Below are 72,089 nucleotides of genomic sequence, written 5' to 3' on the forward strand. Positions count from 1 at the left end.
TTGTTGAATTTATATGCAGGGAAGACTCAGCTTATCAATCATTTTCTGATCAACAAGAGTTGGTATATTGTTAATTTTCCTGAATATGGGTGAGTCTCTGTAATTTTGGTTTTAATTTGGGCAATTTCTGTAATTCTTGAGTCTATTTCATGCTGGGAATATTGTATACTTGTATTGTGAATCAATTGTTATTCGTGTTTATTCCTGATCATATGCTTGAATCATATTGAAGTACCAAAAAAAAGGATTGCTTTTACGCCTTGAGGCATTGCTTCAAAATTATTGATCATCCTGTAAAACATGTTGCGGACTGATATGTATTTAGGCTACATCCGTTGTAGTTAATTTGGTCTCCAATCGTGTTGTTTATTTTCAAGTTTAGGAAGTAAATGTCTCCTTACATGTCATGTGAAATTTTTTTTTACATATTTGATTATCGATTGTGACTCACCAGTCGGAAATTCCTGGGTCCGCCACTGTTTGTGTATGCGTAGTATCATGCTAGGATTTGTAAAGTATGATTTAAGTGATGAATTAGTAGCATGTTTGGTTGATTATATGCTTGGAATTGATGTTGCTTGAGCATGATTTGTTATGCAAGCATGTGAATATATTATTGAGGCATGATACAAGTTGAGTATGTATGAATCATGGAAGTATGTTTTATTTTCAAGTATCAAGAAAGCATGTATTTAATAAGCAAGACTTATATATGAGTTAAAGAGCTAAAGTTAGAATTATTGAGCATGATTCACGAATTTATTTCTCACCCATTTATTATTGGTGTTGAGTCAAGAGGTTAGTTTATTTATTTATTCACTCAAGTAAGTTGAGTTTAAGTCAAGGAAGTTTAACAGTGCATCTTATGCACCAAGGTAGTAATCGTGCAATTTTGTGCACAAAACTAGGCAACGAACCTTAATTAAAATAAATAGTATGTGCTCACTAATTAATTTAAGAATGAATTGGAAGTATGTATTGATTGTTATTATGTTTGTTCTTGATTGATTGGTTTGAGTCATCACATGTTAAATTGGTAAATCACGTAAAGTGTAAGAGGATACACACCAAAACTCTTGGAACGTATACACCTTGAGTATGAGCATATAGGGGGAGTTATGGGGTTTTATATTTAACCAGAACTTCTACAGGGATACTGATACATGATGATGTACTTTCTTTTATTATTAATGTGCTGGAATTCCGTCAGAAAGTGACATAATAGGTGCCAATTGGGGTAGCTCCCTGATTGGAAGCTCAATATTTAAATGGGATGTTTTCAAGGAAGGAAACCCGTTCGATGCGTAATCCAAAATTATTATTATTATAATTAATATTGCTAGTTATGAGTCAAAGGTAAGTTGACTTGTGGTTGTGTGGCGAGCATGTTTTAAATATTATTTTTATTTTGATGTTAGGATATTCATGTTAGTGTGGTGCATATGTACTCAGCTTTGATGATTCATACTTTTGTGTTTGTGTTTGGCTTTCCTTTGGATTGGCCCTACTACGACCCATTTTTATGGTGAGTAGAGAGTTGAAATAAAGAGGAAGTAACAGGTACTAGAAGCATGAAGAACATGATGGGATAGAGTGCAGAGAGTTACTTGTTATGTTTCTTAGTTTTAATATTTTTGAATTATTGGTTATTGTTTATGGACTAACAGAATATATTATGTTTGTTTTTAATTGTTTTAAGAAGGGCCATGTTTGAATTGGTTCCAACTTGTGAATGTTTTATTTTACTTTTGTGGTTGTGAGCTCAAGTTTTATTTTTAAAAGTTGGTTTTTATGTTTTAGACTTCCGTTGTGAGACTTTGAAAACTAGCCTTAGTCGTTATCACGGTGACGGTAATATTTTGGTTATTTCCTAAAAAGGGTTTTATTTAGAGTAAAAGGAGTATTTTTAAGGAAGGAAATTTCTAGTGTAATACATTGCCCCACCACCACCAGCCCTTCTACCTCCTACCCCACTCCGACGCCGACCACAGTCTCTCCCTCCGGCACCAGGCCTTCCCAACGCCGGCGAACATCACCCTAGCGACCCCACTCTTCACTAGCGACCCCGCTCTCCTCCCCCAAACTTTCTCCTCTTGTACGAAGGCCACGAACCCAGCCACCCCCTCGTTCCGGCGCCGGCACAACCCCTACCTAGCTCATTCCTGTAACACCCCAATAATTCTCTCTAAAAGAAAACCTGTGATAACCTGTAAAGCCTGTATAACCTGTAAAAGAATTATTGGAGTGCTACCGCCACGTGTTCAAACGTTAAGGCTAGTTTCAGAAATCAACAGCGGAAAACTAACTTAGTTTTAAAAAGAATATAAGTTTCAAAACTAGAAGTCAAAACTCAAAGTCTTACAAGTTGGAACCATAACGACCCTTATTCAAAATCCAGTAAAATAGGAAGTAATGGAACCAACACCAAAATAAAATTCAATCTGTGTTATGAAATAAGCTAACTGGTTAACCAACTTTCCACTCAAATCCCATCACCCTGATGCAAGACAGTTTATGCAAAAACCTGTGATGAATCTGCTCCCCAATATTACAAGTGTAATAATTGGATCATTACAGGGTCATTGAAGGCGAAGGCCATGACCAAAGAAAGACACACAAGAGCACGCAGTAAGCAACGCTGAGCACATACAAGTTACGAAATATAATAAAGAGTTCTAGCATGATACTAACAAGCATTCCATACACTCACAATATTATCATTGACTCGAACACGACTCCATAGTTACTCATTACTAAATTTTTGTTTAAATAACATTGAACATCTCATTAATTGATTGGATTAAGCAATAGACCGGGTTGTCCCCCTGTGCTCCATTCCGGAACATTAAATAAGAAAACCCTATGCCTCCTTTCGGAAGACATTAATAAACATCCAATGGCAGACGGGCGCGACTCCGTGGCCATAGCTAGCATGAGATCTCATCTAACTCATTATAATTTTAAAAGAATTTAGAACAAGAGACTCGTAGATCAGACGACCTCTGAAAAGTGCACGGCTAATACCCCGTGAACCCCAACCCATGTTTGTCATTACTCTAGATGTGCACAAATCCAGAGTTTTATTGCTCATCCTTCTTGCACTTTACGTGATTTACCAGTTTAGATTAGGTGATGACTCGCATGCAATCAACACAACCAATCATACATCAATCATACAAATCATTCAAGTTTCCAATTCAATTCTTAATTTATTAGTGACAAACAACATGCATTATTGCATCCTTTAACTACCTCGGTGTATAAACACCTTAAGGTCACTTTAAGGTTAGAAGTTACCCTCTACGAAGTCCTCTCCTAGACAGAACAACAACAGCTCAATTAATACCCAAGCAACATATATTACAGCAATACTAAACTATTTTAAAATCGCTTAAATCATTGAAATAATGTCTTTAAGTTGCTCACAATAGCCAAAGCTAGTAATTCAAAGTTCAATTACAAGCTTGTATATTAAAATCATGAAAATATGGCTTGTAGCATGAAATTTCAGCAACTCTAAAGTGGAATTATAATCTAAAGAATTAGTTTAAAGTTATAAAACAACCGCATAAACATTTTCATTCGAAATCATCATTATATAGTACGTTAGTATGTTGAGAACTTGAAAACCCATCATAAAACCATGACTTAAAGCTATTTAAAGTTAAGATTAAAATCTGAAATTTTAGTTTAATAGTAGAATATAGGACTACAACAATCTAAACTTGAAATATATAATTATAATTTAATTAGTTTCATGAAAACTCAATTAAACCTTCGATAAAAATCAAAAACTGCACGAAAACCATACTTAGAAGCTGAATTTGGCCACGAGAGGGTAGTACTCACTACCATAGGTAGTGAATTTTGATTAGAACATCATTTACACACGAAAAACACTATTTTTTTGCGAAAATCAGACGAGTTACAGTCAAAATGCGATTAAAACGTGATTAAGAAAATTTTCGAACGGAAATTCAGAAATTAGTTACGAAAAATTAAGAACTTGCTGCTGAATTAAACATCATCATGGTCATAGAAAAATCACAACAAAATCATGCTCAATTTAAATAACTTTAGCAACACGTTATTAAACCCTAAAATCATGAAAATCAACATTTAAACCTTCAATTTTCGCATAAACCAAATCTGAAATTTTATTTCATAAATCAAGTGAAGTATCTACAACTCTTTAAATATGAGTATACCACCGGTACCGTTCTTATGAACAGTAGAGCAGTGTGCTTCCTCATATACCCTCGGTTTGGAATGTTAATTACGGACTTGCCATTTTGTTCTGATATTCCCCCTTTTCTTCTTCCCTGGTTTTCACTTTTTCTAACTCGCCCATTAGTTTTCTTCTCTCTCATCATTTTCTTTGTCCTCCTCTTCCTCCTCCTTCTCCATTAAAGCAACTCCAGAGGTGTTTCGGGGTTTTCTGATGTCCTGCGGGAGAGTTACAATTCCGAGACTGGAACCGGACGCCTGTACCTGCAAAACAAACGGATGCTCCGGATGATTGAAGATCCGCCTCCGACGGTCAAGTTAGTACTTGATTAAGGAGTAATTAATGCGGAAATTAAAGTGATTGGGTCTCTCTAGGTGAGAGTGTTTAATGTGTGTAATCTGCGTTTTTAGCGTCATCTCCCTTAATGAGGATTAAGGGAGGTATTTATAACCTCGGGAAACGTGTCAATCTAGGTTTAGGTTAACCTTGGGCTGATTGGGCTTCCCTCAGAAGTTGGGCCTAGGTGAGCGGTTATCCCAGGTGTCATGGGAAGGACACGTGTCGTGTCGTAATTGGTCCATAGTGGACGGATCATTGCTTGACACGTGACAGGCTCCTATTGGCCCATGTGACGGACACATGGCGGAACCTGATGGGTCCACTTGTCAGATGGTGATTGGTGGGGAAAAATCCCCTAATCAAGAGGTACGATAGTTTTACTTTTACGCACCTTTCACTTTCTCTCTCCTCCCTCCATTGAAGCCTACTTCGAGTTTTCCATTGAAGCGGATTCTAAGCTTTCTATCCTCCATTGAAGCTGCTTCTGAGGTAAGGTTATTATTTTTCAATTCATCTAATCTAATCTAATCTAATATTAATCGCTCAATCTAGGGTTTAATTTCACACTACCGTTAGTTTAATTTATCGCTCAATCTAGGGTTTAATTCACATTACCGTTAATTTAATTTTTATTTTCAGTATAGTTAATTTAGGGTTCTTATTAGGTTGATTATTGAACTATTGATTGTAATTACTGAAGTTATGGAAGCTTAAAACGAGCGATTTCTTTGTAAGAATTTTGTTATATGCAGTTTATGTTGATTTTGTTTAGCGAGATGAATTTTGTGTGATGTTTTTGAGTCTAATCAAGCAGATCTGAAACGTGTTGGGACTATTTAAGCATGAGTCGAGCTTGAGTTGGAATAGTAGTAGTATGATTAATAAACTAATTAAGTGATCTTTGTTACATGCAGTTGAACGCTTTGCCTTTGGTGAATGTGTTAGTGAGCTGGGTGTATCTGCTGTGAATGTACTAATTCTGAATTCACAATTGATGAACTCTATCAAATTTGATTTTAATTAATAGGATTTTATATAAGTGGAGCTTTTAAGATATAAATTTGTAAATTGTGTTGGTTGTTCTATGAGTTACTAGATTTTTGTTGTTGTTTAGAGATAAATTATTTTAAAATTGGTTCTGATAATTTTGTTCTTTGTTACATGCAGTTGAACGCTTTGCCTTTGGTGAAGGTGTTAGTGAGCTCGGTGTATCTGGTGTGAAGGTACTAATTCTGAATTCACAATTGATAAACTCTATCAAATTTAGGTTATCTTACATTTGGTTGAGCTAATTTAGATTAAAAAGTGTAATATAAAAGCAACGATTAAATTGTGAGATTATATACTTTAATCGAAAAATATAAGAGTATGTAATTGATGGTGACGGTTTAACAATGGAGGATTTGAGGTTCAACAATGGTGAAAATTAGATCTTTTGGCGCTGTTTGCATTTTTGCGTGCTTGAGAGTTGAGACGAAATGAGGGAAAATAAGATAGTTGCAAATGAGGTTTCTGACTAATAATTTTTTTGGGGAGTAATTAATAACCACCAGATACATTATTTTCGAAATTATCATTAATTTGCAGAATATGGATAATTAAGATTATTAGTTTCAAGAGCATGGATAATGCACTACTTAAGTTCACGTACTATAATTTCCAGAATTTTGCATATTAATTTAAATTATGTGTGAAAAATTAATCTCTGTCTTAATATCTGATAATTCAGTTTTAATACCTACTATAATTTCTAGAATTTTTCATGTGGGAGAAGTTAGGAGCTGATTCTATCGAATCTTAGGAAAAAGGGAGAGGTAAATAATCAGTACTTTATTCATTGATGTTATGCTTTAAACTGATTTAAGGGGAAGTAGAGGAGGGGCTCTTTTGGCAGTATCTTTATATGTTAGTTATGAGTAGCTTGGGATTTGGAAATTAATTAGATATAATTAGGGAAGAAATTTTATGTATAGAGAAGATTATGGAGAGGGAAGGATGTCAATCTTCATCATAATTTTCTTTGCTTTTCAGCTTTTTTGTCCGTCTTCTCTATTTCTTTTTCCCTAAAATCAGATGCTATTATACAGTTTATCCTTCTTCTTTTCTCTCTCTTCGTACTTGCTTCTTCTTTAACATGCAATTGGGTTATGTATATTAGTCTATTAGTTTTCGGAGGAGTTGTAGTTGATTTGACTAATATTACATATATAAGAGCGTGCAATAGATGTTGAAGGTAATTTGGTTTTCTTTTCTTTGTTCACCATTGAAGCTTATATTAGGTGATTTAGCGTTTCTTTTCTTTTTTGTTCGTCTATTTTGAATTTTAGTTTTGGGATTTTTTTTCGTACTTGCTTGCTTTTTTTTTTTTTTTTTTTTTTTTTTTTTTTTTTTTTTTGTTTTGGTATTCTTCTTTTTGTTTGCTAATAAAGCTTCTATGAGGTGACTTTGTATATATTTGTTTAATTATTTGGGTTTACTATTTGAGTTTTGAATTTTACTGATTCCAATTCTGTTTTTATGAATTTTATTGATTATGATTGTTTCTTGGGTGGTAATTTAAAATAAAATATTTTTTGGGTGGTTATATCAAAATTGGTCTATTTTGTGGGTGGTAATTTACAAATTATTCTTTTTATATTTACTATTTAAAAATTTGGGCTTGAATTAGTGTATAATTTGCAGTGAAATGAAATCATTTATCAAGTTACAGGGTACCCTACAGATTCCGATTCTTAAAATTGAGAACCTGAACCGGAAACTGTTGCAATAGGTTCTCAATTTTACTATCTCAGAACAGAAACTTCTTATCCAGGTTCCGATTCTGGAACCTGCAGTTCCCAGTTCCTAACAGGTTTCGATTCCGATTTAGGGTATCCTACTTTTTTTTCTTACCCCTAATAATGACCGAGGTCTAAGCAAAAACTAATTTTGGAGAAAATACATGTCAATAAGTTTGAGAAACAACTCAGGCATATCAGGGGGTAATTTTCGTAAATTTCAAGTTATGAAAGGGTAGTATAGTAATTATGGATGACATAAGAAGACGGACGAAAACAGGGGATCGTTAGGCTGAGTTAACGACGTCTGCACTCAAAGTTACTTTGTTACTGTTAATTCTTTCTCCCTCTACTTTCCTCTTTCTATAAAAACCTAAGACCTTTACTTTCCTCTTCATGTTAAAACCCTAATCACAAAATTGAATTTCTCTGAAATCATAATCTTCCGGAGTGAGGAATTGAATTTCTTCGAAATCAAAATCTTCTGGAGTGAGGAATTGCGATCGAGTATAAACTAGGTTTGTAACAAAAACAATGGCTTCAAGTATGAACTTCTTACACGACCATCTTTGTCACTCCTATGGTCCTCTTTTGCTACTCACTCGAAAAAAAAAGGAGAAACAAGTATTTGCCCTTTTTCTTTTTTTGGGAATAACGTCGTTAGTACCAGCCGTCACCTTATTGTTGTTACGTTAAAAAAAAAAAACATAAGTGCATTTACGGACGAGAGAGCCCTAATTTATCTTTATGATAAACAAAAAAAAAAGTTTATCTAGTGGCAATTCCGTAAATAAAACAACATATAACCCCAGTCAACATGATATTTTTGTAACTAAATCAATATTTGTGAGTCCACATTTAATAATTTTTTTTTTATTTATTTACGGAAATGCTATCCAATAAATGTTTTTTTTTTGTTTATCATAATATAAACTTGTTATTTCTCTTCACGGACAGAAAAAATAAAAGGAGTAATATTGGGATAATTTAATTTAGAAAAAATGAAAACCGAGCATGAATAATTGGGTGAAATGGTGATGGAGGAGGTATCCAGGCTAGGCGCACGTTCACCCACTCCCTGTTGTCCAATGTCCACTCTCTTGTATCGTAGCTCCACATTCACCACCTTTTCCTTTTCCTTCTGGTTTTCGTTGTCTCGTTGAAATTGTAGTTTTGGGATCGAAATAGGGTAAAATTAGGACATGGATTTAGAGAGTGAATTAACGGTTGTTGTTGGGGCAGATGCGAATCAAAGAAATGGAAACCACTTGCTGGATTCCGATCAACCTACCGGCAGCGCTGATCCTGTGGAGGCGGACACCAATCATCATTCTACGGGAATCGAGATTCAGGAATCTCGTTCCTTGACTAATAAGGGATATGGGTTGAAGAAGTGGCGAAGGATTAGAAGAAAAGATGTTGTTATCACCAAGGAAACGGAATTGGAAAAGGAAAAGGAAAAGGAAAAGGAAAAGGATTATGATTCCGATTCTACTACTGGTAGAATGCTCAAGAGAGGGTCTGCTAACATTTTGAATGAGAATGATGTTTCTTCAATGTCACCCAATCACAACAATTTAGCTGCTGTTGTTGTTGACACTTTCAATGTCGGTGCGGATTCCGGTAACAGCGAGGACAGCCATAGCCATAGCCATCGGAGTAGCAGCAAGTCATCAACGGCTGCTAGTCATCCCAAGCTCTCTCTTCGAGCTTCCTCAGGCTCAACTCAAGCTCATCATCCACATCTGAATCAGCGCAGGCCCAACAAACCCAACTTGAATCAGCCTCAGCCTCAGCCTCAGCCTCAGACTCAGACTCATCCCGACCCTATCAAGAAACAAAAACCCAGAGAAACCTCCCCCCTTTCTAGCATGGAGTCTGATTCAAGAAGTTCTTTTCGCGATCATCTTCCAACTCCAAATCCCTCAAGCTTTGATGCAGATGATGCTGCCAATCCCCATCCCCTGCCGCCACCATCCTCTCAACAACAACTTCCTTCTACTCTTACTGGAACTACTAATTTTGCTCTTTCATCCGACTCTTCAGATCAATTGTCCTCCACTGCTTACCATGGGAACACTAAGCTCCCCACTGACCGCGATCCTCTTCTCGACTCTATCTTGCTGCTCCAATCTGCCCAACTTGCTCTTCAAACAGGTTTGCTTTCTACTATAACTTTTTTTTTTTGGGTTAAAGCTTTCTACTTTAACTGGACCCCCACATTTTTACTAATATCCTTCTTCTATTGTTCAAGAGTATGGTAGGATCTATATTAATGACATGCTTCAATGTTAGGCTGGATATGACTAGTAATTGATATTAGAAAGTCTTGTTCATGTGTTTCCCTTCAATGTGAAATGACAAATTACCTTAGGAGGAGATTGTTTGCTTCACATTAGGAGTATTGGGTTTGCCTTATTGGTAGTGGATTGGCGACATATTCAATTTCTTGGATTTGGTAAGGAAAAGGTGTAGAAATTGTTGTGGCACAAGTTCTATATGGCAATTTTGTGGCATGTTTGGCCGGAGGCCTTACTCTTGTGTCTTTCTTGAGCTTCCTTATCTTCTAAGTCGGTCTAAGACAAAGTTACCTATCTAATATCTAGCGTCTTCTTGGGCTAAAATGGGCCTTTCAAAAGTCACTTTGTATTTAATTTAAGAGGTTCAAAGAAATGGGTATAATCTGTAATTTAGAACCCTGATTTAATATGTACTCATTTTTTTACCAGGTTTATGCCAAATTGCCAATGAAGTTTATGTATTATGTGATATATGCTTGCCCTGTCAATGAGTCTTGTTAGCGTGTTTTCCTCCACTATGAACTGGTTAGCTATTTTAGAGAAGACTCTTTCCGGTGATAACGAGGAGGCTTGTGTGTGCTGTTCGAACATTCAGGAGTTGTTACAAATTCGATTTGTGGTTTTGGTAGGTCAAAGAAGAAGTTGCTTTGGCAAAATGCAGCGATGGCGATATTACTATTCCGCATGCATTGTTGTGGGATTAAGTAACTTTAGGGTTTGAATCCCTCTCTTTTTGTATTGTACTTTTCCTAAATGAACTCTCCAACATTTCTAATTGTAACAACTCAAACAACAAAAACTACTTTAGAACATAGGAGTTTGTTCCGTGAGACTCTCCAACATTTCTAATTGTAATTGATCACTGAAAAGGGAGTTTTCTAGGGGGCAGAGCATGTCGGTGATAGTTATTTTACTGTGAGACTAATTTCTTCAAATGTGAGGGGACATAGATGCTCTAAGAGAGAGGGAAGTTTAAAAAGTTTAGCTTGCTTATTTGATATTGCTATTTTTCGAAAGTGAAAACAAAGAAAAAGAAAAAGTAGGTCTGTTAGCCATTTGTAGGTTTAGCATGGTGGTTAACTTTCTTTGGGATTTCAACTCTTTAGAGCTCTTGGATTCTAGTGTAGGGGAGTTATCATGTATCACATGTAAAAATTTATCAAGAAAATACCGTAAATGACGAAAGAAACATAACTTTGTATATTTTTGTTTAGCCATCCTCTTCAAGGTGTTTGTTTCCGGTTGCAAATCCCAAGCCTGGTTAAAGGAGGAGGGTCACGGTAGACTAGTGACAGCCAATGTAAAACTTTGTCACATCACTTGACATGAGCCACAATGATTGAGAGTATTAGTAGGATAGGTGACCTCCTAGGAAGTCCTCATGTTGATTCATGTAGTTGTCCTCACTTATAGAATTAAGGCATTCAAGAGAAGATGTCATGGTCAATTCTAGTATAAGATACCAAAACCCTAGGAACTAGGTACCAAAGAAGTAGAGAAAGGGCTGCCATTTAGCATACAAAAATATGCTATATGGTTTATGGAACAAAAAGTGGCTATCAAATTAGAAATTAAGTGACCTTGAAGCTCATCAGTATATATTACTCTTTTTCCTAAAATAGGTCTTTAACTAGCTCCGATCCCCAGAAAGTCTTTAATGGATGAACAGTGTGTTTGTTTCAATATGTAGCTTCCGTTTCTGTGTGAATTATGACCTCTGTACTTTATCAACCGAGTTATATTAATGGACTAGATCAAAATGGTTTGTGAAACTTTGTGCTGCTTATTTGTTGTCAAATACTATCTGCGTTCCTTTTTGATAGTTATGCTTTCCGTTTACATCCTTTCTTTTTTGTTAGTTAGACTTCCACTTCACTCCTATTTTGGCAATGTTTTTTTTTTTTTTTTTTTTTTTCACCTAATCCCACATGTTAAACCCTTTTTTCATACTTTATCTTACACAACCTAATTTCCAATACTCTTTTCCATACTTTTCTTTGCGTAAACCCACTTACAATCATTTCTTTCCTACTTCCTTACACATGCCCTGCTGCTGAGTCTCTCTCTCCTAGTCTCTGAAATGTGTGTCAGCAGTAACCGTAACTATGAAAAAGGAACGGAGGTGATAGCCCATGTTCATTGCATTTTAGGCCAAGGGTCTAGGAAAATAACCTTCATGATATGGCAAGGATGAAGCTGAAAACATCCCAAACACCTTTTGTCTCATTTTGATACGTGGTTTATTTAGGGAAAGTGGAGTAAAGTTGATTGTTGTTGCTAATTTGACTTATAAGCAATGAACACCCCATTGTTATTAAGGTTCAGTAAGTAAAATTAATCCTTTGAATTAAAACTAATATTCATAGTTATGATATCATTTTGGTGGATGAAATTAAAGATGGGAAGCTGGAGCAATGGAGGCAAAGGTTGGAATCTAAAGGGTTTAAGCTAAGTCGGAGTAAGACTTAATATTTGGTATGTCGCTTTGGTACCCAGATGGGGACAAGTGATGAAGTAGTGAGTTTGGATGGAAAGGAATTGACCATGAGTGAATGTTTTAAGTATCTCGGGTCGATCATCTAGAAAAATGGTAACATTGATCAAGACGTGGCCCGTAGGATTAAGTCGGGGTGGCTTAAATGGAGAGCGGTCACGGGGGTGTTATGTGACCGAAGCATTCCCTTACAATTGAAGGGAAAATTCTACAGGATTGCCATAAAACCAATGTTGGCTTCTAAGAAGGAGCACATTAAAAAGATGGAGGTTACAGACATGCGCATATTAAGGTGGATGTGCGGGAATACTCTAAGAGATAGAAAGAGATAGAATCAGAAATGAGGTTATTCGCAAGAAAGTAGGTGTGGCAGGCATTGCAGACAAAGTAAGGGAAAATTGCCAACGTTGGTTTGGGCATGTAAGACATAGACCCGTGGGTGCACCGGTTCGAAGAGTGGAAAAGTGGGACCATGGAGAGGTTAAACGAGGGAGAGGGAGACCGAAAATGACTTGGTTGGAAGGAGTTAGGAAGGATATAAAATATATGGATTTGCATGAGGATGAAGCATTGGATCGTAAGGGATGGAGGAGGAAGATCTTTGTGGATGACTACACGGAATAGTCAAATTTGGTTCATGTAGCCGACCCCATTTATGGGATTAAGGCTTTGATTGATTGATTCACAGTTATGTATCTAAGGCCTTTTTTTTTGGCAATTAGCTAAGAAACAACTCATAGGTTTAGCTTTGCTTGTTTGAGAAGCTTGTAGTATTAGATGTATGTATTTACTTGCTAGTGTTAGTTGCTCATAAAGATATTTGGTAATATTAGCCGTTAGCAATTAGAATCATATAACTAGCTTTTGAGCTAAACAAAATTATTATATTTATGATAATCCTACACCTGGTTATTGGCGTGGGTTGGGTCAAAGAGGGTCACATTTTATTGGGCCAATAGCGGGTTGATAATGGCATTGGAACAATTTTCAGACCAATTAGAATATACTCTTCCACTATAAGTTCCTCCTTTCCAAAAGAGTAAATCTTTTTAAGATTAATGTAGAAGTGGTATTTGGACATCATTAATCTATACATATAGCTAATTCAGAGAAAACATGAAAAATTAACATGAACCTCAACTGCTGGTAGTACGTATAACATCATAATAGAGCATAGTCTTACAGAACTACCAAGCCCATTAAGATGAGGTAGTTGGCATCATATTCATGTCAATAGTTCAGGGGTTTTGCGGGGGGTGGAGCTTTAGGAGGGTTAGGTGAGAGGCGGTGGGGTTTCAAGGGGCTCAAGTGGGGTTTTGCAAGGTGAAAGGGGATGGGGTTGTGTGGGGTTTTGCGGGGGTCAGTTGGGTTTCACAGGGGTCCACTGGGGTTGGAAGGTGTAGCCGTGTAGTTAGGTCAGCTGAGGTTTCAAGGGGGTTAGGTGGGGAATTTGGGTGGGGTTTCTGGTGGGGTCAGGTGTGAGAGGGGGTAGGGATGTGAAGTAGGGGTGGAGGTCAGGTGAGGTTGGAGTTTCGGGTGGTGCTCAGGTGGGTAGTGTGGCGGTGGTTACGGTGAGTTGCCATTGAAGGGGTTAGAGAGGTGGGAGCTAAGAGGAGAAAGATTATAAAAATTTTTTTTTTTAAAAACTTAACCTTTTTAACAGGTTGCAGGTAAAATGACCGTTTTAAGCAGATGGGGGTTAAAGGTGGGATTATTTTCCGATTACTCAAAGGTGGGATTATTTTGAGCAGAAGTGACAAAGATGGGATTATTCTTTCCATTTTTCCCTTTAGAATATCAATTTGTCACTGTTTATAAAAAATCCTCAAATTTCCATATTTTTTTTTATTATTATTTTTTTATTTTTTATTTTTTATATGCAGTCAAAATGTTAGCTGCTAATTCATAAATGGTTATCTACTACATTCAATATTGAAATTGGAGCACGGTGATCATCTGTGAATGTAGTCTGATCTTTGAGGCTTGAAAAGTGTCATGAAAGTTCTTCCTCAAGGATTTTTAGAGTCACGGCATACACTTTTCTTTCTAAAATCTCTCTAACTTCCCTGAACTAACTTCAATAAGCTTTTTATTTCAATTTTTTATGCCAACAACAATAAAAATAATAATAATAAAAGATTTTTATGAAAAAAATATTGATTTACTGGCTTCTGTGTTTGTGTCCTAATTTTATTCTTGGTTTCTAAATTTCCATTTCCAATTTCATGTTTTCCTGCCACAGGTGTGATCTGCTAATTGCAAAACATGGTTCCTTTTTTTTTTCTTCTGTTTTTGATCTAGTCGCTAACCTGCCTTGCATAGCATCTATTGGAGGTACTATAGTAGTTTCTATATTTTTTATATAGTATGCATTTGATTCTTGCAGAAGTTCAGAAGTTTGGGGAGATAGGCAAGGGCATTTGTTCGTTGTGTGATGACTCCGACAAAACTAGTGGTGTTCCTGTCCCATCTTTGTCTGTTGATCCTTTAGTTTACATGGAAAATGCTTCTGATGGTTGGAGTGAGTTTAATCATGCCTATTTGAGCAAGATTGTCCAAACACTTGAAAGACAGCTGAATGAAGCTGAAGGTAGCCTCAAGGAGAAGGAACAGAGGATTGCTGAACTAGAAACAATGAGAAGTATGGAATCACCTCAAGAACGTGTAAGGAGCACTATGGAGCAGCAAACTAAAAGATACATAGAAATGGAAGCTGAGCTGCAGGATCTTTTCAAGAAAAAACTTGAAGCTGAAGTTCAGTCAGTTGTGATAGCAAGATCTTCCAAGGACTTGAGTGTTCTTGTTGAAGATAAGATATTGAGGGAGCAAATTTCTCTATCTAAGGAGCAAGCACAATCTCCAAAAATGACAGTGAGTGTAGAAAACAAGGCTGTCATGCTACAAGGACAAGCTGAGAAGTCGGACGCACTGTATGGTGGTATCTTGGGTGGTGAAGAGATTCAGAAGATGCAGAAACGGGTAGTTAAGTTTACAAAATGCCTTACTATACAATTGGTTTTGCTGGTCTTAGTATTTGCACTGTTTGTCATGCAACTAGTACCCAAATCAGCGGTGGTTGTACCCACTTAGTACACTATATATGTAGTTAGGTGATTTCTTTTTCATCTTGTAATCCTGGGTTGAATCAAGATCGATGATTTATTTTCTTTTCCTTTTTTTCATTTTACTTTTATTTATAGGTCTAAAAAAAGGTACAGATAGATCAGATTGTATTCAGATTGTATTTTGCTCTGTAAACTGTTCTTGATAGTCATGATATATATTTTCTCAAAATCAAATAATTTCATATATACTGTATTTTTAAGGAAAAATTGCGAGGAAGGTCCTTTTAAGTGGCCGACCTTGTGTGGAAGGTCCTTTTATGAAAAAGGTGGCACTAAAGGTCCTTATATATGGAGATTGAATTGTGGGGAGGGTCCTTTGACCAAACTCCGGCGTTGACCAAAATTTTCCGGCCAAAAAAAGTAACGTGCATAGCACGTGACAACTTTTTTTTTTTTTTTTCTCCCCTTTCCCTCTTCTTCCTCGATTTTCAGTTTTCCCCCCTTTTCAGGCGCCTCCAACCTCCCTCGAGGCCAACCCAACAATTGCTCCTCGTCTCCCTTTTTGCTACCAACTATTAGTCATTCCCTTCCCTCGGCGTTCTGTCTCTTTCCTCGGTCCTCACTGCCAACAATTCCTTATTTGACTCGTCCATGTTGAAGATGATGGGTGGGATGGAGATCTATTAGCCAATTTGCTGTAATTTGTATGAGTCGATGATTTCGGTGAGTCGTGGTTGACTAAGCAATAGGAGAAAGAGATGGCCTTAATTTTAGATGGTAACCAATCAACGGGGCTCATGAAAACCATAGTTCATTACTTAGTTTGTGGGAGAAAGTGATGAGCAATGGACAAATTTGCAGTGGCGGTGGTGGACTAAACAAAGGTGAGAGTGAGGGTGGGGTTGTTGGTTAGAGATGAAGGTAGAAAGTTTTGGAGAAGAGGGGGAAAAATTGAAAATGGAGGAAAACTGAAAATCGAGGAAGAAGAGGGAAAGGGAAAAAAAGAAAAAAAAAAACAAAAGGCCACTTAAGTTGTCACGTGCTCGTGACTTTTTTTGGCCGGAAAATTTTGGTCAACGCCGGAGTTTGGTCAAAGGACCCTCCCCACAACCCAATCTCCGTATAAGGACCTTTAGTGCCACCATTTTCATAAAAGGACCTTCCACACAAAGTCGACCACTTAAAAGGACCTTCCTCGCAATTTTTCCTTTTTAAAATTTATTTTATGTATATAGGTAAGGAAAAAAGAGAAAATACTTGTATTTTGTAAGTAGTCGAAGTTTTACAGTTATTATGCTTCCACAAGTGGTAGTTTATGGGTATTGTCAACATTTATTGAAGGAAAATTTGAAAGCTTAGACCTGTGAGATGGAGACAAGTGATGATACGGAGTATTGTGGTAAAATGTTTATGATTCTTTATATGTTTGAAGTAAGAGGCTCATAAATTATACAAAAGTTTGCGAGAAAGCTAGAGTGGACCTTAACTGTGTTAGTGGAAAGAAGAATGCCTAAAATAGTAATGAATTGAAATCACTTTACTAAAACAAATTTAATAAAAGATCAATAAAGCCTAAGTTCTGAAATTGACATTCTAATGAAAAATGTTTAGCATGAGATTTAAACTCTCTATTGCATTAAAAGCCTTACCATCTCATCTATTGATTAATCATGTTTTTATACTCAACTCATAAATATATATATGGATTGGAGATATGATGAACATTTAATAACTACAATTTAAAAAAAAATTGAATTCTATTAGTTGCTAATACTACTCATCAAGGTAAGGAATATAAGAAGAATTAACAATTGTTATAGACTTATTTTAGTTGTTTTTGTCTTTGTATTTCATTATAATATAAGTTATATGCGATGGACATGTTTATCCGTTGTTCTCAAAGGTTTTGTGAAAAACTATTATAAATAAATAAATAAAGAATAAAGAACGAACCTATCTATTTAAATACAAGTGTTCAAAGTCACAACCCGAGGCATCACTCTTGTTTTATTTTATTTTATTTTTTTTAAGGTGAAGTGAACGAGATCTAAATGTAGGCAGAAAAAAAAAATGTTGTGCAAATTAAGAATAAAAAAAAGGGTATACAAAATAAGAGTGGTAAGGGAAGATAAATGAGAGGAAAAACATGCAAAACACAATGGATTGAGGTAAAATAAAATGATAAGATATACTTCATTCGTTTCTTTTTAGTTGACACGTTTCTTTAGTCACGTTTCCCAATGCACAAATTTAACCATTCATATCTTTAATTACCAATAAGCAAAAATTATGAAAAGTTGATATTTTGAAAATATATATCGTGACGAATCTAACAAGATCCCACATGACTATATTTTTCATTACGTATAAAGCACAAAACACGGTCAAAGGGGAGTGTGTAAATAGTGCTAAAGTCAAAATGTGTCAACTAAAAAAATGGAGGTAGTATGAAGTATATAAAATCAACACTAAAAAAATAAACTAAAAAGTATACTATATAGTCATGACACGACTTCGACATGGATTTTCTCCTTCCATCTTGTCATATCTAACACCATATTTCCCTCAATCCCAAACATATTTATACCACTCTCAACAATCTTCCAAGTTTTCTTAGGGCTTCTCCTACCCCTTGTGATCCCATCACTTTGCCACACTTCAAGCCTCACTTGATCTCTGTCTTACATGACTAAACCACCTTAGGCGATTCTCCCTCATCTTGCATTATATTCAATGGATGTAATCCCTACGCTCTTCCTAATTATCTAATTTTTAACCAATCTTTTCTTGTATTGCAACACATCCATCGTAATTTACGCATCTTTCCCATATTCACAACACAACAAAATTCTTTACCATATAACAGTGCGAGCCTAATTGTTGTTCGGTAAAATTGACCCTTTAATCTATGAGACTAGAATCACTTTAAGACTCTGTAGCTAGGGATATCAATGGGGCGGGGCGGGGCGGAGGTTGGCTTTCCCATCTCCATCCCCACCTAAAATTTTCATCCCCATCCCTATACCCACGACGAGTCCAAAATTCATCCCCATTTCCGCCTCGGCAGGTACAATTACAAAACCATCCCCGCCCCACCCCCCACTTTGATATCCACCCCCACCTCCCTATAGACAATGTTACATAATTAATATATATATATTTACACTTTATAATATTAGTGTATTACAAAGTATTATATCTACTATTTTATTTTACATAATTTTTTTTAATAAACTAGTATAGAAGTATATAATTTTGTTTTTAAAAATATAAAGATGGAATATGGGGCGAGGACAAATTGGGGCGGGGCGAGGATGGGGCGGGTACAACCTAAAATCCACCACCGCCCCATCACCCATGGCGGGTATGGTTTTTATCCCCATCCCCGGCCCGCCACCCGCCAAACCAAGACTCATCCCCGTCTCACTGGGGCGGGGATGGGATGGATCTCCTATTTGACCCGCCCACTAACATCCCGCCGTAGTAGTCTTCCACTTTAAGTCTTCAACCAACTTGCTTCAATTTTATAAGTGACATCTCCATCCAATTCCTCATCCTTCGAAACAATAGATATCAACGAAAGACATCAAAATCTTGGACAATCTTCCCATCCAAGGTGATCACCCATTCCTCCTTGTTTCCAACTCCGCTAAACTTGTATTTCAAATACTTCATCTTACTTCTGCTCAGTATGCTTCGACATTATTTACCTCTCCACAATTCCAAGTTTTCAACTTACTTACCACGTCTTCTGTCATCTCATCAATTAATTAACACAATATCATCAAAAAATATTATGCACCATAGTATATCATCTTGAACTAAACTCGTCAATGTGTTCACGACTGTGGAAAAAAAGAAAGAGCCAAGTGTAGAGCCCATTTTAATAAACAAACAAATTTATATGGTAAAAATTTATATGACTGTGACCAATAAGATTTTTGCCATTAAATACTCCATAGTCCACACCTTGTGAAGGTAAAAAGAAGTTACAACTTTGCATTACAAAGGAATGTAAAAGGGAGTTTACAACTTCCCACTAAGAATTTAGGATCTGGATCTAGAACCGGTTCAACCAGGTTCTAAACTTTTGGACCCAGTATTGGAACCAGTGAAACCGATTCCAAATCTAGACCCATCGAGTCCAAACCAATTTTGATTCCGAAACTAGGTACCCAGAATTTTGGCTCACCCCTACTCTACACCAACATTTTTTTTTTTTTTTTTTAACATTACACCCACAATATAAAACCTTCAACATAGATCATACCTTTTAAAACTTGGATACCATTTTCCTAAAAGTCCAACTTAATTTTAGTTGGTAAGAAGGCCCTATCGGGCTAGAACCTCTCACATCCTCCGATCTGGGTTTGTATGGATAAAGAGTGAATACGTGTAATATGTTCGGCTGCTAAAATTTGGAAAACCAATTATATAGCACCGCAAAGTCATAATACAATGCCATTCCTAAAAACTATCAAAACCAGTAAAAAGGTCTAGTTCACGAACACATTTTTAATCAAATTTCAGTTTTCTCAGTACTGGCAAAAAAATGTTATCATAAGCCAATGTAAAAAATAATAATAAATAAATAAAGTCTAAACTCCAAAAGGGACATCGTAAATTTGTATTTCATTAAGACTGAATATATACAAACCTGGCAATGCAGCCCATTTCTTATTTGCACAAAACAGTGTCAAATTAATCAAGTTTTTACTTCCTACAAAAATTTCCAGCTCACTAACAGGTTAAGCTAATCTTTACAGCTCAAATTCGGCCACCCCCTCTCCTATCACTCTCCCAAAAAGAGCAACCTCGAAACAATTTCCAACCCCTCCAGCAAAAATAAAAATGTAAATTAGATACTATCCAGGAGTAACAGAAAACTATACTCTTTCTTTAGCTGCCTGAGATTATGCAATTCAGATTTTGCTACTTGTTTATGGAAACCCAAATTATCTAGAGGTCCCAGCTGATGCACATTTATCATATTCTCCTTGCTCTTCTTTGGAAAATTCTTCTATTAGTTCCCGTTGTCTTGGGGTCAAATTCCTGCCAATCATTCATTACCCGCATAACACCCTCACATTAGATAGGAAATAATGAATCTTGAAGAATCCCGATAACAGATGTAAAATCCCAATAAATTTATCAGCATTTGGAAATCTCAGCAAACTTACTTTGGGATGCTGACATTGAAGTGCACAAACTGATCCCCAAATGAGGCAGAGCCCCTTGCTTTAATCCCTGCAAGAAATCACAAAATGTAACAAGTTTTCAGGTTACAAAACTTCAAGATGCATGATGCCACACAGGGTTCAGTAAACCCAGTGCATGGGAAATGTTAACTATATCCCTGAAACCTCTCTGCCGTACTGATAAACAGGTGCCTACAAACTAGAGGTTACAAATAAGTTGCTTGATTAAGTTGGAAATAAGATATAGCTAGTATGCTATTAAAAAAAAAAAAAATGGAAAAATTGAAAAGAATAATCCCACCTTTGCTCGACCAGCTCAAAACGAGCCAACCTTTGCGTATTCTGGGAACGGGCCAACCTTTGCCCCCTATTTTCTTAAAACAAGCCTATTTACCTATTACTTGTTAACTGGTTAAATATTTTTTTTTCATTAATCTATCTCCTTCCACCTCCACCCATAAACTAAACTGACCCCACCCAACCCCCCACGGCCTCACCCAAAACCACCAACTGTCACTTCCCCCACCTCCCAAACCACCCTTGAATAGTCCCCTACCACCACCCGAAACCAAACACCCCCACCCTTGAAACATCCCTAAAACCTAAACCCCCCACCACCAAAACCATCTTCACCAGCATTGCGCCCCACCCAACCGAAATCACTAAGCCATTGACGCATCATTTGACTTCTGATGGTGATTAAACGACGCCATATCGTCATTTACAGAAGGATTCCGAAATTCATCCCTATTTTGATGGTTTAATTGCTTCCTAGAAAAATAGTTGCGATTTTGATGGTTTTTGTTGCGGCTGCTAGCCTGCTAGGTGCGGTGGTTAGAGGTCGGTGTGGGGCTGTTGGTTGTGGTCGAGGCTTAGTGATTGTTGTGGTTGTATGGCTTTGTTGATTGCTGGTGGTGGGTTGGAGGCTTGCTGTTGTGAGAGGAAGGAGGTTGCGTGGTGATGGGCGGCTACTAGAAGCGGTGATCGATGTGGGGCTGCTGGTTGTGGTCAAGGCTCGGTGGTTGTGCAGCTTTGTTGATTGCTGGTGATGGGTCGGCCGGCGGGAAAGGGGGTAGCTATGGGGGTGGTGGGGGCTGAGTCAGGAAGGAGCTGGTTCTTTTTTTAATTTTTTTTTTGTTTTTGTGTTTGTTTTTTAATTATTTAAAATAATGACCAATTAGAAGGTGACACATGGCAAGTCACCTTCTAAAACCGGTTAACAAATTATAAAACCGGTCAAAGGCTTGTTTTGAGAAAATAGGGGGCAAAGGTTGGCCCGTTCCTAGAATACGCAAAGGTTGACTTGTTTTGAGCAGGTCCAGAAAGATGGGATTATTCTTTTCAATTTTTCCAAAAGAAAATTGAGCATGAAAGAAGTTGCCTAAAAAAGAGATGGTGCAACAAACTTGTATATTTCTGCATAGTGTAAGTTGAAGATGACCCTACTAGTGTCATTTGAGAGACTGCTCTCATACTTTACAACAGAGTTGGACTACTACATTTTGTATCATATATTTTACAAAATATATCGACAGCTTCCTTACGTGATATAACAACAATAAATGTTCCTCAAACTAGAAGACCATACAAATGAAGGAAAAGGGATTTATAAATTGGGGAAACCTAACAGAAATAATATTGTTAAACATGCAATTATGCTGCTCACCTTTTTTCTTCAGCACAACCTTCTGACTTGGTTGGGTCCCAGGACGAACCTTTATAAAAAAGAAAATAAAAATATGGATTCAATATGAATCTTCACTGCCAGTAAAACTTCAAGATAGCTACATACAGAAGAATATTGTACAAACCTTAAGAACAACATCTCCGGTCAGAGTTGGAACCTCGATTGTCCCACCCAAAATTGCCTGCGTAAGCCAAACAATGAGAGTTTTATCACTGATCATAAAAGAGGCTTGGTGTCGGGAATTGCTAATTAACCACAAGTTGAAAAAAACACATGCGATCCGTTCATGTTCATAGAGATGTAAGATTGGGTCGTGGGCACAGACAATCCTTCCAGCTTGAGACTAATGTAACATTGAATACAGTAGCCTGGCTTTGTTGTTGCACCTAAGTATCTAACATGATCTTCAAGTTTTGGAAATTGGGATTACCACATCACACTTTACAGGAGGTCCAGGAAGGATACATCATACAGATGATGCAGCGTTGCTCCCTATGAATGATTTCTGGATCTAAGATTGACAATATTTTAGCTTTTACAGTTCACCTTACTGTGGCATTCATGGAAAAATTTGAATTTACCCTTCAATCTTTTGGATTTGTTGAAATTGCATGTTGTGGAGGTTCACATGCTGCAAGGAGAAGAAGATTCTATATTGCCATTCTTTAGAAAAATCCCGTTTAGCATTTTTTGTACATCTTCACAAGTTACTTAATCATGAATTTGACATGTGGTCTAGGATACATGGACACTTCACCCAACTGATGTGTGTCCAAACGAACACCAACACTCATTCGACGCGCGACGATATGTCGCTAAACAGTAAACACCGTGTCCGATTTATTTTATATATCCGAACACGTTGTCACAGACCGTGTCCCACTATGATATGATCCACTTTGTATTATGACATGTCACCTCATCTTTTCAACCATTTTTTTTTTTTTTTTTTTGAATTATAAAATTTATGCAAGAGAGATAAGGTAAGAGTTAATAATATAGGTACCTAAATAACTCATTGTTATATGTGAACTACAAAAGTATTAAGATATTGTTAATATGATATAGTGTGATCTAATTGATGAGTCTATTTTATATGTATTTTATTCCCCGTCCCGTGGTCATATTTGAGCTTATTTGAGCTTTACGGAGCTATTTTTATTACCAATATACGTTTTCTAGTGTTTTTTAAGAGTTAGTATTATTTTGTAGAAATTTACAGAATTATGATAATTTCCGAGCTACTACGAAGTATTAGAGTCGTATTTTATGACCGTATATTTGAGCCCAAGGTCGAGTTAAAGGAATTTGGTTCGATGATACGGGCTCGGTTTAACAAACTAGTATACGAACCAAACAAGTTAAGGATTGGGCCAAGCTTGAGAAGCTCAATCCCAAGAGAGCAGCCGGCGAAGTAAGTCGTAAGTCATGAGTTTTGCTGGACGAATAAAATTGGCGGGCCCGATTAGGCGAGTATGTTGCTGAGCTTTTTATAATTTCGGATTGCCGGTTGCGTTTCTCTGTAAAGCAAGTAATGGGTTTCATTGTAAAAGCCCAATTGAATTTGGTTAAGTCAGTGGGTTTGTTATAAAAGGGAAATAGTGGTACGTAGTTAAGGAGGTTAGATTATTTTTACTTTCTTTAGTTTTAGTTTTGTTAGATTTATTTTAGTTCAAGGTTTAGTAGTTAGGATTTTTATACTTGTCTTTAGTGAGTTGACTTTTGTTTTTCAGTTTTACATTGCTTTTATTTTTTGTTAGCTTTGGATTATTACAGTATTGATCTTCTTTTGTTTAATGATTATTGCTTTACTCTAATTTTGTTTTTAATACTAGTTTCTTATTATTGTTTTTATCGTGCTTAATTTAATTAGTTCCCTTAGATTAATTTACATAAAATTATATTTGTTACTTGATAATTTAGATTACGGTAATTTATTAGGAATAAAGAACATTGTTTCCCCGTGCATTCGACTCTACTTCCCTATCTATTTTAGTTAGTGGTTTTATAAATTACTTTTGATTAGGTGAGACGACTTTAGCTTGTCACTAATGAGAGGAAGAAATGACAATATAGAATTAAAGTGGGGACAAATTAATTGTGTAAGTACTTTATGCTGATTAGTTTTATATTTTTACAATACTTGGATTTAAGTAAGGAAAATTTGTAAAAAAAAAAAAAAAAAAAAAAAAAAAACTTTAAATGCACCATTTTGCGAAAAAAAAAACCTTTGAAAAGCCTTATCGCAAAAGAAAACACGAAGTTAAATTTTTTTTTGTTGAAAACAATCTAGTAGGCTAGTACCACTAATTCACTTAACTAACCTCTAATTTCTTCTAATTATCCTCTAACTCTCACTTAACTATTTAATAATTAAATTAATTTATAAATTAAAAAGAAAACCACCACTCCCACCACCTACCAGCCACCCCCTCCCTTTCCTAATTATCCTCTAATTTCCCTTCCCCGGGCCCTGGCGACCCACCTCCACCGCTGGCCGACCCCCCTCCCACTCCCCCTAACCCCTAAAACCCACCTACCCACCACCTTAACCACCAGTATTGCTGGCCAAAACCCGAGTAAGGTAATACAACTACTTTAATGATTTAAACATTAGATTTAAGATTTAAAACATGTGAGTAAAAGTTTAGAAAACCTGATTTAAATATTTAGAAATATGAGTAAAATTTAGAGCATCATATTTAAGATTAAGATTAAGATTTAAAATAGGTGAGCAAACATATAATTCAAAATCTAGAACATAGAACACACGATTTAAAATTAAGAACACAAAATTTAAAATTTAAAACATCTGATTTCACTAATTTAAGATTTAGAAGATGTGAGTAATAATTTAAAATATCTTATTTGACTAATTTAAATTAGAGCAACTAATTTGACAAATTTAAGATTTAGAAAACGTGAATAAAATTTTGAGCAGCTGATTTAAAATTTAGAATATATGAGTAAAATTTAAAACACGAGAGTATCCTCGAATAAAAAGTATTCTCACATAAAGGACGGGTTCTCAAGAGATTCTTCCCATATAAATACTACCTCTGTTACATGTTTAGTGCAATAAAGGAGGTTACATGTTAAGCGCAACAAAGGAGGTTGCACACTTCCTAAGAAAAACATGAAAAAGCTAACTAGCAAAAGTATGGGCATGTGATTACGGAATAACTAAAAAGTTAAGAAGCTCCACCCTACCATCACTACCACCCACTACCCACTGCACTACCACCACCACCCACCTACGTACGCCACCTACGACACCTATAAGCAATAGCAACAAACGAAACCACCATACCAGCCACTGTACCAACCATCGAAACAACCATACCAACCACCCAAAACCACCATACCAACCCACCCCACTACCACCAAGATCCAAAAACCCACCTCTTACCTACTCGCCATAACCACCCTCGTACCACCACCAAGATCTAAAACCCACCCCACCCAACTTGCATCGTTGAAGCTACCCCACACCCACCCCGTAACAACCACCGTACCTTTCCTCCGGAATCATCCCATCTTTCACCATTTTTACTTGATATGAGTTTTCAAGCTCAAGCTCAAATTTTCTTTTCAAGGGTTTCAATTTTTGGCGACAACTTTAATAAGTGAGGTGAAGGTGGAGGCGACTCTAACGAGTAGGAGAAAGTGCCAACGACACTGACAAGGGCGGGGCGGCGACTCTGACGAGGAGGGGTGGCAACTTGATCTAGATGATAATGGTGGTATGGTGGTTGTGAAAGAAGAGAGAAAAGAGAAAAGAGAAGAGAGAGAGGTGGTGGCGGCTGAGAGGGAGAGAGAAAACGTGGTGGTGTTGGTGGATGTGGTTGTGAGGGAGGAGAGAAAATGTGGGTTAGGACTTTAATAACATATGATTTCATGTGTTTATTAAAGTTAAGTAAGGGTATGTTGGTAATTTCACATAAAAAATTTGCTAAAGGAGGAAAGTTTTAGTTTGTTGCAGAAACAAGAGGTATATATATATATATATATATATATATATATATATATATATATATATATATATATATATATATATATATATATATATATATATAATAATAATAATAATAATAATAATAATAAGGATAATTTGTAAATTACCACCCAAAAATGGATCCATTTTTTAAATAACCACCCGTTAATTTTTATTTTTAATTTACCACCCCTTAAATTAAATAAGCATTTAGATTACCACCCATTTCTAATTTCCGGTTGGTTTTCCGTCTGTGGGCCCCACCTAACGGGTGGTAATTTAAAAATTTGACCCATATTTTCATTTTTTTCCCTCGATTTTTTCTCTCTCCATCTTCCTACCTTCTTCAACCTTCTTCCTACCTTCTTCAACCTTAAATCCTCCATTTTTCTCTAACCTTCTGACAAATTCTTCTCCGCCCTCCCCCACTTTCTCTCTCCTCCATTTTTCTTCTGAAATATTTTTATCAAACTCCTTGCTCAAGTAATGTTGCTCCCCAAACTCCCCTGCTCCACCAACCAACCACATCTCCCCTGCATTCTTCACACAACAGCAACAAACATCTTCCCCTGCTCCTTTTCACGCACCTCCCAATTCCCATCTTCTCTTATAACACTGCTACCACCATCAACCTCAATTAATCACAGCAGCGCCACCCCAAAACAGCCCCCTGCTTCACCTCGCAACATCCATCCTCACGCAAACAACACCAACCCACCCATCTCCTCCACCTCGCACAGCCACACCAGCCACCGCAAGAAGCGCAAAAACAGCAGCAATTCCCTCCACATATCAGCCGCTCAAACCACCGTCAACAACCGCCCATCAATCGAAATTCGCAACCCCGCAGCTGGCAATTAATGCTCCAATTGAGGCCCAAAAAGTCAGAATGCTTTAGCGGACGCTCCATATTCTATCAATTGTTTTAAATTTTTGTAATTGATCTTCAAATTGCAGATTTCAAATTAGCCGACCCCACTAATCTTCTTGTTGTTGCTATTGTCATTGTATTTAGGGTAAATTACTAAAGAATTGTCCTACAAATTAATCAGAAAATAAAACTTTGCAATTAAATTTGGGGAAATTAGGTTGATAATTAATTGAATTGGGGCTTTGTATGCTGAAATTGACGGGCTGCTGCTATCTTAATTGAAGTGGGCTGGTTGTGATTTGCAATTGGTGCTGCCGTGAGGAGCTTCTGTTGGTGGCGAATGGTGGCGAGTGCGGCTGTGATTTTTGTTGGGCTGCCGCCAATTGCTGTTGCTGTTGTGGTGTTTGTGATTGTGGAGCGGCTGATATGTGGGTCAAATCGGAGCAGCGCAACTGATTGCGGTGGGCTGGTGCTGAAAGGTCAGGGCTTTGTTCTGCTGCTGCTGGAGGATCTGATGCTGCTACCTGTTGGTTTCCTCCATCAGCTGGGGCTGTTAAGATAAACGTGGATGATGGCTTTGTGGGTGAGATGGGCTGTGGTCTGGGAGCTGTTTATTAGGGGCGGGAATGGTGCTGTTGTGGCGGATGGTGTTCAGCAGGAAAGGAGAAAAACGGAGGAGAGAGAAAGAGGGGGAGGGGGGAGAAGAAGAATTTGTCAGAAGGTTAGAGAAAAATGGAGGATTAAAGGTTGAAGAAGGTAGGAAGGTAGGAAGAAGGTAGGAAGATGGAGAGAGAAGGAAATAGAGAGAATAGAAGAAAAAAAAGGAAGGAAATAAAAAAAGTTGGGCCTACTGTCAGAAACTTCACCGGAAATTTGAAAAAGGTGGTAATCTGAGCGGTTATTTAATTTAAGGGGTAGTAAATTAAAAATAAAAATTAAACGGGTAGTTATTTCAAAAACAGTGTATTTTACGAGTAGTAATAGTAGTAGTACTATTAATCTAAAAACAATTATCATATTACATTATTCGTTTGTGGCCATATGGGAACAACGCAAAATAACAACCCATTGATACTTCTTTGATAAGGCAAACATCATACTTGGGTAAAACAAAGGTAGGCCAAATATTCCTTTAACAAGTCAAATTACACTGAAATATAAACAAGTCAAAAATTATAACTAGTTAGATTTATTGATATCGTACCACTTAATAATCATCCTTGTGGGGTAAATTACTCATTGAGGTGTAAAGAGTCGAGCCAAATTTGTAAAAGATGCTACGATTTAAGACAACTGTAATCCTAATTTGTTTTTAGTTTGCTTTGTACTCCGTCTTCGAAAAAGTGTTGACTCGGATGCTAAATAAGTGTCGAAAAACAGGTGTCACCGTTGACCTAATTATCTACTTTATAATTGCAGACCTAGTTTAGATCAAAACCTATGTTTAAAATTCATTAATTGCAGGAGCCCTACGGGGCAATAAAAATGATAGGGCTTTTGATCGCATGAGAGTTGCGATTCCACCGGTGGATTTTTCAGCAAGGTAAGATAGCCTTCAACTTTCTAATTATATGTGCCATGGGCACATAGCTGACGTGGCGCTTGTTTCAAAGGAAAGAAGATTAGTGTTTGTAAAGGTGCACCTAAGGCATTTGGTCATGCACTTTATGATGAGGCACAATAAGGTGCACAACAGTTTTTTTAAGAAATTTATATATTATTTATTATATGTGCCTCACTTCAACGAGGCGCGCCTTAGAAACAAGTGCGCTGGAGCCTTTTTATACATTGGAGAAGAAAATTTGGTGGTGTGGGGGAGGGGGGTGGGTGGGGGGAGAACTTCAGAGCTGAATATTTGGTTGACATTGGGGCATGGAAATTTGGTTCTATTATCACACTCCATGTTACATTGACACAGGTACGGGTATCCGATATTGGTACGGATCCAAGTGTCCGATACGTCATTCTTAAAAATTTAGGACACGGGGACACCGTCTTAAGTTTGGACTCGGGTACGGATAGGGGTGAGCAAAGACCCAGGGTACCCGGAACCGGTCTCACCGGTTCCGGGACTAAGTCCAAAAATTAGGACCCGGTTATAACCGGTTCCGGGTCCTGAAATTTCGGACCCGGTACCAACTGGGGTACCCGGTTGTTTAGTATGTTTAATTTTTTTTTTTTTTTTTTTTTTTTTTTTTTGTAAAAGTTCTAAATTTCTTATTTGGTTATATTCCTCTAACCCTCTTCCTCCACTCTCTTTCTCTCTCACCTTCTACCTTTCTTTACATGTTGTAGTATTCCATTTTTCTAAATTATTTTTTCTTGAATTCCTCAGCTACCCACAAAATTATTCACTATTATTTAACTTTTAGAGGGAAAAAAAAAAGCAAGGAAAAAAAAAATTCCCCTTGTTTCCCTGAAGATTTAGGGTTTTCTGTTCAATTTTCAAGGAAATTTCAGGGATTTTATCTCAATTTCAGGTGTGTTTTTAGTTTATTTTTTATGGATTTTTGATTTTTTTGGTTGATCTCTTGGTGGAAGTGGCGGCGGAGGAGGAGGGAGAGAGGGTTTTTGGGTGAGCGGGGGTAGATTCAGGGTGCTCGGTTGGGTTTCGGGTGGTTTGGGGGTGGGATTCAAGGTGCTTAGGGTAACGGGGTGGATTTCGCGGTGGTTTGGGGGTGAGTGAGCTTGGTTTTAGGGTGGTTCAGGGATTTTGTGGGTATTTGTGGGTGAATGAGGCTGGTTTCGAGTGGTTTAAGGCGAGGAGGTGGATTTCAAGGTGGTTTTGAGGTGAGTGGGGTGGTTTCAAGGTGGTTCAAGGGTGAATGGGGTGGTTTCAAGGTGTTTCATGGGTGAATGAGGGTGGGTTCGAGGTGATTCAAGGCCGATGAGGGTGGTGGTGGATTGGTGGGTGTTGGTAGTGGACTCGTGGTAGTGTTTATTAACCGGGTACCCGGTCTTGGAACCGGTTCCAACTGGTTCTGGGACCGGATCCAAGATCTGGATACCCGGTACAACCGGTTCCAGGACCGAGTCCAAGATCTGGATACCCGGTACAATTGGTTCCGGGACCGGGTCCTGTAAAATCAACCAAGTACCCGGTTCTACTCACCCCTAGGTATGGATACGACAGTAAAAGGAAAAGAAACGGATAACTGTGGCAAGTTCCCACAAAAATATTAACAATTTTTATTTTAAATAGACTATTAAATTGTATGATGTAGTACTACTACTACTACCTTTTTTTTTGTTTCTTTACGAAAGCTAGTACTACTATTACCTAATAATGCCAAATTTAATACTCGTATTGATACTGACAACTTTAAAAAGCATGCATTGAAATTTATTTAAAAAGAGAAAATGGAGTGCAGGTCCAATAAAAGACTCCATTCATATTTTATTTCTCTCTCCTCTCTCCATCCTCTATTGAATATGTTGAGGTTCACCATTTTTGAAGCTCCAAGACAACATTGCCATACCCGAGAGCCAAATGGTATGTCCGGATCGATGTTCGACCCGGGTATGACGGAAAATTGTCGTGTCTGGGTAACATAGATCACACTTGCCAACGCACTATTTAAACGATTTAATATCTCTAATTATAAACATTGTAAAATTGTAAAATTATCAAAGCAAGTCGATTGAAGTGGAAGAGTGTTGCAGGGTTCTTTATGTGATTTTGGCTTGCCTCATATTAAAAGGTAAATTTAATCAACCTGCATTGTTATATGACGCATTGTTAAATGATGCATTGTCATATGATACAAAGGTTGGCCTATGAAGCATTGTCACGTGCATAAGATGAATATGGCGGAGATGCGTATGTTACGATGAATGTGTGGCTATACAAGAAAGGATCAGTTCAGGAATGAGTTAATTAGGAATAAAGTACGGATTACATCCATTGAATACAAGATGAGGGAAAATCTCCTAAGGTGGTTGACCATGTTAAAAGGAGACCAAATAAGGCTCCAGGAGGCTTGAAGAGTGACAAAGTGTTAGGATCACGAGGGGTAGGAGAAGACCTAAAAAAAATTGGAAGAAATGATTAAGAGTAGGGGTGAGCAAAAATTCTGGGTACCCAAAATTGGAACCAAAACCGGTGGGTCTGGATCCGGAATTGGACCCGGTCGAGTAATCAATTAAGAAACCAGTTGCAACCAATTCCAATTCCAGTTCTCAATTTTTTGACCCGAAACGAGTTGGGTACCCGCTTACCCAATATATTTAACTAAATATATCTAAAAAACAAAAACAAGTTGAATATATATATATATATATATAAACAACTTCATGCATATATAAATATAAGTATTAAACGCTAAAAATGAAAATGGATCAAGATAACTATTATAAATTGTATTAAATTTTAGCAATTATGTACACAAAGTGGATACCCGGAAATTTTAGAACTTTAGGACCTGATTCCAATTTCAATTCCTAAATTTTAGAAACCGGTTGAAGTGGTTCCAATTCCAATTCCAATTCCGAATTTTAGGACCTGGTTCCAACCAAGGCCGGTTCCTAAAATTTTGACCAGGTACCCGATTTGCTCACTCCTAATTAAGAGTGACGAGTTTTTTCGGGATTGAGGATGTGCCATGAACGTTTATACTTTTTGTTTATTGTATTTTAGTAATTGCTTTTATTGTTTAGTCAACTCGTGTTTTGCGAACATTACTTATTTCCACGGTTTTCTCAAACATTTATGTTTTTACTTACACGTTTTTCCTCCCTTACCACTCTTTTGAAACTCTCGTAATATTTGTATACTCGATCTGTTTCTCACTTTACATTTTTTTTTCCAACTTTTAGCCAATCGATTGTTTTGCTATGCTCTTTTTCCAATCCCTTATAACATTCATGTTAGCCGACCCCATATAAATTTGGGACTAAGGCTTTGTTGTTTTTATATATTTTTTTTTAATACGTAAAGTGTCCAGACATTTTATGTGGTCGCTGTGTCTAATGTGTGTCGAAGTGTAGCCATCGTATCAGACACAGACACCAAATCTGAGTCGGAGTAACTTGTAAAAGCAAAAGAATCTATTCAACCAAAAGAGTAAACAAAACTTCAGCAGATTCCAGCAATTGGCCCAAAAATATGAGAACTAATTACCTGGGTAATACTCAACACAGCATCAACATGAATGTTAGAGCCTTCTCTTCGGAAAACTGGGTCTTCTCTGACCTGGGGTTCAATTTTGGTAAGATCATTGCAGCAGCAGAACAAGCAATGGCAACAGTAAATACCAGGAACAAGAATCAGCAAGGATACCTTAATGATAACATAAAGATCACCTGGCCCGTACCCATCAGGATCAGCCCCACCACTTCTAGAGACTTTGATAGTTTCATTATCATCCACACCTGTAAACATATGAAAATGTCAATATTGGTATGGAGATAGCATCCACGATGTAACAAATGTGGTTATCATCCAGCCTTAAGCTGGCCACTTCTAACCCATTATATAATATCCCACCACCAAAAGGAGGAGACATGGGAAAGCCATGGGGACAAGTTACTTAAAATATAAATAACCAACTGCTTATGTTGGTTTGATATAACTGCCTAGCTACTCCATCCAGAGAATTATAACACCAACACCACAGAAAACACAAATATAGGCCAGTTGCAATAACATTTAGGAAGTGCAAGTACTTCTAGTTGCCACTGTCCATGTAAAGTGACCTGTCACGTGTCAGGGCTTCATGTTTGATGTATGTTTGCAACACAGTGCAATCGTCTTTATCTGGAAGCTCCAGATTCATTATACTTGTTTAAATTACGTGTAGACACCTAATTGTGTCTCCCCAAATCCAAACTCAGTGATGAAGGACCTTTTACTGCTAGTTAGACAGGTTGGCATCAAAATTATGAATTGCTTGAACTCCTAGCCTATTTTAATTTTAATGCATCTTTTCCAATCCATTCCTAGCCCAAACATTCATTCAAACCTTCTTCCTATCCCAAGTCCACAAACCATAGCCCAATTTTCTTTTTTCGTGACCACTGCCAAAAACTGAGCAAAACTGATTTTTGAACCCCATAACTTTGATCCAATGATTTTGTTGAATAACCCTTGTAATAAGCTTTCCAATGATATATCATAAGCCCAATTCCGATTTAAAACGAAGAAGATATGAGCAAAACACAGAAAAATCGACACCCTTGCACTAGAACGGACATATATTTTAAAACCTACAAAAACTTTTCACCTAATTCAAATTGGGTTGGAAAGTAGACTTAAAGATCTTTCCAACGATATATTCTATGCCTTATTACGACTTATGGATCAAAGTTTATGGAAATTTTAAAAAAACACACAAAATCTACCAAATGTACCGCGCCACATTACAAAGCATCGTGTCACGGTACAATGCACCGTCGTACGGCACATTGTACCGTGTCACGGTACACAAACTCTATCCACAACACCTTTTTTTCCACCTTCTAGCCTATATATACGACCCTAATTCTAGGTTTTCGTATAGGACAAAAGAAAACAAGCATTAGACGACCAAAAACACAATAATTCAACCCTTTAATCACAGTTATACCTATTATAATCATCATTTTCAAGCAATTCGAAATCCCTTTAATTTAAACTTTATTTACTTTAATTTCATTCTTTCAATTTAATTATATTTTATTAAAGTTACTAATAATTTATTCATGATGTAGCAATTTATAGGAGCGCACGCAATATGAGTAATTAATTTATTATTACTTATTATTTTTATTTTTATTTTGCTATTATCATGATGGGGTTGATTTGAATACTTTAATTAATTTTATGACGTTAGCTTCCAATATTTATGACGTACTATTTTATTTATTATTAATCACCCTTTTGAATGTTTAATCAAGAATATGTATATGATTACACCCCTAATAAAATAATTTAGACAACCGTTGAGGTTCTCTTTTAATCTTGTGGACTTAATAAGTGATCACGATACTTAGAATTTTATGTACATTAACATTCAACCAACTTAGTAATATTAATTTGGAGCAAATTGAATATTGTTTGTATGTCTTTCGAATCGCAAAAAGTACTTTTTACAATAAGAATGGAATAGTGGCCAATGTAGGCGAAGTTAACTTCCATGACTCAACTTCGTACCATCATCCCGATCCTTCATCTGTGGTTCGTAACCATATGGAATTAGTAATCTCATGGATTATGAAAGGAGTGTAACCTTCATAGATTAAATCGTTGTTGCCTTTCGATTTGTCCTTTTTCCCGGTTGCCTATAATGATATATGAACGGTTTACAAGTTCCTTAGAAACTTATTAGCGACTTCCTATTTTTTATCCCTAATCGTATAATGTCAAATCCTACTTCCTATGATTGACAATCATATTCACAACATGCTTAAGTTGGAAGGGAAGCGAGCAGCCTCTAGGGCACCCACTACCCAAAGTTAGAGAAATAAAAAAATAAAAATGTAAAAAAATATATATATAAAGAAGCATAACGTTTCAGATCCTTAGAGGATGTGAAACAAATGAAAGAAAAAAAGTTGATAAAAGGTGATGATGAAGAGAGAGAATGATCGAATGAAAGAGGATCAAAGAAAGAGAAAAAAAGATCGAAGGAGAACTAACTTGGGAAGCTTGACAACAGCCCAGCCAAAACCAATTTCCCCAGTTCCTTCACAATTCACTAATAAGAGTTTTTATATTTACACATTGTGTGGATGGGAGGAAGGGAAGAGAAAGGGAGGGGGACTAGCCTTTTTTAGACTAAGGGTATACTATCGTAAACAATAGATTTTTCTTTCATTTTCACCATAGATCATAAAGATACCAAAATTTTAACATATACTTTAATATTCTTACTAAACTCTTAAATGTTAAGTAACCTTTATTTTCCACAACTCCAGAGTATAATTTGTGCATGATGAAATCACAATTGGAACTAGGGATGCTAAATCTTCGAGCCGAGCCCGAATAGTGGTAGGCTCGGCTTTAGCTTATTTCTCACACAAGAGGCTTGGCTCGAGTCGAGCTTTGGGAACTTAGGTTCAGCTAGAGCTTCAGACTCCAAACACAAGTTCGGCTAACTCGTATTTTTTAAGTTGTTTTATGCTTGGCTCAAGCTCGATTATAGGCTTCCACAGTTGAAGGTTGCTTGAAGTTGAGTTTATCACGGTAGAGAATTGATCGACAGTAAAGCACTAATCGAGGGTAGAACACCACCCTCAACGGTGGTCGTGAGTTAATAAGTGTTTGCCAGCTATGCGTGAAGATGTGCTTGTTTGAGCATATATTGAGTGTTTGACGGCTATCGCCGCCTAACGTCGTCGTGAGTTAATTGAGTGTTTGATGGGTATGCGGTGAAATTATACTTGTTTGAGTATTGAGTCTTTGACGGCTATGCGTGTAGATGGAGCTTTAGTTAGGAACTTCGGGTTAAAACAAACAATTGGGCTAGAAAGCCTGTAATTCTGTAAACCATTAAGCTCCACTAAAAATCTAACGTTTTTTTATTATTAAAAATATGAATATTACTGTAAAACTTTATAGGATGTGGCATTTAATATGTAAAATTTCATTTAAAAAATTTAAAGTAATTCATTTCTATTTTTAAAATTTGCTTTTTTGATATATATATTAATCCAGCCTGTTCACGAGCTTTTCGAGCCAAGCTTTGACTTGCTCGGCTCCGCTCGTTAAGGTTCCGAGCTGATCTTGGACTCAAGTCGAGCCTCTTCAGACCAAGCTTCGACCGAACTGAGTTCGAATAATTCACGAATAGCTCAATCTCATAGTCTCATTATCACCCTTGATTGGAACAAATCCATAATCAATAAATTTAAAAGTTTTACATGCTCCATCAATTTCTATGATACATCCCTTAAATTCATTAGGACAAAATTATCATCATACTGGCGAATATCAAACTCAAATTTATTCCCATCTCTAGTCTCACACCATTATTTGCAAACAAATCAAATTAAGCAAAGTTCACGCAAATTGGCAACCTAATTATTAATTTTCGGCAATTAGCATTTACTTCTTTTGGGAAATCCTCTTTGGTACTATTGTGTTTTTAATTTTCTCATTAGTGAAATGAAAAAACATATTACCTTCGGTAATCAATTATTAATATAAATTAACTATAATATTGATGATAAATTTTAATTAAAATTTTTAACTAGGTTATTTATTTTTTTAATAATTAAAAATTTATTTTTAAAAACCCACCACACCCCCCTTCCCCACCAACCCGCCCACCCCCTACCCCTAGAGCACCGGCTGTGCCCAAACCCCTCTCTTGCGGTACCCTACTCCCCGTCATGTAATACTCTGTATTTTTATATGTATATTAAATTAAAGTATTATTTTATGACGTATTTAAATTATTTGAAATGAATTATTTATGGTATTTTAATAATTCAAAAAGGTTTTATTTTATTTCAACATTCATTTTATTTATTTATTATATCATTTAAAAACTTTGGAGCATATTTAAATAATAAAAGGAAGTTTGTTAAAGTCAATGGAGTTTTAAAAGAAAGCCAGATGTCAATTTGAATGGGAATAGGAATCATTAAAGGGAAAAGGGGGAAATTAAGTTAGGAAGGTTTGAAAGGGAGTATAAATACTCATCTTATGAGCAAATTAGACTTTGCCCAAGGTGGACAATACCCAAAGGTAAGCTCTCTTTATCTCTCCTCTTATTTTCTTCTCTCCCCTTAATTTTTCCCCCTCCTTCACAAACACTCACACACACGCACCTCACGGTGGCCAGCCACCACCACTGCAGCCACCCACCTGCCGGCCACTGCCACCAGCGCGCACCAACAGCAGCCAGCCACCAGCGGGAGGCGCGGCAGCAGCCCTCTGCCGTATGTGTGCGTGCGCAAGCCTTAAAAAATAAAAAATAAAAAAAAAAACCTTCTCCTTTTTGTTTTTAATTCAATCTAGCTTTGATTAATTATTGATTTTGGGTGTGTGATATTTTATGATGTTTCAATAATGATTAATATGTATATAATTTTCAGATTTAGTTTTTGAATTAAAAAGCCCCAAGTTGTTAACCCTAGGTTTCTAAATTGATGTTTTATTGATGGAATTTGATTGCGGTTGATTAAAACTATTGAAATTAATGTTTTAAAACTAAATTACAGCAAGTTTAAGAGTTTTTATAATGCTGGAATTTTTATGTAGAGGCTAGAATTATGTTTCTGGAAAAGATTTTTAATTATCCATTAATTGGGAATAAAAAGTAGGTGATTTTAATTAATTTTCAGCATGTTTTAGAAGGTTTAAAAGTGTTTAAAAGAGTGTAAATATTGCTGAAAATTTATTATGAATAGCTATTAATATCTCTTTGTAATTTTGGGTTGTAGGAGACTTCCAAGTGAGTGATTTTGTGTAGTCGTGACGATTTTGAGATCACATTCGAGATACGTTCGCATACTCGGTAATTATTTAAGTGTGTAGAAGCATGCTAGGATTTCATGACATGTATTGATTGGAATTGTTGGTTGGATTAATTTTGGTGATTGATTTGCAAAGCATGAATTATTTTAGGTGAATTCCTTAATTGGAATTAATTATGTTGACATGTTGAATATGGACCACACTTTTATTATTGGCATGATAAAGAGCATGTTTAATTAAACTAAATGTTTAATTTTGTTTGGATTATGAATTATTATGGTTCATATAATTTTTATTGATGCTATAAGCATGAGGAAGGAGCTATTTAAGTGTGTTAGGGTGTTTTAAACACCGAGAAGGAGCTATATAAGTGCACTTAGGGTGTTTTAAACACCGAGGGATAGGATTTGTGGTGCAATATGCGCATAAGGTATTATTTAACGCTGAGATAGTTTAAAAAGGGTTCAACATTAAATTAAATGTGGTCACTAATTATTCAAGAATTAAATTGGTATGTTTGACTGCTTGAATGAATTATGTATGTTGGTTGTTTTATAATTTGAGAGTTATCACAAAGTCTAAAATATATAAATAACGTAAAGTGAAAGAGGTTACGCACCAAAACTCTTGGAACGTATATACCTTAGTATGAACATTATGGGGGGAGTTATGCGACTTTATATTTAATCATAACTTCTACTAGGAGTACCATACGCTATATTTTCCTTTTTATTATTATGCGCACGAATTCCGCCACTTATGAGTGGTTCTTTTATACTGACACGGTTAGCTCCCGTGTTAGTACCCCTTTATTGGGCAGGTTAGGGGGAAACCTGTTTGATGCGTAATAAAAAATTAAATAAGCAATGGAAATGTCTATTAAATGAAATGTGTGTTGTATGCTTGTAAATAGGTACAAGAAGGTAAGTTGTGCTAGGATATATGCATGTTAGTGTGAATCGTTTACGCTTATGTACTCGGCATTGTTGATTGTGTGTATTGTATGTTTGTTGGCCTTGTCTTTATCTTGGCCCTACGACGACTAATTTTTAATGGCGAGTAGTGGGGACAAAATAAAGAGAAGTTTTTCAGGTGATAAGAGCATTTTTATGATGAGTATGAGTGAAGAGCGAATCTTGTTTAGCTTCTATAAGAATATGATGTGTTTAATTTGCTTTAATTATTGTATATTTGCGTATGAGACTAACGCAATGATTTTAATATTTATTTGGGTTTTGAAAAGGGCCTACAATGGTTCCAAGTTGTAGGTTGACTTCGTTTGACTGTGGTTTGACTTTACTTTCATTTGATTTGACTTTTAAAGTTACTTGTTTTGAATGTTTTTAAGAAGAGTCTTCCGCTGCGTGTCTGTGATAATTGCCTTAGCAGTTTTCATGGTGGCGGTAATGCTTTAGAATTTTTTAATTCGTATTTTAAAAAAAGCAAACAGGTATTTTAAGGGAAAGGAATTTTCACGGTGTTACATATTGCCCCTTCCCCTCCCCCCTTAATGGATTCGAATACCACGATGATAACGAAACAACCGAGCTAGCGTCACAACGGTGCGCCCGACGGACTCTCATAAACAAGGAGTAGACCCCAAATTACGCCAAGTTCGACACGAAGAAGACAAGCTAGCTCTATCTCTATAGTTCAAAAGGGCGAAAAGCTAGATTACCGTATAATTTGGCAAGGTGGTCCAATCGACGGCGATGCCAATTGGGGAGGTGGGTGCAACGGAATTTGCGTCTAGATTAATGGGTAAGATAGAATGAGGAAATTCGGCATCGTTTTTCATACAAATGAAATTTGATGATTTTATAAGTATGAGTTTGCTAGGAAGGAGCTTTTCTTTGCCTTTCTTAGCCACTTTCCGACGAACCCTTCTACTCATACAAATGAAATTTGATGATTTTACAAGTGAAGGTGAGAGAATAGAAGTTGGATTTTTCTGTTTTTGAGGGTTTAATGAGAAACCTGACTACAGGTAGGGAGAGAAGGAAAGACAAGCGATGGGGGTCAGGGCGGCGTAAGCACTAGAAGAGGGGGGTTAGCTAGCAAGTGGGGGAGGGGAGTGGTGGGTTTTATTATTTAATTTTCTTTTAAATAATTTGATTATTTAAAAAAAAAATAAACCAACCCTATTAAAGATTTTAATCAAAATTTAACATTAATGTTATGGTTAATATTAATAATTCATGATTATCAAAGATATTTCCTCCGTAACTCCGTTTTTTATTAGATGCATTTTTGTAAAAAATTTTCTTTATCTCTCTCTTATTACATGGGCCCTCTTTATTTTTTCTCTTTCTCTCTATACTCCAAAAATTGCCTAGGAACCCGCAATTATATAAGTGATGCATCTAAATAATAACGAAGGAAGTAATAAGCTTTTTTGCATTTCACCAAAGAGAATTTAAAAACACAAGAGTACCAAAGAAAATTTTCCTTTTTTCTTTTTTTTAAAAACAAAATTAGGTAAGTAGGGAGAACTCACATTTAATGATAGTATAGTCTTACAAGGCAACGACTTCTAAGTTTGATCTTAGGAGCAACGATCCTAAAACCCCGATTAACAAGAAGTTAGAACCTTAACAAAGTTCTCTTTAAGAAAAAGCTCAACAATCTTAATTTTTATCATAAAATGTCCAACTAAAATCCATTGTAGCCTTCTTAGCTTGAATTATACATAACACACAGCCAACCCACAGTCCAAATCCCAATAACAAAAACACATGTTGACAAAGATTGGAGACTAAAGTAACAATAATCATAAATACCACGGTACCCCCCCCCCCCCGGCCCAAAAAAATAAGAACAATAATATAATAAGATAAGGTCATAAAACATTTTAATAGATACACATAACCAGCTATAAACAGAAACACGCATAATCTGCTAGTAAACAAGAAGCTTTTACCAGGAATAATATCCAGTCGAACAGACTTTGATCCCAGTACCACTCGATTACCGTTGCAGGACTTGCAATATGTCTGTATGCCGCATATCAAAACCAAAAAAAGATTTGTCAGATTCAGCATATTATTCACCACATGCAATGTCTGAATGCCACATACCAGGGAGGTACTCACAAAAAATTTAATTGAATCAGCTAGATAATGGTTCACCACGAGAGAGAAAAAAAACATTTTGGCAAAGACATCCCAAATATGTATGAAGCTTTCAAGGTAAAGAATGGTAATTTATCAGCAATAAGGATGCTATGAGAAGAAACCACTAATGTCAAATACAGCGTGAACATATTAGTTGTGGTGTGAAGACTACATGAGAATATTGTTGCAACTAAAAACTATTTCAACCGTTCTATATAAATTCAAGGCGTTTGGAGAATAAATATATATGAGAAGCTCATGTCTTTTTGCATGATAGTTCCAGTAGGTACTGTTCTTGAACTACTACAAATAACTTTGAGTCGCATTGGGCAACGAAATTGCATCCAGAAAGGAATTGTGGCAGAATAGAAATAAACGGTGCAGAATATTTACAGATTCTTGATGATTGGTAATATTGAGATAATAAAAGGGGGGGAAAGGGGGGGGGGGTAAATATTTAATGTTTTGGCTACATGATCATCAAGAAAATTCTTTACTTTATGCGGGGAGGAGGGGGGGTGACATTAGATCCATTTAACATGAAGCATCACAGCATAGACAATCAATTCTTAAGCATTGAAATTCAAAAATAAACATAAGGAAACAGAATGTACCGTATATGTTTTCCCAGTTCCATTACAATTGATACAAGTAGTCTGAAAGGCAATTGGACCTTTTTCCATGAACATCTGAAAATCAAAAATACAAAACATCGGGATTAGAGATCATAATTTATGTGTAATCAGATTAAGAAAGAAAAAAAAAAGATTGTGCTTTATTTCACAGACCATGCCTTTTCCTCTACATCGTTTACATGTCTCAGGTTTGGTTCCAGGAGGAACACCTGTTCCCCCTAAAATAGATAACAAAAGACAAATATGTAAGAACTGGAGCTAGCTGATAAAAACATGCAGTTTTGGAGTACAAAAAAATTAATAATAAAAGAGAGAGATTAGAAATACACTACTGGGGGAAGGCGAAATAAACATACCACAAGCTTCGCAGTTTAAAGTTGTTTGATATTTCACCGTTTTGGAGCATCCCCGAACAGCTTCCATGAAGGATAACTCTAAAGATAACTTCACATCTTGGCCCGTTCTTTGTGTAAAAATGTCAGAAAACTGCACTCCACAAAAAGTCAGAACATCACTTTTGACATTACTGATGGATAAATACTCACATTCTTATTTAGTGTTCAGGTATGAGACATGTGAATTACAGAAGCATGGGTGTTAACCAGAAACAGCAAAGGATGAATACTACAAAATGAAACCTCCTTGCCACCTATTTTACATGCTACTAGGCAGCAAAAAAAAGGCTCAAGTCACTAGATGCAGTTGTTTCATGCTTAGAAGCAGCCAAAGAGCCCCAAACTGAATTTTCTGTTCAAGCAAAGGTTGCAACACATAGATGTGTAGATAGAAACGTGCACAAAAACCATTAAAAACACAATGCCAAGTGCAGTACACCCTGATTAGGTCTAGAGAGAAATATGTAGGCATTGTTACCCTCAAGGCTAAAACAAGCCCAAAAGTCACATAAAACAGAGCATGAAAAAATTTGAAAATTAATAAATAAATGATAACATTGCACTCCTACCAGTGGACACACCCCATTTATCAATAAGAAATGGCTTAAGTCAATCAATAAGCAACTAATAAACAATATTGTGCAAAAATTCAGAAACCAAATTTGGCTATCTTTTGGCATTTTCTGAGTTACTTTCCTCAGAGCATCAAAGTGTTAAAATAAATATCAACTCAAGCACTACTATGCTCACATATTTTCTGGGTAATTATCAAGAGCACAAATGCAACTTAAATATCAACTCAAGCACTACTATGCTCACATATTTTGGTTTCGTTGCTTAAAGGTTGATGGCTTACCACAATCCAACACCGAGGGGCAATGTGGAGGAGTCACCAACAATGCAATGTGCGTGTGCGTGTGCGTGTGCACGAGTGCGTGTAAGTGTGTGTGTGCACGTGCGCGCGCGTGTTAATTTGGGTAAAATGTGCACATTTTATTATTTTCCCAGGAATTTATATTTTCAACTTAAAAATTTATAATTATGCACATGCATCCTTCATTTCAAATAAGAAATGGTGTTAAAATGAGGTGGACACAATGAGAAGCGTATTAAAATGAATGTCATTTGCAAATAAGTGGAGCTAGTAAGAAGTTTCTTTAAAAGAAAGATACGATTTTTGATTGACCAAAAAAATTGAATTATTTTCAATGCATATTCAGTTCAAATAAGGAAGAGTGTTACAATGAGAAGGTTTTAATGTGCATAATTTTAAAACTAATTTTCATATATTTTGAGCTATTTTAAAATTTCTTTGACTCATTTGTTATCTACATAATTATTGACATAGTATTGTATAATTATGAACTATTTTTTATTTTTTTGCTCAAAATTTAACAAAAAAAAAAAAAAAAAAACAGCACATCCAACTTAGAAAATATGCAGATTCTAAATTAAATTAATAATAATACATCTCTCTCTCTCTCTCATTTCAAGAATCTTCTCATCATAAATTAGGAAAGGAAAAACTGTCAATATGACTTTTCACTGATATTCCAAAAATAAAAACGACTTTGATTATTCAAGAATAAAACGACCTTTGACAGGCACCTGCTTAAAATAGAACGTGACCGGTTGGTAAACGATAATAAGTTAATCGTGACACGTGTCACATTTTAATTGGTAGTTTTTTAAAAAATAATAATAGTAATTTTGTTTTTGAAAAATGATTTCAATTTTTTTTGTTTTAAACAAAAAACAATAGCCTCCCTCCCCGTCACAGCCACTACCACCGTCTCACCCCCACCCCACCCCCACCTTCACCCTCCAACAGCTATGAAACCCAAGCCCACCGTCGTCGAAAACCCCTACCCTAGCCCCCACCAACGCTGAAAACCCCATCACCACCCTCCACATGTCGTGCCACCCCCACCCACTACCCTTGTCGAAACCCTCAACTAGCCATGCACGACAAATGAAACCCACATCCCCACCCTCCAGAAAACCCCACCTCACTCCCCCACCTCACTTCCCACAAACCCCGAAACCTGACTGGACGAAGGTGGTGCTTGCGGGCCGATGGGGTGGCGAAACGGCGGAAAGAGGGAGGCAACTGAATCTCTGACGGGAAAGGGGTTGGTAAGGTCGTCGAATGGGGGGCTGAACGGGGAAGGGGATGAACAAGGAAGGGGAAGTGGAGGGGGAGGTGGAGGGGAATTCTTTTTTTTTAATAAGTTTTTTTAATAAAAATTAAAATAATTCATTTTTATTTTTTACTAAAAATTAAAATAATTCATTTAAAAAAAAAAAACGTTATGCCCTCTGTTTTGTAATAATCGCAACACTTTCCTTTTTCATTCGTTTCATAATAATTGCAGCACTTTCTTATTTATTACCCACAACTAATTTATTATTTCTCTCTCCTACAACCCCACTTACACTACTTTTTTTATTATTTCTCTCTCCTACTAACAATTAAATATGTCCTCACTAACTACATATTAAAAAATTCTCCTTTTGGTCCCAACCCTATAATTTTCCTAAAACTTTGTGCCCTCCTTATTATTGCAATTATTATGAAACAGAGGGAGTAAAAAAATCATAACCAATCATGATTGTCGGTTTAACCAATGAAATAAGTTACCTTTTTATTCTATTTATAGATGATGTGTGTCAAAGGTCGTTTTATTCTGGAATAATCAAAAGGTCATTTTATATTTAAAAGACCGGTGAAAGGTTGTATTATTCCCGACAATATTTCCATTAAGAAATGCTTACAAATGCCACATGGAATGGTAACTAACTTGTTAAAGTCAAAGGTGTGTACGGACAAATTTTGTAAGGCACTCCTAAAAGTTAGGACTTGATCGAAAATTGTGATTGTCTAAAGGATGTAGATAGTTAGGAATCTTGGGACTAATTATCGTCAATTATTCAAAAAAATTAAGTATTTGACATAAGACCAGTCTAACGTAGAAGGAAAATAAAGCTTTCAAGGCTGAAAGATACAAGGAAATTATGCATGTCATTCACAAATCCATTAGACATTAACATACTAACAAAACCAAATGAAGACATTAACACATCATTAGTTTCAGCAAAAAGGGAGCAGTGCCAGCGAGCACTATTTGTAAATGACACTCACTTGGTATCAGATGAACCAAGTAACAGGAATTTAAATCAATGACAATTAAACAAATACATGCATTCTTCAAATTAAAAAATAAATAAATAAAAAAAAGATTGATTCACAATCCTAAATCAACAGCCAACAGACCATATTTATAAGAAGAAGAAAAAAAGAAAAAAAAAAAAAAAAAAAAAGCACCTCATACAGAAAATTACCAGTTCCAGCATTGCACCACAGACCAACAAATTGCAAATTAACAATAGCCAAATTTAGACCAATACTGATATAATAACTGTGTGCAGAAAAATTTAATATCCTTACATTGAAAGGATTGAAATTAAAATCCTTAAAATGGAAATCACTGCTCCCATATGAACCAGAACCACCAGTTTCTTTGCTTTGTACAAAGGCATCATGGCCCATCTACAATAAGCAGAGAGGGGGGAAAAAAAAATCATTAGTTGTTAGAAAAAAAGGTGCTCTACTTAAAATTAAAACAACAAACAGCCACAGATTCACAAGATTGCCAAAGGAATTGAATCAAAACACCTTCAATTACCCATCTTGTCTGTTTTGTGGAAGAGAAGGGTGTTAATTAATTGATTTCTTTATGTATTTGTTCAAGTAAAAATATACTTCGTATAAATAATAATCACTTCTGGTTCATGTAGCCGACCCCACTTATGGGATTAAGGCTTTGATTGATTAATTGATTGATATAGATAAATAAATTGGACAGCAAGAACTAACTACATTACCAACAATCCCACCACTGGCCACCATCATGATCAGCCTTTCTAATCACAATGGGCAGTACACACGCAGTAGTTACGCCTACCCGACACCATCTCAAACCTCCCTAGCCCACAACCCGAGTCCATCACCACCTTTTTCCCTCACCATCCCAGTAAAATAAAAGCGACAGCAACAACCTGCTACAATCCCGCCACTGACTACCATCTGTTAGCCTTCCCGATCATCATGGGCAGAAAATACACCTACCGGACACCTTCTCAAACCTCCCTAGCCACAACCGACAGTGCATCACCACCTATTTTCCTCCTCCCAAGCCCCCCAAACTCATGCCTTCGTATGGCTGTGTCTTAAGCTCTTTATTACTTAAATTTGGCCAAAGAGGCCAAATTAAACCATTGTAGGATAGGATACGATAGTTATTGTGCTCTTGAAGTTTGAGTAAGTGTAAGGCTGGCAACATAACAGGGTTTTGGATAAGTTTTGACAAATTTCAGTTCTGAGGCAGAATCTGGCTAGGAGGTACACCAGAGACCATAAACTAGATCAAGAAGCACCGGGAAGAGAGAGAGAGAAACAAAAGATCAAGTGAGAGATATTTACAGCTGAGATCTATGCACTGGAGGTGTACCAAAGACCAGGAAAGCTAGGTTGGAATTCTTGGCTGAGAGTATGAGAGTTAGGGTGTGTTCTATTCACCAGAGATTTTCACTTATCTTCACTAATCTGAACTTATTTGAATTTATTAGACCTTATTAAAACTTGTTTAGTTGTAATTTGTACTTGGCTAACCCTTATTATTACTTATTTTTCCTGAATTAAACTACTTAACTGAACTTATTACACCTAAAATAAGTAAAATAAGGTGAACAGAACAGACCCTTAGAGTACACGGAGAATATAAGTCCCAACGGTGTGGTGGGGTTAGGGATATATCAGGTTAGGGGGGGTGTTAGCAGAAGTCCAAAAATAAATGAAAACGGGAAAGGAAATGTTAAAATAGGCTCAAAATCAAATTGACATGGCTCCAAAAGAGATGTGCCTACATTGCAAAAAAATTGTACAAGCAAGTCATAAATATTTACAGCTAAAATGATCTCAAAAAGGCCATTTTGAAATAGCTTAGCTTCTGTTACAAATATAACTTCCATACTACGTTAACAAAAATATCTTCCACCAAGTGTCGTTATGCCATCCTCCAGAGTCAAGAATCAACCTATAAGAACACCCAAGGCGCACAACTACCAAGTTCTAACTCTTCTAAGCCTACTAGACTATTAGTGCACAAGAAATGTATATAAAAGTATAAGCAGGTGATTCCTAGAAAAAGATCTTCAATAAAAGAAAGCAATCAATTTACATCTAAGACTTTTTGCACAGACATTCCTTTGTTTCAAATCACCTTAAAAAAAGAGTAAAATGAGAAGCTTAAAATACTGAAGACATGATAAGGTACTGAGGAAAGACAAGATACTGAGGACATCATTGAACTAAACATTCACACTAACATCTGACATTATACTGATTCCTCGCAACGTTTCAGTTCTGGATAGAATCTTAGCCAACATTTGGAACATAATCTAAATAGTAGTATCAAATTAAGCACACACACAACACACGCGCACACACGCACACACACACACACAACTTCCAAGTGATATAACCCTCACAATTTCCAAGTGATATAACCCTCACAATCAACTTCCAAGTGATATAACCCTCACAATTTCCAATTGTGACATAACCAGGAACTAATGCATCTGATATGCTAATCATGAATTGCAAACTCCTGCTTACCTGATCATAAGCTGCACGTTCTTGCTCATCTTTCAAAACCTATAGATTGACAGAATAAGATACTATGCACCTGAATATATTACTGTTGTATAAAATGAAAGATGATTTAACTCTACTTTAGGACAACAAAAAATACCTCATGGGCCTTATTGATCTCCTGAAACTTTTTATCAGCATTGGGGTCGTCTTTATTCATATCTGGATGATATTTTTTTGCTAACTGTAGCACAATTTCACCCATCAATTGAAGGAAGTATAAATCCGAAAAAATACGAAGTACAAAGAAAAACATGGGCATCATCAAAGTATTCATATTTATTGCCTTCACTGCCAACATTTTATTTTTCTTGTATGTACATTACTTTTTTTTAATAAAGTAAGAGCACAAAATAGTCTTTCCCAAACCACAAAACGGAAAGTAATGACCTTTGAACAATGAATAAATATTAATTGTTCCATCAAAAGATGTGAGCTGAAAGCATACCGCATAGAAAGCTTTCTTGATTTCAGATTGAGTTGCGTTCTTGCTCACACCGAGGATGTCGTAATAATCTTTTGACATAACAGCTATCAGGAAACAATCAAAGTTGGTATCAAGATTCTATCCATAGACTTTGCACATCATAATTTCTATGAGAGCTACATTTGAGCTAGTATGCAACTGCCATGAATCAAACGAAGCTATGGTTGAATGTAATTTACTAATGAATACCTGAGCCGTGAATCAATCTTATAGCACCAAATACTCCATTTGAAACTCCATGATGCAACCACATATTGTCAAGGACTTCTCACAATATAAAAGCAAAAATCAGTACTCTACTATATATAGGGGCTCCGAAAAAGCTAAAACCAGAGTTGAAGGTACCATTTTTATTGCAGGGGCCACCAAGAATCCTAGTTAATCCACAAATAGACGTAGAAAACAATCGTTGTTGAGCAGCAGCTAACAGTTTATATTCCTGCAAACAACAAATTTACACAAAATTCATCAACCCCATTTAACAAAGACATAAAAATGAGGAAAGCACCAGAACCCATAAACCACAGAAAAACCCTACTCGACATGATGATCAAAATGACAATGAAGGTACCTTGTTGGGGAGAGAATGGAAGTGACTACAATGATGATAGTTGTGCTGATGAAAGGGAGATATAAAGTAGTTTTGGCACAGAGTGGTCGCAGTTCTCGACGCTTTTCCCAAAACCCTAATTAGCGACATCTTCAAAGCTTCTTGTCTCAAAATCTAGAGCGGGAGATGGAGGTTCAACAATTTAGACTTTTAGAGAAACAAAGAAGCACAAACAGCTTTGTCTTTGCTCAATCCACCTGTTAAACCATTCAACTAAACCACATCATTTAAGACTTTCAAATTCTCTTTACTCAATCCATATTAACAAGCCATGAACGAGTAATAAAACCAAGACATAGTAAAATAATTTAATCAATTCAATTCACATACCTTTTCGCTTCCAAGATTTACCCTTGCATGTTAATACATACATAATAATAACCGCAACATAAATTTCCAAGCATACTTGTCGCAATAACATGTGATACAAGTACAATGGCCAATCATATCACAAAGTTCATTCAAGAATCATAAACCAAGCACATATAACATTTCAATTTAATTAACTCCAAATCCACAAGTCCTCTAAACATGCTACTAGGTTCTTTCTAGTCCCTAAGCATGCTACTACAATAAGGTCTTCTACGTACCTGGAACTGAAAACTTGAAAGGCCGCTTATTCACTAGGACTCGCTTTCTACAAAGCTTCCTCCTAGGCCTTGAACTGAAAACTTGAAAGGCCGCTTATTCACTAGGACTCGCTTTCTACAAAGATTCCTCCTAGGTCAAAAGATTAATAAAACTCAATCATTTACCCATAGAAGTAAACTTAAAGGGGTTACAGCAATATTTATTCACATTAAAACCTCTAAAGACCATTAAACAACACCTTTGAACCTTCCAAATCAACAGTTTAAGGATGGTGCTTCAAGTTCCCACTACACTAATATAATTATAAAATACCACTAAATTTATACAATTCCAGGAATTTAAAGATCGTAGAGAAATTTGAAATTTTGATTTAATCATAAAATATAAGATTTTAACACTTTAAGTTTATGGAAAAATCGAAAACAATAATCTCACCTTTGCTTGACCTGCTACAGTTATCTCAAAACGAGCCAACCTTTGAGTATTTTGGGAACAATCCCACCTTTGGCCCTATTTTCTCAAAATAAGCCTTTAACGGTATTTTAAATTGGTAACCAATTTGTGAAGTTGACTTGCCATGTGTCACTTTCCAATTGGTCTTTTTTTAATAATAAAAAAACAAAAAACAAAAATAATTAAAATAAACAAAACAAATTTTAAAAAAAAAAAAAATTAGCCCCCTTCTTCCCCGTCACCCCAGCACTGCCCTGCCTGCCCCCGTCCCCGCCCCATGCCCCCAGCGCCGCCCCCGCCTGTACGACTGCCCCTTCCACGCGTTGCCTTCCCCTTCCCTGGCAGCCCATCATTATGAAATTGATGTCTTAACAGAAAGTATTGCCTTTTTACTCAATTCACCATGTTTTTAAAATGATGTAGTTGGAGGTCAAATTAAAATGATGGATTTGCAAGGGAGTTACGAGGGGTGGCAGCAGCGTCGTGGTGGCTGGTTTGGGCATGAAATTGGTGGTTGTTGCTATTATTGGTGGGAAGCAAGGGCTGCTTTGTTGAAGGTCAGAGTGTGGGGGTGAAAATCCGTGGTGGCTGGTGGGGTTTATGGGGTGGGCTGCTTTTTTCGAGGTGGCTAGGGAGATTTCGGGGTGGCGGGGTGGGAATCTGTGGTTGCTGGTGGGGTTTCCTGGAGTGGGGGTGGGGTTTTCGAGGTGGCTGGTGATGTTTTGGGTTGGAGTGGGGTTTTTGGGGTGGCTGAGTTGGATTTTTTCGGTAGGGGTGGGGTTTTCGGGGTGGATTCCAGGGTGGGGGTGCCAAGGAAGGCGGCTGGGCGTGTGGTTATCAAAGAAGGTGGTTGTGTTGTGGTGGTAGGCAGGGAGAAGAGAGATTAAAGGAAAAACTAAAAAAAGTTTTAAAAATAACAAAATTAACCTGTTAAACAGGTTATAGGTTAAAAAAAGCTTGTTTTGAGAAAACAGGGGGTAAAGATAGGCTCGTTCCCAGAATACTCAAAGCTTGGCTCGTTTTGAGCAGGTCGAGGGTGGGACTATTATTTTCAATTTTTCCTAAATTATCATATAAACATAGTAGTCACTTATCATAAACCCAAAGAAACATTCATTTTTATGATTAAAAGCCCTAAAATCACCTTTATAATCTGAAAATTAACTTCAAAATTAAAACTTGCAACTTCAAATTTAAACAACCACAATAGTACTAATTTAGTTTCTTGATAAATTCATGTGTTTTTATCATCTACATATATAATAATTAAACTAATTAAAACCAAAAATAAAAATTAAAACAAGTAAAGCTTCTAAGTGGCAACAATGGTGAAACAAGAAAAAAATGGAAGAACAAAGGGAAGAAACCGGCTGGCTGAGTGACAGCGTGCAGGTGGCGCGGCTGGCTGGGTGGCAGCTTGCAAGTGGCGCGGATGGAGGCGGTGGTTCGACAGCGTCAGGGTGTAGCGATGACGCCGGGGTTGTGGAGCGCGGTTGTGTGCGGGAAGGAGGAAGAACAAAGGGGAAGTGTGGAGAAGGTGGAGTACGTATAATTTGAGGGAGAGGAGAGAGACAAAATCATGGATGGAAATGTATAGCGAATTTTTTTGTTTAATAAAGGAAAAATTGTTTTTTATAATTTCAATTTTAATTTTGTCCGAACTTTGAATTATAAGTATACTATGTTAGAACTCATGCAATGCACGATTGATTTAAAATCTATTTTAAAAATTATTAAATATGGTAGCTCCACTAAAAAATCAAAAAATAGCGGGAAAAATTTTTTTATGTGAGTGACATGTGGACAGTAATGACGTCAGCAACGTTTTGTTTTAGTAGTATGGTTAATAAATTATCTCCGTTATTTTAAAGTGTTACACAACTTACCCTTTAACCAAACATAGTTTTACAATGAATAATTGACTTTAATATTAATTAATATAAATAAAATGCAAGGTTCTCTACATCTTGAAAAGAATAATTTCGGTTCAGTAAAAATAATTTTATAGAAGAAATATAATAGAAAATCATTAAATAAATAATTTTTTTGAAACAATCATTAAATAAATAATTTCATTTCATTATTTTAATTTCAGTTCAGTAAATTTTATTTGAATTCAGCAAAAATAATTTTAATTTAGTAAAAAATTATTTCAATTTAAGAAAAATAAGGTGAAAAAAATAGGGCCTAAGCCGGGTAGTTCGATAATTAAAAATTATAGCAATATTTATTAGAGTTAATATTTTTTTTGAAAATTAAGGAATGTGAGATGGAAAGAAATCTCTACCTTTAAAAACGTGTGAGAAAAGACTTATGAACAGTGTGAGGACAATTACATCCTTAAAATGTTAATTTACATATATGCCCCCAATTGATACGATGTTAATTACTATAGAATAATTTCCTCTAAGCTTTTCTTCTTTCTTTCTTTCTTCTTTTTCCTTCCTTTTCAACCTTTTTACTCTACTGAAGCGACCTATGAGATCTATCAACCAAAAAAATACGAGTTCTCCATTGAAGCGCCTAACAAACTTTCTCCCTCCATTAGAGTGGTTGTTGAGGTAAGGTATGTAAATTTTAAAATTATGGATTAAATATCAATTTCACAATTTGGGTATATCGTTGACTTAATTGGTATATTAGAGACCCAAAATCATAATGTTCCCCCTTAACAAACACCCCCCCCCCCCGCGAAACGCGGAAAAAAAAATGAACAAAACACGTGTGGTAAATGATGTTAATCATAAATAAAAAACAACACGTTCATAGCTTGAATTATGAACATACAATACATGATTGCGGAAGTGTTAATTTATGAGTATACCTCAGCCATTGCAAATTAACTGCGAGGAAGACAAAGACCCGAACAACCTCGTCACGACGCCAAAACCGTGAATGAACTCTTCTCAACTTTGGTGTTGGACCCTCACTCTCACTTTTGATGGTGTTTATGTGTTTTTGAGTGTTGGATGTAGTGACCTTGTTGCCGTGAAAAGACTCACGTTGAATGACATATATATAGGGAGTTTTGCCATCAAAAACTCCTATTTTACTTAGAGTTGGTTATGAGTGGTTTCCTAAGATAGTGGGATAATAGGCAATAAGTTTCCTTGATCGTGGGAAACTAATTTCCAAAATAAATGGACCACTTAACTAATTAATAATTATCTATTTTTCAAAAAAAATCCAACATTCTCCCACTTGGTCCATTTACACAAAAAAACTCAATATATGACCATAGCGACGAATTCCCTAATAACGAGAACTAATCTTCCATGTATCACAATATATTCAATTTTTCACCACTCATACAACTTTAATGAGTAAACCTCATGTTCACTCTAGGTCAAACAAAAAAAAATGACATTTCTTTTTGAAATAACTAAATTTCCAAAAGTACGTACATAAATTCAATATAATGCAAGAAATATCAATACCAAATGAAAAAAGGTTTCGATACAACAAACAAATGTTTCACATGACGGAACCAAGTCCCATCTTTTTTACATGACCCTAGAAACCATTAGCTGGAATGCCTTTGGTCAAGGGATCAGTAATCATCAATCCAGTACTAATGTGTTCTATGATCACGTTCTTTTCTTGAACACATTCCTTTACAACTTAAAATTTTATGTCAATGTGTTTGCTTTTACTTCCACTCTTATTATTCTAAGCCATAAAAACTGCAGCTGAATTGTCACAATACGTCACAATACATCCTTATTGGGCGAATGATAGAGTCAACAACTCTTAACCCAGATATGAAACCTTTTAGCCAAACACCATGTGAGGTAGCCTCATAACAAGATATGAACTCAACCTCCATAGTAGAAGTAGAAATGGGTCTGCTTCGCACTCCTCTAAGAGACGGCACCATCAACTAGCATGAACACATATCCTGAGGTGGGTTTTTGTGAGTCAAAGCAGCCACCGTAATCGGAGTCAGAATAGCTCACAACTTCAAGATCTTCTGTTCGTCTATACATAAGCATGTAATCCTTAGTACCCTGAAGGTATCTCAATACTTTCTTTGTAGCCTTCCAGTGATCAAGACCTGGGTTACTCTGATATCTCATCAATACTCCAACAACATATGCAATGTCAGGTCTAGTGCAAACCTGAGCATACATAATACTTCCAACAACTGAAGCATATGGAATATTTTTCATTTGTTCCTTCTAGCTCAAGGTCATTCTTGGGACATTGGTCCAAAATGAACCGATCACCCTTTACAATAGGTGCTATACTTGGTGAACAAATTTTCATATTAAATCTTTTAAGTACTTTGTTGATGTAGGCCTCTTAAGACAGACCCAAAATGCCTCGAGATCTATCTCTATGTATCTTAATGCCAATGACATAAGATGCCTCACCCATATCTTTCATATCAAAACTACTTGCACTACAAAAAAATGTCCATATAGAAACGGAATTCTAGCGACGGAATTCAATCCGTTTTTAAATTAGAGACGGAATTAAATAATCCGCCTCTAAATTAATTTAGAAACGGAATAAAAAAAATCTGTTTCTAAATTAGAGACGGTATTAAAAAATCCGTCTCTAAATTAGAAACGGAATTGAAATCCGTCTCTAAATTAGAAACGGATTTTTTCCCGTTGCTAATTAGAAACGGATTTTTTTCTGTTGCTAAATTTAGAGAGGATTTTAATTTTCCGTTGCTAAATTAGAGACGGATTTTTTTTTCTGTTGCTGATATGAGCGATGGATTTTTAATTTCGTCTCTAAATTATTTTCGAAACGAATTATGTAAAATATTACTGTAGAGACGAATTATGTAAACTAAAATACGTCTTTAAACTAGAAACGAATTTGAAAATCCATCTATGAACTAGAGACGAATTTGAAAATTCGTTTCTAAACTAGAGACGGATTTTAAATTCCGTCTCTAATATTTATTTCACTGATTATCAATTATGTGCGTAGAAGTAAACAAATAATTTGGTATAGTTGGTAAAAGTTTCACTATGTGACTTTGAGGTCACGGGGTCAACTCCTACCTATTGCGATTCTTGAGATTAGGGATTCAAGGAGTCTTACATGCAAAGCTGAGTCGGGTTGATGGCTCCACAGGAAAACAAGTCTTTCTATTCCTAATTAATTAATATAATCTAAACTATTAAGTACCAAATTAGGGGAATTAAACTAAGGAGAATAATTAAACTAAAGCAAATTAAACTAGGGAGAAATCAATAAATCAAAGCCTAGGGTATAGGTTCACCAATAAATAATATTCCAGGGTAAAGCATAACAATCAATTATCAACGCATCAATTAATCAGATTATAAAGGGCTTTCGCTATATTACAATAACAAAATTAATCTACCGGTATTAAATCGCATCTCTCGAATCTTGACTTAACCATTTATAAATTAATCTGTCTATTGAAACTAAGCCTAAACATCAATTCTCATCTCTCGAATCTCAAATCAATATTGCATAACTCATACAATTAAACCATGCCTAATCTAATTGCATAGAATTAAATCAATCAATAGGAAATCAATCAAGCATTGACAATCAACAATAATAAATTACCCCTTCATATTATTTATGGATCCCCACAACCCTAGAAATAAAACTACTCACACATATTTAAATCTAAACTAAGCAAAACAAATAAACAAGACATAATTAATCAAAGCAATTAAATTACTGAAAATAAAAGGGAAAGGAATCGTTACCAAAATAAACAGAAATATAAAATTGCATAAACCAAAAGTGTTGAGAGAACAAGAGTATTAACCAAAAGCTTAAAGCCAAAATCTGGAAATTAACTAATGAAAGACGTCAGTGAAAATCTCGCTTAGCAAAGCGTACTTATATACATAAGATGAAAATCCTAAGACTAATCGAAGTGAAAGAATCGCTAATCACCCCTCAGAAACACGCGCCCGGTCAGGCGCCATCTCACCTGGTCGGGGCCCGCCTTTAGCTGGGAGAGTGCTTCGCTCGCGCCCGATCGGGCGCGCCTCAGGGCGTAGGACACTTCTCTTCTATATGCCTCGCCCGGCCAGCGCGCCTCAAGGCGAGGGCTACCCAGTCGGGTGAGCTTCTGGGCAACTTGGACATCTTAATTGGGCTCTTAACTAGTCCAATCCGAATTTCCTCTTGGGTCTTTAAGAATCGGTCCAATGCCTCGGACTCTTCTTCTTCACCGAGCCCTTAATCACCGGTTTGATTGCTCCAACACGGTCTTGGGCTATGGAATATGGTCATAATAATGCGATCCTACTCCAATGCTCGTAGTGGCTCAAATAAGTCCGGGAAAATGCTCCAAATCCGCAATGTCCTATAAAACAATACCAAGTCTACGAAAACGGTAGAAAACACATATTAGTAATATAAGTGGCTCCGTAGAGCCAAAAATACTCCAAAATATGACCAAGGGACGGGGTAAATCACTTTATAAAATAGGCATATCAAACTCCCCTAAGCCAAACCTTTGCTTGTCCCAAAGCAAAGAGCTCATCAATGAACAAATAAAACATACTTCACCCCAAAATCAACTAAAACCAAGCACAATCAATTCAAGCTAAGGCAAATCCAACAAATATGCATCAAAGTCAACCAATCAAATCCAGCCAACTACTCATCCACCCTAACAATTGTCAAATAAAACAAACTACAAGTGTATATGGAATTTAAGACTAGTGCTCACACACTTTTCACTCTTTTATGTGGCGGATATAAAATGTATCCGATCGCTCTCCATCCAACCCTTTTATTGTGAACAATGTCGTCCCAAACTCACAACACTTGCGTGTTTAAAAGACAAGCACTCAACCTAGTAATCGACTCGGAATATGTCAAATCATTCTTTGCATTGATAAACAACTACTTCCACATTCATACAACTCTATGCACAAAGGTCGGAAGGTCTTTAAAGCTTGTAATGTAAGGCTAGGGTAAAAGGGTAGGAAATATTTGGGAAAAATGTGAGAGTAAAGTCATGCTTAAGGGAGTCAAAATCCTAACAAATAAAACCAAGGTCAAAAATAAATAATGACCAAAAATCTCCAACATAACTCAGCTCAACTCCACAAAAATTCACCAAACATCCAATTATATCAAAAATTCCCAACACCTACAATTTCACTCATAAAAATATAACAATGTAGAACTTGAGTGAATAAACAAACTTTGAACTCTTTTTTTTTCAAACTTAATGTTTCTCATTGGAACTCACTTTTTTTTTCTCTTCTTTTCTTTCTTTTGAGCAACCTTCAATTAGAACATTTGAACATTAAACAATTTTTTTCTTTTGCACTTCCTTTTATTTATTTATTTATTTTTTTTTTCTCTTTTTGAAGTTCACTTTTGTATTTTTTTTTTCTTTTCTTTTCTTGAACTTTTTTCTTCATGCTTTATTTATTCCAAGAAAATTCGACTTTCAAACTCATCAAAAATAAACCACCATCAAGAACAAATAAACTTCTTAAAACCACCCAAATTGTGTAATAAATAAGCACACTAGAAATTGCTTTCCTTTAAAAATACCTATTTTGCCCTTTTAAAATACGAAGTAGGAAAATCTAAAACATTACTGTCACCGTGAAAACAACTAAGGCAAATATCAAAGACACACAGCGGAAGACTATCTTTAAAACCATTCAAAACAAGTCAACTTAAAAGTCAAATTAAACGAAAGTAAAGTCAAACAAAGTCAACCTACAACTTGGAACCATTGTAGGCCCTTAAAAACCAAACAATACTGAAAATATTTATGTTAGTCTCACGAGCATAATAAAATAAATAATATTCAAAGCAAATAAAACACATCATATTCCTATGGAAACTAGCATGAACGCTCTTCACTGAAGCCCGTCATGAAAATGCTTCATCACCTAAAAAAGCTTCTCTCCACTTGTCCCCACTACTCGCCATTAGAAATAGGTAGTCGTAGGGCCAAGGTAAAGACAAGGCCAAACAAACATACAACACACAATCAAAAATGCTGAGTACATAAGCGTAATAAAAACACATTAACATGCTTTATCCTATCAACACACAACTTACCTTGTTGCACCTGTTTACAAGCATATAACATACCAAACGACCAACCAATAAATAAATGAATTGCTTATTTAATTTGATTACGCATCGAATGGGTTTCCCACCAAATCCTTGCCCCAAATAAATTGAGGTAAACTATACCGGGAGCTAACCGGATAGGCAAATGCCACATGAAGTGACTGGACGTTCTGCGCATTAAAGGAATTAAAAGGAAATACAACGTTCTATACTCCCAGTAGAAGCTATGGTTAAATATAAAACCCCATAACTCCCCCCATATGTTCATACTCAAGGTATATACGTTCCAAGAGTTTTGGTGCGTAATCTATTTCACTTTACGTTGTTTACATATTATCATATTTGGTGATGACTCTCAAACCATAACACGATCAAACATAATAAATCATTCAAGCAATCAAACATACCAATTTAATTCTTGAATAATTAGTGACCACATAATTTAATTGTTGAACCCTTTTTAAACTACCTCGACATCAAAGACACCTTAAACGCATATAATGCGCCGCAAATCTATCTCTCGGTGTTAGATACACCTTAAGTGCACATAAGCACCACAATATAATTTATTCATGTGTACTAAGACACTTGATAGCTCAATTCCCATGCTTAAAGCATCAATAAAATTATATGAACCATAATAAAATTTCCTTTTCATATTCCAAACCAAATTAAACATTTAGTTTAATTAATCATGCTCTCTATCATGCCAACAATAAAAGTGTGGTTCATACTCAACATGCCAACATAATTAATTCCAATCACAAATTCATCATAAACAATTCATACATCGCAAACCATTTACCAACATCAATCTAAGTAACAAATTCCAACCAACACCTATCATGATACTACTTGGAATTAATTTATCAAAGCCTAGCTTACTTCTACACACATAAATAATTACCAAGTACGCGAACGTACCTTGAATATGATCTCAAAATCGCCACGACTAAATAAAATCACTCACTTAGAAGTCTCCTACAAACCAAAATTACAAAGAGGCATTAATACCTATTCCACACAAATTTTCAGCAATATATACACTCTTTTAATCACTCATAAACCCTCTAAAACAAGCTGAAATTTAATTTAAAACCCTTACTTTTATTCCCAATTAATGGGTAATTAAAAATCCTTTCAAGAAATAAACTTAATTATAGCTTATATATAAAAATTCCAGCTTTATTAAATCATTTAAAATTGCTGTGATTGTGTTTTAAAACACTTATTTCAATAATTTAAATCACCCATAAACAATTTCCATAAATATACATAAACTTAGAAACCTAAGCTAGGGTTTATAATTTGTGGCTTTTTAATTCAAAACCAAATCTGAAAATTTATATACAAAATACTTATCATCAAACAACATCATAAAATCATCACAAAACCCAATAACAATAATTAGATTAAGGGTTGATTTAATTAAAATCAAAAATAACAATTTATTTATTTATTTTTTTTTTACAAACACACGCACGCACAAGGGGGAAGAAAGGGAGGGTGGCTGGCGCCACCTCCCACGGCTGCTGCTGCTGCTGCCGCCGACCGGCTGTGGTGGTGGTGGTAGCCGACCACCGTGAGGTGTGTGTGGTGGTGGTGTGAAATTAAAATTAAAATAAAGGGGAAAGTAAAAATCAAGAGAAAAAGAGAGAAAATAAGAGGAAAGAGAAAGAGAGTTACCTTTGGGTATTCTCAACCTTGGGCAAATTTTAATTTTGCCCATGTGATGGGTATTTATACTCTCTTTTCCAAAACCCTCCTAGATTTAAATTCCCTTTTTACTCTTAATGATCCCTTTCCTAGTTAAAATAGTATTTTGACTTTCTTTAAAAACTTGTTGACTCTAAAATTTCCTTTTATAAAATAATATGACCCAAAGTTTCCAAATCATGAAATAAAATCTTTTCAAGATTGTTAAATAATTAAAAATAAACTTTTAATTAAAATAATTCTTTTTAAATTAATGAAACACCATAAATAATTCATTTTGAATTATTTAAATACTTTAAGAAATACTTATTTAAATAAAAATACATATAAAAAACGGGGTATTACACCAATGGGGCAAAATTGGCTTGTAATGTGGCTAAACAACAATGAAAAGTCAAGGCAACAACATGGGAAGCAAGAAGGGAACAAATGTATCTAATATTGTCTGAAGGCTACCTAAAAGAACAAATGCCTTCGTCCTTCTCAATGTACATAATAACGAGCCATACAAACATTACTCAAAGTTGCAAACCAATACTCAAATTCATTGACATACCAGAAACTAACACACAATTCCTAACCAAATCAACTAGTCAAGCACCAAAGCCACAATTAGTTGAACAAAATTGACTCATATTAGGGCATCAAAGCAATCAAACATCAAATCATGGCTAACCTATCCACAACATTCATCATCATATACCAAGAATCAAAACAAATTTTATGTATGGGGCACAAAGAAGCATGATTTATCATTCATTGGTTCGTATTTTTGTATTTTTTTTTGTATTTTTCATTTTTCTCAAAGCAACAAAATCTACACTAGAAAGCAATAAAAACTATACTAAACACAGGATTTGTTAAACATCGCCCACAAATTACTACATAAAGCCCACAAAATTTACTTGGTTTCCCAAAATTGCCCTTGACCTTAAAAAAAAAACACTTACACTCTCATCACTCACACTCTCATCACTCACACTCTCATTGCTCATCTTCTTTCAACCTCTCTAAAAAAAAAAATTCAAAATAACGGCAATGTCGAGGCGGCAAGGCAAGGAAGTGGCGGCGGCGGCGGAAGGAAGGATGTCCCAAGGAGGAAAGGTATATTTTGTTTAAAAAAAAAAAAAAAAAAGGGAAAACCGACGTGAACGCGGTGGGGCGCCCTGGCTGGACGCCCAGCCAGCGGTGGTGGCGCCAGATGCAGACGCCGCCATCAGTTGGCTGGCGCCTGGGCTGGACGCCACAGCCACGGTTGTGGCGTTTATTCTAGGCGCCGCAGCCGTGGCTTGGCGCCCAGCCCAGGCGCCAGCCAACTGGTGGCGGCGTCTGCATCTGGCGCCACCACCGCCGGCTGGGCGTCCAGCCAAGGCGCCCCCCCCAATTTTTTTTTTTTATTTTTTTTTTAATTTTTTTAAAAAATTGTTTTTAATTTTTTTTTTTTTGTAATATAATTTTGAATTGTTTTTATATTTTGTTGTTTATTTTTATAAATTTTTTCAATTTCGTTGTATTTTTTCTACGTTTATATTTTGTTTACAATTATTTGTATGTTTTTAGTTTATTTGATTTGCGATGATGATTATTTATCGTATAAATTTTTGTATGTTTATATATTTTAAAATTTTGTGTAGGGTCGTCATGGTGGGGGGAAGAATATAGAGCTTCTTAGTAGAAGTTATTCAGTGGAGAGGTCGGGGCATAGACATGTCAGATCCCGTGGTATTTCGGCCTCAGTTCGTAGAGAACGGATCCACCGTCGGGATGAGGATGACGATGACGATGATGATGCTGAGGAGGGTGACCAGGAGGAGGAGCAGGAGGAGGGCGCAGATGAGGATGAGGATGTGGACGATGGCAGTGGACCGTATGATGATTACGGTCCATTCAGTCAGAGGGTTGATGACATGTACGAGACGCATATGGTGGAGGTGCGTAAGGGTAGGGGTGGTAGGTTTGTTAGTAGATCTGGCACATCATCTGCGTCCACTGTATCTGGGGCAAGCAGGAAACGGTCGAGGGCGGGTAATGATTCTTGGGTTGTTAGGAGTGAGGTGCCCGGTGGGCCTGTTGACGGGAGTGTGATTCCTAGCTTTCTAGGACACATAGCTGTCGTATTTGGGAGGACCAGGAGAGGCCTTCAGTTACGGGGTTGTTGAAATGTCATACCCGGGAAAAGACTTGTAGCTTTTTGCGTACATGGGCTGAGGCCTGGCCGGCGGAGAGCGAGATGTTCGAGCGACTGGAGGGCACTGGGGTGAAGCACGTTCCTGCCACCATGCACGATAAGATTGACAGTACGCTGATCACGGCTTTCATTGAGCGATGGCAGCCGGATACAAACTCTTTTCACCTTCCGTTCGGTGAGATGACGATCATGTTACATGACGTCGAGGCCATTCTGGGGATTCGTGTTGAGGGTAAACGACTTTGTGCTGTGGCTGATGCGGATCAGGTAGATTCGCTGGCAGAGTTGTTGGCGGTGGACAGGGCTGCACTGTACACCGAGGCGCTAGGTGTTTGGGAACACGGAGGTGTGAAGATCGCATCCGTGTTGCAGCGGTGTTTGTACCCGAGTGCACGTAGGGCGCCCGACGCACAGCTGAGTGCTTATGTTTTTCTACTCCTCGGATGTACCTTGTTTCCGGATAAGAGCGGCGGAAACAAGCTCAGGCCACGCGACATCGTAGAGGCGTGAGACCCCGACAGTGTAGGCCAGTTTTCCTGGGGATCGGCTACGTTGGCGTATTTGTATCGCCAACTAGGATTTGCGAGTCGGGCTGACGCGGCAGGTATCACTGGGTGTCTGACTCTATTGCAGACCTGGATATACGAGTACTTTCCTGCATTGCGACCACATCGTGACCCAGTTCCTATTGATGAGGGGATGCCGCGTGCTTGTGCGTGGAGTCCGCGCTCGGAGAAGAAGTCCGTTGACCGCCTCCGATCGATACGGTTATTGCTGGACAGGCTGTCCCCCTTAGAGGTAACGTTTATTTATAGAGTCTACATTTTATTATTTGCACATATTATATTCATGTTATTAAATTTTATATGTTGTTATTGTACAGGTGAACTGGATGCCTTTCGGCCCGAACCCTAGTGTTAAGGTACCCAGGACCCTGTACACGGGACTCATTCAGTATCGTGACATCGTCGAGGCGTACATGCCCCAGCGTTGTCTTCGCCAGCTTGGATTTGTCCAAGTTGTCCCTCCTCCCCCGGCGTGCCCGATGAAGGCGGTCCGACCTGCATCGTCGAGGGAGTACGTCGTGGAATGGCCGGATATCATGACCGGGACGTGGGACCAGTTTCCGATGGTGGCCCGCTTATGGACAGCGGAGTTGCAGCGGCCGCCCTCTGGGGTTACTCCCATGTGTGACCATTACTACATGGAATGGTTCAACCGATATTCGCACCCGAGGTTGATCGCTGATCTCGACCACAGCGATGATGATTATGTGCCACCGCCTACTGCCACGGAAGCGGTATGTCTTTTATTATATTTATCGTTGTCTTTTAATTAAGTTTTATTTGTTGTTATTGTATTTCATCTTCTGTTTTTTGTTGTATGCAGTGGATGGGAAAGATAATGCAAGACGTTCAGAAACTCTCTCTTGAGAAGGACAACATGAGTGCAACAGCTAGGGTGTTCCATTCGTGGATCCGGTCATTATATAGCGCATCCCAACCCTCTACGCTCGCTGTGCGAATGTTGTACCACCGAGGTATAATCGGTGGCACCGGAAAATCGGTTGACATGTCTAGTCGGATGAAATGTCTGTATGACGACCCAAGAAACGCAATAGCTAGCTCTCCTGACCGGTGTGGTGACAGTCTCACGCGACCGCCAAGGGAGAACCGTGGTACAAGGATAATAAGCTTGACTATGCACTCCCAGGCCGAAATGCATGACTAGGGGCGCGTCAAAATAATGATTTTCGCCGCAAGGTCCACCTCCCCACCGGATACGCCGGAGAGCGCCATCCAAGTCATCCTGGTACACATGACGATAAACATTTCGGTTAGAGGCAATTTCGCTGTACATCAACTCACGCACCAAACCGTAGTTGTCTTCGCCCATTTGAAAAACATCAGCCACGACCCGGAATCCGCAGTTACCATCTCCGATTACATCATTCCACCCTTCCAAGTACGACATGACGATCGCAGGTATCCTTTCCTTGTACGGAAACTGATCAACATCGTTTCTTCCTATTCACCAAATAATTAATTATAGACAGTTAAGAAGTCAGGAGTAACACTTTAAAACTATGTGCAATAAAAACAACCAAAACGTACCAGTTCTCAGGGGCATATTCACAGACGATGAAGATTGACTACGACTAGATGACGATGTCCGACCACGAGAACGACCACGACCAAGACCACGGATATACTCAAATGCACTCCTGTTCCGCCGTTGTCGACCTCGAGGACGGTCAACTCCTTCGGGTTCCTCATAATCTAAGTTAGACGGGTGGAACATGTCATGAAGCACATGAGTAGCGTCACGAATAATAGAAGGATGGCTGGAGGACACTCGGTCGTACATCGAACGGAACTGCTCCAACTCTTCCTGTTCACGGTCGGCCGTTTGATTGTCTGGATGCTCACCAATAACAAGCGTCCTCCAGAATGAATGGACCTGATCAACATGTAACGACGCCCTTTCTTCTGTAATAACGCGATGAATGGTGCATGCGCAAGGTAATCCATGAGTTACTGAAATAGTACACCCACACCGAGTATACACTTCGTCAGCCAAGTCCCTCACCCTGTTCAGCTCAGTGAGAATCAACCCCAAGCAGTAGTGCGACACACGACCATGGAGAATCTTAAATATAAAATGGCTATACATCGTACCATGTCGTCTTCTGGAGTCCTCTAGAGAGTTCCTGATGTCGTTCTTCTGAGTTTCAATTGACTTGTTCAGTCTAGCGAACAGTGTATCCAAAGCAGCGGTCGATGAATCAATCCAGTCCTTGGTAGCTCTATGAGCGCTCTCAACTCTACATGTTGTAGTGTTCCCAAAATGAAGTACCTGGTTTGTCCAATATTTGACAAACTTTTCCCTGTGAGGGACCCATTGATGCATCACATAGTCCACCAGTGCCGGACACCACTGGTACGAATCCCTGAAGTTAGCCAATGCTCGCTCATACGCTTCCTCTGTGGTAGCCTGTAGGATCTTCCGCCACTTACCATTCACCAATCTCTCTGCCATTTCCAAATTCTTCTTGAAAAGGTTGTAGGCTTTCACTTTCACGCAGTTGTTGATGTGCCATGTGCACAATAAGTGGTTCGATTCGGGAAACAGCTCTGCTATGGGGGCAAAGAGACCTCCCTCACAGTCGCTGACGATGGCTGCTGGATGAACATTAGGCCCGATGTAGTTTCTCAGCTTCTCCAAAACCCAATAATAACTTGGAGCCGTCTCATCCCTGATGATTGCATGACCAATCAGAAAGTTCTGGTTCGTTGGAGCCATCCCAACCATCTCAACCAGAGGGAACTTGTACTTGTTTGTCTTGTACGTTGAGTCGATCAAAATCACAAATGGCCAAGACTTGATCATATCAGCACAATCAGGATGCACAAGGAAAAGATGAGTCACCTCCGCTGTATCTTCATCAGAATCAAACCAGAACAGGTAACCACGTGATTGTGCCTGGTGTAGCAGCTGCTGTATAGGGTTCCTTCCCTCTGACCGTTCAAACCTGAGCTGCTGTCTGACGTTGTAGATGTGTCTTCGGTTTGGATGGTCTTCTGGAAATTTCTCTAACACAGATGCTAATATTTTAGCAGGCTTCACTTGAGCATCACTCATTACAACTAGTTTCGCAGCAGGACTTAAGCCGCTCAGTTGTCGATGACCCTCTTCATATACTATCATCTCATGGTTGTGATACCCCCATTTAGAGTAACCTATCACTTCCCAACCGTCACGACTCCGTAGTTGTCAAACCTTTACTCTGAACTCACACCCACAACCTTTCCGCTTTGTGTCAAACCGAGTGGCTGTACGAAAATCTCTTTCTTCTCTTTTGCGATAACGGTCACATCTCAAAATGCGATCCATTCTACTATCCCGTTGAGATTTATGAGTTGCTACTACCAAGCAAAATCCAGCTGCAATTGCAACCTGTTTTGCCCAATCAATCGCCTGTTGAGCTTCTTCGAATGGACCATCATGTCCAAATATCCCACTGTAATCATTTCCGTCTCCACCATATTCCTGCATCAATTATATATTACAATAAATACATTTAACGGATAATACATTTAATTTCTATATTTCCACATAATTAACACAAAAAAAAACATAATTATATATAATCAAACTTAATTTTTATAAAAACCCAATTCGAATTTTCAAACTAAATTTAAAAATATACCATTTCGAATTTTCAAATTTAATTTTAAAAAAACCTATTTCGAATTTTCAAATTTAATTTACAAAAAACCCATTTCGAATTTTTTTAAAAAATCATTTTCGATTTTTTTTTTCACAAAAAAATTAAATAAAAAACAACAAAATCAAAAAGGAAAAAATAAAAATTAATTATTAAAGGTGGCGTCTGCCTGCCACAACCACTGGACTGGCGCCTGGCAGGGCCGCCTCACCCAGTGGAGTGGCGTCTGCCCAGGACGCTAGTCTGGTGGTCTGGGCGTCTGGGCTGGACGCCACTCTGGTGGTCTGGGCGTCTAGCCTGGACGCCACTCTGGTGGTTCTGGCGTCCGGCTTGGACGTCCAGGCTACAGTTTGGGCGTCCACCCTAGGCGCCGGAGCCACTCCGACGGTAAACCGTGAATTTTAACGGTGACTTACCTCGTTTTCCGTCGACGACGACGTACCTCCGGCGTCCCCCGCATCTCCGGCCTGCCATCCGGTCTCCCCCGGCGAGCCAGTACGGCTCCACATTTTTTACACCGAGATTATTTCAATTTTAGCAAAAGGGCATAATGGTCAAATCATAACATATTTGTGGGCTTTATATGGTAAATTGCGGGCGATGTTTAGCGTTTCACAAAACAAAAAGAGAGAGAAAAGAAAGATACCTCAATCCAAAAATTTAAACTTGGATTGAATTAACAAAAGAAGAGAAAACAAGAGGGAGGAAGAAAATAAGACTAACCTTTTTGTGTGGGGAAAATTTGGGGATTCATGGTGTATTTATAGGAGATAATTATAGGGTAAAATTGGGCCTCATAAAAATAATGGGCCAATTAAATAAACAAATGGATTAGGCTTTGTTTTATAACAATGGATTGTAGGATATAGCTTCATAAAATAATTTAGCCTAAAATAATTTTTGACCCAAATTAATGATATGAAAATTAAATTATGGAAAAATACAAATAAATATTATAAATAAAATAAAATTTCATTTTTAAAATATTTAAAAATACGGGGGATTACATGAAAATTAAAGATATCAAGGTAATTCGTATTGGGTTAGTAATAATTTAGTAAAAGACTACAAGAACATAACAAATTGACAACATATGAAATACAATTATACAAAATTAAATTATACTTCGTATTATGCAATTTAGATGACTTAAGATAACATACCTAATAAAATAAAGTAATGAATGATGATGAATTGAGCTTTTTCACTATGGAAGTATGGAATATCACGTCTAGGAGCAGCACAAATTTTTCAATTTTTTTTTCTTTTTTTTTTTTTAAAAAAATTTGCTTGATTGGGCAATGTGATAATAGTCTGATAAAAGTTGCAGTTGTAGATCTTAGGCTTTTAGCCTTTTAGGAATTGAGAATAAAATAGCAGAAGGCGGCAACAGGCCACGCAGATATTAGAATAGCCCAATTAAATTTATGCGTATTTGCTATTTGGACCTAACTTTTAACAAAAAAAAATTAGCATAGGGAGGGCCACGGCCTAGGCAGCCCCCTCTGGTTCCGTCTTTGTATATTATAATTTAAAATTTGAATATTATTTATATTTCATATATATTTTCAGGCATCTTATAATTATAAACAAAGCTTGATATTATTAATTGTATATTTGTTATTTATTTAAAATATGAACATTATTGAGAGTGAGGGATAACTCAAATGGTTAGAGCTCTCCTCCTGGTTCCAAGTGATCCTAGGATCGATTCTCATCACCCGCTCTTGTCGCTCTCTAAACACCAAAAAATAAAATATATGAATATTATTTTATAAATTACATAAAAATAACATAGGGTTTTTAAGGCTTGACAATCTTCGAGCTTGAGCCATGCCCGAGCGAGCTCATGAGCTTTGAGATCGAGTTGTGTTCTCGGCTCAGCTCGTTAACACCCCTACCAATGACAAAGAAGATATTGACATTTTGCTAATTTATGATGCTACATCTTGGACTTTTTATTTTTTGAATAGATGCTACAACTTGAACTTCTCTGAACAGGAAGAATACAAACCCTACCAAGCCTATTATTCTATTTATTATATTTTGTGTGATTGAAGACTTAATTTGTTTGGTTCACAAGAATGGAAAGGAATCAAATAAGGAAAATGAGAGGAAGGGAATTAAAAGAGTGATACTAAATGTTATGTTTGATGAGGACTGGATACAAATTATAAAGATTCATGATCCATTAAGAGTCAACCTCGCCCACCCTAAAATGGAGTTGAGAGGTAGAGGAAAATGAGGGAATCCTCGAGTCTTAAGGTTTTTTTTTTAAATCCGAGTCTAAAGAGGGGTTGGATGGCGAATCATTTTAGAAAGAATTGAGGGAGCTCCAAAATGAAAGGTGGGGAAAGCAAATGCCAAAAAAAAAGCTAGCCACAAATCACCTTTCCTTGTTTACTCTGAACCAAACTCTTTGAAAAATGATTAGAATAGAGTTAACTTACAAGTTCCCTGTTCTGAAAAACTAAAAAGTCCCATTTTACGAACTTATTTCTTGCTAATGATTTGACTCGCTGGAAACAACCCCAACTTGAATATACTATATTACTTTATCATTATATTACAATTTTACATAATAGTATAACAACTTAGCATGTATTGGCATAAAAATATGTGTAAGTGTATAACCATATCATTTTGTGAGGTGTGTCAGCAGATGATTCATATATATACATGTAAACAAAACTCAAGTTTAGCTCTCGGAGAATCTTCTCAAAGGATATTCAACTATTTCAGCCGTGTCTTCAAAGCTTTTACAAGCAACTGTCAACATTCTTAGAGAAATGCTGCCCAGCTACAAAATTTAAAAACTTTAATCAATAATAGGCGCTATGAATTTACATCAATGCTTTATGTCCAGATCATCTCATACCATGTTCATAGGGTACAAAGTCAAAGCGGAAATTCTTTCTGAAGGACATCAATATTACGAGAATCACATGCTTCCAACATGTCATTTCTTGATGCACAACTGCAATATACATGTCATATGTGAGCACTCACGAAATTCAATTTAGCGAATCAAACTTCATGACAACAGAAATACCTCAAAGAAATCCTCAGATACTGCCACGCATTATCTGCCTTTGGATTCATTGCAAGCGCACGAACATAGTACCGGATAGATTCCTCGTACATGCCCTGTCAAGAACTTAATTATAACCCTATATTTTTCTGCATGGGCTCAATAGGTAAAATGCAAATCCTAATAAAATTGGGCGCTGCATGCACCAAAATATCTGCTGATTAGGTATGAGAAAGTAAAGGTTCAATGGAATAGGGTGCCCCCAATAACTTCATAAATGTCCATACACCCCAGGCCTCAATTATGATGCTATTAGATCCCAATTCCTAAATAGGTGAAGTAGCTAATAGTTTTAATACTATACTGCCCTGTTTGCGGTAATAAATGGTAGTACTTGTATTGAACTCATTTGTATTATTGTAAACCAAGTGTCCCCAAGTACATGTTTCTCTTTTTACGTTTTCACTGACACTCACCACCTTTAATAGTTTTGATTGGTAATAGAAATTTATGAAGAAATATACATACTTAGGGGTGGAGGCAATACGTACAAGGGTCATTAATAGCATGGAAAACAAGGAAGATCCAGTTATGAATAAACACATCTAGATGTAACACAGAGGGTAGAGGCAAGGCACTCAAGACTCAACTCTATTATAATATGGTATTTTATTTACAAAAATTAAACTACATTCCTCCCCTCGCAAATTAGCAGAACTTTTAAGCAACAGTCTTGGTCTTTTGACCACAAGTAAAACCCCCTATCCTGTGCGAGGATAAAATAAACATGAAATGGGAGGGATACTGCAGGAGCTCCTCGACTTGTAAATATGAGTCTCGAAGTAGAAAAAGATCTCAAGCCCAAGTTCACAGTAAAAGGCAGCTGTCACTATTTCACTAATCATACATAAGAACAACAGGAACAAGTAAAAAGTAGAGCAGAACCTGGTTGGCATAGCTGATACCCATATTTGCCCATGCACGAACATAATTGGGCTTCAGATCTAGGGCCTGTAGACACACAATAAATTAAGTGTGAAAATGTTATAAACAGAAAAGCAATTTTCAACCAGCACCTCATAAGTTCATAATTTGATTTTCATTTGAAGACCTAAACTCAAACAGTCGAACTCAACCCTTTATAGCTCCTTTAGTACTTTTCATGGATAGGGAATCATTTTAGACAGTTTCACTCCTTCAGATGACTAGAACTGTGAATGATAAATATTGAACCCCCTATGCTATGCTCCCTCGGCGCGGGCCTACCGCGCTTCGCGCCTGCGGCGTTTTCGCCAGACGGTTCACGTACCACATAATAAATCCTATGGATTCTGGATTTCAAAATGAAAGGCCTACAATCACCACTAAAATCCTTTTGTTTCCACTTCCTATACCTGATAAGTGTCATTTATGTCGCTATTTTTAAGAGTTTTCTAGTTATTTTTTCATAGTTTTTATATCTTTTTACTTGGTTTTAATAACATTTTATTACATTTGTCATGATTGCGTGTGAAATGTCGTTATTGCTCAATTTTGGCTTTTCTTGCATATTTTAGTTGCTTATGGCATTAGATTAAACTTTATTGGTTTATTCTTATGTTTAGGAACACTTGGATAAGTTCATTGCTCAAGATTGAAGAAATATAAAACATAAAAGAACAAGTAATGAAGAAATGTGCACTTGATTTGCAATGATCGAACTTCAAACGCCTATATCTTTTGATCTACAAAACATTTTGGGGCAATTCCAATTGGAGATGAAATCTTATCTTGAGAGCTTTCCAAAGACAGGTCATATGCCCAATTCCGTTGTAAAACGTGGGAGATATGCTCATTTGAAGCTGAGCGGTTTGCCCAGTCCGATAGGAGCGGGCGCGCATCCTATGAGGAGCGCCCGCTCTAAACTTTCTGGAACGATTCTGCCATATTTTGTTGCAGCTAGGAGCGCCCGTGCACGAAATTGGAGCGCCCGCACCTCTGCACGCTGCTCGACTTTTTGCGGAGCTTCCTAAGCAATTTAGTAAGGGGTATAAATAGATTTTTTGCTCATTTTAGGGGGAAAATTCATATTTTCAGTAGTTTTAGGTTAGTTTTAGGTTTTTAGAGAGAGAAACTCTCAAATTTTGGAGAGAGAAAGTGAGAGAAACAATGGTTTTCATGGATTTTGGATAATCAAAGGAGGAATTTGATGATTTGAAGATCTCCATTTTATATCAATGAGCATTTCTTACTCTCTTCTCTCTTTATGCTTTATTAATTGCTTTGTTAATCATGTTTGAGTAGATTTCCTTCTACTAGGTGTTGAGTGAAGCTTTGTTATGGTTAATTGAGTTATTTGAGATAAATTTGATGATAATTGTGTGATTAAATTGATTGAATTGATGATGGCATGTTGTTTGTTTTAGATTGGATTGATCTCCCAAGATAGCAAACTTAATTGCATGTTAGTTCTAGTTTGACAAGGGATTGTGAATTAGAATTTATATATTTGATTGCATTTTGGGTAAATTTCTTCTATGCACCTAGTCAATGAGGGATCTAGGCTAGGAATTTGAGAGATTGCTCTTGATGGTAATTAATTCCCATTTTAATTCTTTCTTTGCATGATTGATTATCAAATCGATTCCCATTAACTTGTTAATTGTTCAAAGTGGATCTTTGCCCCTAGTAGACTTTGTAATATCTTGATCTTTATATGTGTGTTAGTGTAGTTGTAGTGTCCACTATCCATAAACCGACTTCGGTGTAGCTTAAGCATTAGATCGAGAACAATCCAACATTACCGTTCCTTGTGGTTCGACTCCGAACTTACCACTAGACTTGTTTAGGGGTTAGTTTAGGATTATAATAAATTTTGTTTGGCCGTGAGGAGGTTAGTCAACGACATAATTTCCCCGCGCTCAATACCCGAAAACATGAATATAGAAATTACGGAATTACCACACTTACCAGACTAAACAGAAATTAGAGCTTGCAACATGAATGGTGGTAACAAAAGTGGAAGACTCTCAGATTACCCATGTTACTGCTACATTTGTACAGCGACTTGCAGAAAATATTGGATAATTGTTTGATATAGATGCCGGTAAATCAAAGAGAGGGACAGCTTCTTAGGTGATATGGCCAGGGAGATATATACAGGTGAATCTCTTATTCCTAAAAATTGTTGCTACAAAACATAAGACGCAAACAATGATGTGGAAAAAAAGAAAGAATACGTAGCCAAGCCGACACTTGATATTCAATGTAGGGGGTGTGAGAATTTCAAGATTACATATAGCTGAAATTAATAGTATGCTCTTGGTGCATCCAGTAATTAGTGATTAATAGAACCAGGGAGTCTTAAGGATACATTTCCTCAAGAATATTTCCCCCATCTAGGCTGAAACACTTTCAGAGTTCCAGTAAAAAACATTAACAAAAAGTGTAACCATCCCGCAAATTGAATCTATGTTTGAAATGAAAAGGTTCAAAAATACTAAACACTAGAGCACATACAGGCCAGTGTCCTCACTCTATTTATTA

General features: G+C 36.8%; 3 protein-coding genes and 2 long non-coding RNA genes across 7 annotated transcripts in view; 3 read left to right on the top strand and 2 right to left on the bottom strand.

Moving 5' to 3' along the window:
* LOC110737981 overlaps positions 1 to 405 on the top strand; it is a 1,664-nt gene extending 1,259 nt beyond the window's left edge. The window contains exon 3 of the long non-coding RNA XR_002514534.1: positions 20 to 405. This is a non-coding gene — a long non-coding RNA (uncharacterized LOC110737981). The remainder of the gene's footprint in view (positions 1 to 19) is intronic.
* A 3,841-nt stretch (positions 406 to 4,246) lies between these two features.
* LOC110737982 lies at positions 4,247 to 5,790 on the top strand. The gene is made up of 4 exons (XR_002514535.1): positions 4,247 to 4,423; positions 4,934 to 5,056; positions 5,482 to 5,537; positions 5,735 to 5,790. It is a non-coding gene; the product is annotated as an uncharacterized LOC110737982 (long non-coding RNA).
* A 2,502-nt stretch (positions 5,791 to 8,292) lies between these two features.
* Positions 8,293 to 15,460, top strand: LOC110737984 (WPP domain-interacting protein 1-like). Its single transcript, XM_021918337.1, has 2 exons — positions 8,293 to 9,501; positions 14,525 to 15,460. The coding sequence occupies exons 1-2, from the start codon at positions 8,547 to 8,549 to the stop codon at positions 15,226 to 15,228; spliced, it is 1,659 nt and encodes a 552-aa protein (XP_021774029.1). The 5' UTR covers positions 8,293 to 8,546; the 3' UTR covers positions 15,229 to 15,460.
* Positions 15,461 to 19,802: 4,342 nt separating this feature from the next.
* Positions 19,803 to 50,972, bottom strand: LOC110737985 (chaperone protein dnaJ GFA2, mitochondrial-like). 2 transcript variants are annotated; one of them, XM_021918339.1, is made up of 19 exons: positions 50,717 to 50,972; positions 48,896 to 49,025; positions 48,267 to 48,502; positions 48,041 to 48,134; positions 47,885 to 47,959; positions 47,657 to 47,739; positions 47,309 to 47,392; positions 47,173 to 47,211; positions 44,944 to 45,045; positions 41,457 to 41,586; positions 41,254 to 41,318; positions 41,080 to 41,154; positions 40,273 to 40,345; positions 32,232 to 32,323; positions 32,073 to 32,144; positions 22,213 to 22,269; positions 22,068 to 22,116; positions 20,384 to 20,450; positions 19,803 to 20,255 (listed from the first exon to the last, which is right to left on the bottom strand). In XM_021918339.1, the coding sequence occupies exons 3-19, from the start codon at positions 48,393 to 48,395 to the stop codon at positions 20,159 to 20,161; spliced, it is 1,383 nt and encodes a 460-aa protein (XP_021774031.1). In that variant the 5' UTR covers positions 48,396 to 48,502; positions 48,896 to 49,025; positions 50,717 to 50,972; the 3' UTR covers positions 19,803 to 20,158. The 2 variants fall into 2 exon arrangements, with proteins under 2 accessions (XP_021774031.1, XP_021774030.1); XM_021918338.1 differs by having other exon boundaries at positions 49,332 to 50,972.
* A 17,140-nt stretch (positions 50,973 to 68,112) lies between these two features.
* LOC110737987 (peroxisome biogenesis protein 5-like) overlaps positions 68,113 to 72,089 on the bottom strand; it is a 27,971-nt gene continuing 23,994 nt past the window's right edge. Inside the window, exons 13-16 of one of the 2 annotated variants that reach the window (XM_021918341.1) lie at positions 69,510 to 69,575; positions 68,586 to 68,680; positions 68,412 to 68,510; positions 68,113 to 68,333 (exon numbers count right to left, since the gene is read on the bottom strand). In XM_021918341.1, coding sequence (XP_021774033.1) covers positions 68,432 to 68,510; positions 68,586 to 68,680; positions 69,510 to 69,575 — 240 coding nt within the window. In that variant the 3' untranslated portion in view covers positions 68,113 to 68,333; positions 68,412 to 68,431. Of the gene's footprint in view, positions 68,511 to 68,585; positions 68,681 to 69,509; positions 69,576 to 72,089 lie in introns of both variants that reach the window. The other variant, XM_021918340.1, reaches the window with a different exon arrangement.

This window comes from Chenopodium quinoa, unplaced genomic scaffold (genome assembly GCF_001683475.1).
Source record: "Chenopodium quinoa cultivar QQ74 unplaced genomic scaffold, ASM168347v1, whole genome shotgun sequence".
Lineage (NCBI taxonomy): Eukaryota > Viridiplantae > Streptophyta > Magnoliopsida > Caryophyllales > Amaranthaceae > Chenopodium > Chenopodium quinoa.

What these genes read in the sequence shown, in the direction of transcription:
- LOC110737985 (XM_021918339.1), bottom strand. Translation starts at nt 48,395, where the DNA reads ATGTCGCTAATTAGGGTTTTGGGAAAAGCGTCGAGAACTGCGACCACT. An exon ending in ATCTTTATGTTATCATTAAG is followed by an intron (nt 32,145 to 32,231) that starts GTATCCTTGCTG and finishes ATTGAACCCCAG; the next exon opens with GTCAGAGAAGACCCAGTTTT. An exon ending in TTCAATGTCAGCATCCCAAA is followed by an intron (nt 20,256 to 20,383) that starts GTAAGTTTGCTG and finishes AATGATTGGCAG; the next exon opens with GAATTTGACCCCAAGACAAC.
- LOC110737984 (XM_021918337.1), top strand. Translation starts at nt 8,547, where the DNA reads ATGGATTTAGAGAGTGAATTAACGGTTGTTGTTGGGGCAGATGCGAAT. An exon ending in CCAACTTGCTCTTCAAACAG is followed by an intron (nt 9,502 to 14,524) that starts GTTTGCTTTCTA and finishes TGATTCTTGCAG; the next exon opens with AAGTTCAGAAGTTTGGGGAG.